The sequence below is a fragment of the Bombus huntii genome, chromosome 9, assembly GCF_024542735.1.
Source record: "Bombus huntii isolate Logan2020A chromosome 9, iyBomHunt1.1, whole genome shotgun sequence".
NCBI classification, from domain to species: domain Eukaryota; kingdom Metazoa; phylum Arthropoda; class Insecta; order Hymenoptera; family Apidae; genus Bombus; species Bombus huntii.
Window position 1 is genome coordinate 16,758,574 of NC_066246.1, and position 65,950 is coordinate 16,824,523.

The 65,950-nt window shown below is 42.4% G+C and overlaps 1 protein-coding gene across 1 annotated transcript; it reads right to left on the reverse strand.

The window, feature by feature from the left end:
* Positions 1 to 9,369: 9,369 nt before the first annotated feature.
* LOC126869711 (retinal homeobox protein Rx1-like) lies at positions 9,370 to 54,420 on the reverse strand. The gene is made up of 5 exons (XM_050626590.1): positions 53,378 to 54,420; positions 34,935 to 35,167; positions 13,295 to 13,392; positions 12,465 to 12,643; positions 9,370 to 12,127 (listed from the first exon to the last, which is right to left on the reverse strand). Exons 1-5 carry the CDS (start codon positions 53,550 to 53,552, stop codon positions 11,964 to 11,966), a joined length of 849 nt encoding a protein of 282 aa, XP_050482547.1. The 5' UTR covers positions 53,553 to 54,420; the 3' UTR covers positions 9,370 to 11,963.
* Positions 54,421 to 65,950: the final 11,530 nt, after the last annotated feature.

The following is a 65,950-nucleotide window of genomic DNA, read 5'->3' on the forward strand; positions in this document are numbered from 1 at the left end:
CCTTAATCCTGTAATTACGTTACGTAATAACGATCTGTACAGAGGTTAAAAACTTCTAGAAGTATTCACGTAAAAATTCTAACTTGATTGTTCGATGCACGTATTAGATTTGAAAAAGATTCCCCATTCGTTGCTAAATAATAACGATAATATACGAAACATAAGGCGATTCGCGAATAAAATACGGTGATTCGGGAAGAACGATGAAACGATTCCTATCTGCGCGCGCGATTCCACGATTTTACCATGCGTCGGGCACCGACGAGACAGCCGAAACAAAAATCGCTCGGCGTTCCCACCTCCATCCATCCCTCGCACCCCCTCAAAAAAAATCAGAGTGCAGAGAATATAGAGAAAAGCACGGAACCGGTCGGAAAAACGTGTTGCGTACAGGTCAGAACCGCCTATGAACGACGACGTCAGCACGTTACTCGCGTTCTCCTTCTTCCCCCAGTACCGGTTCGCGATCCTTTCGTCTCTGTCATCGGGCGGACGCACAGAGAGGACACACAGAGGCGCGCAACACGCGCGCATTTTTTTCTCTAATCTAATCTATCGACAATTTGACGGGCGAAAAACTCGCCGCCATTTTTGCAGCACCCACCGCCTCCCTTCTTCTCCTCTTCTATCACCCATCTACTCTACTACTCGCTCGCGCCCACGAGCCTGCACCCTCCAGCCACCCCCATGGTCTCTCCTACCACCCCCACATGGCGCGGCGTAAAGCTATTAAAATTCATAACCCCGGACATACGCCGAGGGGTTAAAACGCGTAGCGTTCTACGCGAACAGGGGGGGAGGATGAAGGAGGTGGAGGAGTAGATGTAGCAGGAGGTGGTGGTGGCGGCGGCAGCGGTGGAGGAGGCGCTGGTAAAAGGAGGTGGGGTGGCCAGGTGGGAGTTGGGCGGTGGGCCAAAAGGGGTGGCGGTCGGGTGGTCAGGGCTCAAAATGAAGTAACCGAATTTGCGGACTCGTGCTCCATGCCTGTAGCAAAACAAGAGACTCCGTTGCCCTGGCAAGCCGCCCGCGGCTGGATTTTGAATATGCATTGCTTCCCAGTGCAGTGTCGCATCCATATACATGGGAACACGTCTTTGTGCTCGTGTTTTATGGATATGGTGGTGTAGAGCGGAGAACCGAGCGGGATGAGAGCAAGATAGATAGAAAAGGAAGGAGCGGCAAAGAGGGAAGGGGGGAGGGAGGGTTGGTTATGTCCGGAGAACGGGCAGACAATGGGGCCCTATTGGATTATACCGACCTCTTTGGACCGGCCGGGCGGTGCAAATCTCTATTAAAAACTTCGAATTGCAGGCTCTGCTCGCTTCGCGTCTGTGTTACGTGCAGCGGTCCACCCGTGACGAACGTGCCCTTACGTCGATCGTTCGTCGTCCAAAGAGACTTCGTTTGGTCTGCTAAGAGCCAAGGATATCGATGAGCCTGGTCATGGCGTTACGAAATTGCGGTAGCTATTGAACTGATTCATGCTGCTTTCACGCAATCGTAGTTGGTACGAAGGAAGATGAATATGACGAAACATCGAACATACGATCTCTATTCATTTACCATCGCTTTGTTTCCCATCAAAAGCTTTTATTTATGAAAAACATGACTTGCTTTTAATCTTGCTTTTCGATGTAGAAATCGGACAGTCCCTTGGTAGATAAATGATGAATAAACGACGGACGAAAACATGATATCGGAGGAATTTTTTTAAGTAGCACGTAGCACGTACAGCCTGATTCAATTTATTCGAGATAGAAATATCAGCGAATACCTATGCAAGGTATTCGGACTGTTGGAGGTGTCCAATGGAGAGCCATCAAATATTTGCCAAACGGAACGTGGATCGCGCAAAGCCGCTTGTATATACATTTTCTAATAATTGGTACAAATCCGACCACCGGTTACGTTCTACGGTTCGATGAGTGGCTAACCGTTGGCTTAATGAAATTCTATACAAATTCCCGAGCCTCTCTCACGTATACGGGACTGGAAATCATGGCGAATTAATGTTACTAATTGTAAACAGCGCGATTATGGTGGATGTGGAGAGGGAGAATGGGAGGCGTTTCATTAGAACCGTTTTAACGAGTGGGATCGGAACTACCCGCGTGTCAATAGGATTAATTTCTATACGGATAATTTCAAATAATTGGAGGCATGGACGTTTGATGTAATAATGAATATGCGGCAACGCGGAATTTTCGCGACTAATGCGTTTTAATGTCCTTGTAACTCGTTTACGGAGAAGGTTCGTTTATCTTATTCGTAATTTAATCGGTTTATCCATAGTTATTTCCGTTTTACGTTGAAATTATCGCTGAAATTGCGTGACATCAACTAGAATTTGATCAAGATCGAAGAACATTTTGAACGTACTTTATTCGCAAATTCAAAAGTAGGTACATACATAGTTTATTTTTTATCGACGAGTTTTTTATCGATGAAACTTTCACCGACAAACAGCATATTCTGTATTATCCAACGCTAGTACAATGCTACCGACAGCGGTAAAATTTTGCCGACGTTCTATCGATCCTTCGACAAACGAAACAGTTCGTTCGAGTCTCCGCTGCTATGCGTCAGCACCTGGCTCTTGGCCTTTGAAAAAGAAGGGGATGAAGCTCCAGTTATTCCCCCCGATGTCTGTCATTTTTACCTTTTTCCTTCTACGTTTCCCTTTGCACCATATACATCTATATAATCTGAATTAGAAGACAGCACTTCGGTTTGCTTAGAAAGATTTATCTTTAACTTATTTTTTAACCTACTTATCTTTAATTTATTTCCCGCCAAAAAGTCGCATTTTTTATTTCCAGCTTTGACGAAACAGACAGCAGTTGTTTCACAGAAACTGTACACTTTGTACCAATAATCAGTTGCGTTGTACAACAGTTGCAAGCATCCGCTTCTCGATGCTTGGAGGTTTCGATACCGGTGTCTGTCAGTGCACCGTTATAATTACGGAGTAGCAATCAATTAGTACACCAATCATGCGTTGATTAAGGGGTCGATTGGAATGTAATGGGACTGTAGCTGGTCAGTGATAATTAACGTTCGTGGAAACCACCCGACGCGTACTGCGTAAAATCAAATACTGAACGGCCACCCTGCGACGTAGGAAACGAAATATTCGTTCTGCGGGGATTGCCATTTCAAGTCTCATCCTGACCGTCCTTCTCGTCTATCCCTTCGAATCTCCACGTTATAAAATTGATCACTTAACTCGATACGTATTCCTTTTGCCATTTACCATTTAAAAATATATCGATTGAAGAATATTTAAATATACGTTCGTTCTAAATACTTACAACGTTTGTTCGACCATTTGCGACGACTATTTCTGACAACTCGATATATTCGAATTTCGATTAAACTCCGATTTCGCAGAGATTTGTCGAAAAAGGCCGCCCCCCCCCCCCCCTCGAGTCTCTTTCAACGAAGCAACCGATCTCAAGGCGGTCGACCATTTATTATTCCGTTATCCGGAAACGAATCTCGAGCAGAGGATGCGTGGATACTCGAGGAGAAACATTATATTCGCGGATATAATCGTAGGCGGTTCAGCCGAATCGGCGCTAGGCAAGCGGAAAAAGCGCGAATCGACGTTGTTCCATCGACGGCTTTAATCCGGCACGAGTTTTATACAATTTGTCGTTCGCAAGCGGCCTGGGCCGCCGGTGTGCGTGAATATACGTAGAATCGTGGAAGATACACGTATCGGGCACGCACACAACGCCGCTCGCCGCCGCCAGTCAACTTTTAACGGGGCGCATTTTATTTTTATGCCGGACTACCTTTGAAATGCAAATCGATTGTTGGCCGAGCCCCTGCAAAAAACCGAGCAATTAGCGGCAGAAACAATCCTGGCGTATTTGCACGGGTACTCATTTCGGAACTTCTCCACCGACCCCACACCCCACCCACCACCCACCGCACCCACCTCTATCCACCCACTATACCACCACCAATTCCCTTCCTCCCTCCCCCTTTCGTTGGTGCACATTCTCCGTCACCCAACCTCTCCGGTGTGCTCGCGACCAAACCCCTGCCCAATGGCCGTGATCCGTGGCCGGAAGTCGCCCTTCGATACCGATACCCGGTTCCGCGGACTTTTTTCCAATTACCAACGGCCATCCACCTGGCGAAATTGTTTAATTAAAGCGCCGATGCGACGTTGTCTCCGCGGACTTTATTATCCTTTTATTATGCTACGTCGCAATTTATGACGTTCGACGAGCAACGAAATTGAAGAGCCAGCAGCGGTGGTGTCGACTAACAGGCTACGATACCATGTGGACGCGTGTGCGTTATACGATGGTGTGCAGCGGAAAAATTACGTCGACGAGAGCTCGCAGCCGCGCGCAGCGACAACCTTTTAACGGATTATCATTCGGTAGTATTATAATGATAAATTCGCTGGAAATGTAGATTTTGATTGCCGTCGAATGGCGGGCAAGTGGATTACATTTATAATGGCAGCGCGCGAACGAAAAATATATTTTCCGTTCGTTTGGATCCTGTCGATGCAACAACGGCGTATGGAAAAAGCGGCGCGCAAAATTTTTGCTGCAACGAAGCATGAACAAACGGATCCACCGTTTTTATTCCCTCGTCGCGATATACTCAGCGAACGAGCCGCGTTTATCCACGGGATTACATCCGTTCGCGCAAATTAGAACGTTCGCGTCGATATTTATTTATTTTATTACCGCTCGATTCCCGTTTCGTTCATCCGCCAGCGGATGGAAGTTTTCGATTTTGGTAGAAACAAGATATCCTCGTTCTTCAAGCCGTTTCATCCAATCCACTCTGAGATAGTTTTTTTTTTTTTTTTTATTTCGTTCGATTAAATATTGGTTCATCAATTTGACACTACGAGTTAAACTACTCGGGCGGATTTAGTCGTTCGATTTCTAAAAAATATATTTGCAAAATGTATTCTGGTAGTCAGATTAGGATAGCTTCAAAATATCAAATCAATTAATTCGATTACAGAAACTTTGAACATCAATTCCATGGAGTTTAAAGAACAATCTATCCGTAATCATGTATTATTGATATTAAAATCGAGAAGTTTTCAGGAAATGGAGTTGATCAATTTGACTTCTGAATAGGCGAAGTGAGATTCAGAGGAGATTTATCTCTAATCACATACTCATTCCGATACTAAAATGTAGAAATTTTCAGAAAATCAATCCGTTCAATTTAACTTCCGAGTGTCACGATTAATCTACGCTTTCGTTTGTTATTGCTTTGTACTTGTTCGATTTAGCACAGGACTTTCTCGATTCCAAAAGAATAAAACACAATCGACACTAGAGGAAAAGCAAAATAAGAAGGGCGATAGGAAACGGCACGTGTAACGTTCGTAAACGGCGTGGTAGCTGAAAGTCATCCTCGTTTAAATTGAAACCTGATAAAGCTGCCTCTTCTCCGTCGCGCCGTTTGCGAAACTCGTCTGAACTTTCTCGCGCACAGTTCTGCATGGGAAATTTCCGCGAAAACTCAGCCCGCAATACGGTTCCTTCAGACGCAGATTCGCGCGCCACTACCTTTTTAATCCGCCATGCGAGGAAAATTTATTTTCAGTCTCTCGCGACGGAGCGCGAAGAGGAGGCACAACACGGAACGAACGGACGCGACGACGGTGTACACGTCAGGTTGTGTTCAGCCGCAGGTGGTGGTGAAGCTAGAAGCAGCAGGAAAATCAAAGGTGAGCGAGAGAATGACCAATTAGCGTGGCCAGCAGCGGCAGCAACAACGTCGGGTATTACATTAATCAGGGTGAAAAAACGAAATTTTCCCTGAGCGTATTTTCGCGTTAAGGGGGTAACCGCGACTTTCATTTAAGTTACCTAGTGGTAGCCAAACTACCCCGTAACTCATTCTCCCCACTTCAGCCGCTCGTTCACCCCTTTCAACACCTCTGTTCTTTCTCCTTCCTGCGCTGTCTTCGTTTCGCTAAATAACGATGAGAAGGGAAAACGGAGGAAAAGCGGAGACAGAGAGAAAGACAGCGGAGAAACGAGGAAGGGATAGTCGGGTGGCTGGCTCGTTCACTTTGTTCATCCCCTCCTTTTGTCGTTTTATTCTTTCCGCTTCTGTTCTTCTTTTTGTTTCTCTGGCGTCTCTGTCGCTCTCTTTTTGGTCGGTGCCACGAGCGAGGTAAGCTGCCGCCGCGCAGAAGGACGAGCTGGGGAGGGGAGAGCGGCGAAAAGGAAAGGCAAGGTTATTTTAATGAGAATCCAACCCGTTTGCGGCCCCATCTCGTGTCCTCTGCCACGTCTAATGAACGCCCGTGCAAATATTATTTCGGCTTATGTACTTGCCAACTTAGAATGACTTTGGCTCTAATTAATAACGCTAAATGGTCGCGGCCCCGAAACGACGAGCTGAAACCTTCCTTGCCTCTCCACCCGTGTTTCTTAGCTACTGCTCCGCTTCTTTCTTCTTGTCTGCCTGACAAATGCCGCGGGTGGCGGGAGAGGGGAGAGGGAGGATATTTATCGAAGATACCGAAGTTTAGGGTTCGTTTCTCGCGTTTTAGAGATGGAAAATCCGACTCTGCACTTTCCCAAACATTATCTTTATTATCAAACATTAGACATATATGTTAAATCTCACTTGTTCCGCTTCGATCATAATCTCGATAATAATTCTATCTCAATTATAATTTGCTCTAGTCGCTGGCGAAGGATCGTGACAAACGACATTTTAGGAAATCAGATCTGCAAGCTCCGAGCTAAACTCAGGACGATGTGTAATGGTAGCCCAACATTCTCGACGGCTTGGTATCCATTTCCATCGTAGCCACCGAATTGTCTTCGGGACTGTTTGAGCATTCCGCCCCGTTGGTTTGGTGTTTCATTGATCTGCTTGGCCCTAAACTGGTCTTATTCGAGTCCCTTGTCGGTTCTTTACTTTGTCGAGGCAATAAGGTTAGGCAGGCTAGGCATCGAGCAATATTAGACAGACGAGGACGGTTCGCCCAGAATCTAGGTCCTCCTCGCCAGCTCGCTCTTTCAACTGACTCACCTAACCCCTCCAACCCATCCCCTTACCTGTCCCTAAACAAATTTAATAAAGCCACGATTTCCGTGCCAATTTCAGCCCTTAAAAGATTGCCGTAGAGACTGCCGCCTCCAATCTCGACGATGTCTCTTAACACGATATATACGTATTACCGACCGATGACCTCCAAGATAAATCAATTACCACGCAGGTTTCTTGGTTACGATGCAATCAAAAAACAAATAGTTCTTCGTGAACTTCTGGCAAAATTTGTCTTCTAAACGGGACTCTAATTCTAGTGTCATTATTATGAGACGGCAAGTGGCTGACGCGTTTAACTTGTTCTACTTACATAAACAATTATTGATGATTCACGTCGTTAAAACATCTTTGCATAATCGAGGTAATGCTATTAGCGAAATACTCGAGTCACAAGCTATAATTTAAATATCAGTAGTGATCGATCGCACAACAACAACAAGTCGCGTAACAAACGAATCAAATTTTAGAAGTAATTTTATAAATTTTAGAAAATTATTTACAAAATTGTAGAACTCGTATCTTGTCATTAATATTTATATCATTTACATTATTCACTAATATTGTTTAGTCGTAAATAACTGTGCAAGAATTTACGACATTAATTTTAATTCATTTTTTCAAGCTGTTACATTTTCTAAACGAACGCTCAATGTAGTCGAGCAAGTTAAGAAAATAACGTATTGTAATCATAATTGTTATTTGTCTGTCCATTGTCTCAGCCTGAAAAACAGAAGGAACTGAAAATACTATTTTCCCCTATCTTGTCTTTTCGATCTAAAGTCTCTGTTTGCCCTCTGTCTCGATTCATTCCTTAATTTTTCCACCGTGTCACATCCCCTAATTTTTCATCCGCGTGATACACACACACACTTTGAAATTTCCAACGAAAAATCCCGAGATAGAAAAGAGATTCAAGAGCACGCGGACGTACGCGATTTCACGGGGTTTCTTCCGTACAACTATATCACTGTCGGTAGCTCACTTCTCGGCCCCGAGAGTATTATTAGTCTTTGGAGTTAGGGAGTACGCATGGACTCGAATCTCCAGGCTCGCTCGCATGGTTAACTTCTGCAAACAGGAATTACCATTTTATTGGGCGAGTTCTGCCACCCTCTTACCGCCGTCCCCTTCCCAGCCGCCCTCTCTCTTTCACTCTTTCTCTCTCTCTCTCTCTCCCTCTCCTTCTCCCTCTCTTTCTCTCTCTCTCTCTCCCTCTCCCTCTCCCTCTCCCTCTCTTTCTCTCTCTCTCCCTGCTGCCGCACTTCACAGCGACCCCTAACGCGACGATTGGAATACCTAATCGTTCAGGGACCATTCAGCACCATTGTTTCAGCGAGCCGGCGTTGTTGGTGCTGTTAACGTCGAATCCTTTCACGCCCCGTCACCGCGCCCGCCCTCGCTTTTTTCCCCAGTCACCCTCGAAAAAGGTAACCAGCCAGAGCCGCGTCTCACCACCTCGCGCCTCCCGCTGATTTATGCAGTTTTTCAGATTTTCCGCTTTCACTTTTTTGTTTTCTATTATATTTTTCGCTCTTTTTATTTTTGTAGAAGCGGGTTGATCCTTTGTAGCCCCTGTGCACGATAGATGAGTTACGGGGTGGTAGACGCGTTTTTCGATTATGATTCTACCCCGCTGGTGGTTTGAGAATACTGTCGAGATCACGCTTTCGATTTTTAGGTGGCCAGAGTGGACTTGGCTTCGTTAGTTTTTTAATTGGAGACGTCAAATAGCGATTTACCGCTGTTCTCAGAGATTTATGTTGGAATTTTTTTCTTTGTTAAATTTTCGATAATTTGATTTCCTTATAAATTTGCGGTTTCTGTTGGACAGAAAAATATTACTCGATTGATTTCCAAATCCAAAGCGTTTTCATCAGCGAAACGAAATGCTATTTTTCTACATGCATTCAACTGTCAACACCCATTGCTAACTATACTAATCGAAACATTCGTACAGTGATTCTTAATAATTCTCTCGATTAGTTTTTATACTCTTTCACCAAAACGTTTCAGCTGCTAGAATTCACCAGGGCGGTTCTTCGATTTCAATTAAGTCGAAAGTAAGACGAACAATGAGGCGCGCGGCGCCAACTTGTCCCGGCATTCTCCGCGAAATTAATTAAGCCTTAATTGAAATCGTTCTTTGAAATGCTAATTCTTTAACAAATACGCGCGGCCGCGCGCGGAACAATTAAAAATCCGTGGCTCCTCTTTCCTCCCTTTCCCCTCCTCTCTGAAAATCGTCCCGCCTTTTTTCTTTGTGCGTTATTAACGCGTGTCCATCGAACGAAACGATCGATCAGAGGGACGAGTCCCTTAGAGGAGGCGCAGAAAAAGGAGAACGGGACGAAACCGGTCGATCGATGCGCTCGAAAAAAAGGAGCCGTTACAGACAGAAGGGAAAAAGGACATTTCATCAAGGGTTCTCGCAAAAACGTGCAATTTCATCGTGACCCAGGCGAATTTCCTCGATGCTCCGTGGTTTTCCGCTCTCGTAGAGCCAACGGGGAGGAAACGTCTGTTCAAACAAACATGTGGTATGATTAAATATGTACATCAAAGTTTATTTCATCACGAGCAGGTATATATACAAATAGACATTCGGGGGTGGGTAACTGTCTACGTTCTCTCTTCACCCTCTACTTAGTTTTCTCACGCCGCTTCATGGAAGCTGACTGGCAGACGAATCATCGTTACGTGAACACTTCGTATTGGAATCAAGTAGTTTGACGGATAAGACGATATTTATACGTTTCATCGAAATAAAGGAAATAGGGGACGAGTTACAGAAGTTGTAATATTTCAAAGACAACTGTTTCTGTATCTGCACACATTCATTTTCTATATATTAACATAAAATTGGTACTAAAGCCACTTTGACGTTTCTTTCTCCGATCAAGCCCTTTGATTCCACGGTAGATCTAGCCAGTCTCCTTCCAAGATCATCGTATCTGCATACCGTAATCGTTTATTACGTAACTATATGCACAATTCTTCGCCTTAACGTATTAATACTGCAGAATATTGTTTATGTCAAAATGCGTCGCCTCACTTCGGATCTTTTCGAATCTCTATGCTACAAGAAATATTGATCTAGTCTGTGAGGGTTCGCCGCAATAACTCGATCTGTTTCGATCGAGCGACTCGCTAACAAATTTTGGAAGAATCTCGCCTCGTTAAAAACAACACACTCGACGCTTTACGTTCATTCGATAATTAATCGAATGATCGTTCGCGCGAGCTATTTACGTTAGTTATTATTCTTCGCTCAATTTCTCATGGTCTCTCTCATCTACGTTTCGAATGAGTGGCAAGTGTCGTTCGTAAAATAGCAAATATTTTTTAGTCTCGTCAACGCTCGTTTCGCGCTCGTTCTATCCGAGGTACATGATTATCAAACAATTATGCTAATCGCATTTTCGATACAAGACCAGTTTACACCAGAAAACGATCGCTTCGACTGGCACGGGCCACTGACCCTTCGCGATTTGCACCGATTCATTTCGTCGACATAGCCATTTTGCATATTTGAACGCTCACTGAATCGACTCGAGCAACTCCCACTCCACTCACGTGATTCGTCTTGTTCTAATAATATTCCGTAATCCCGGGAAACGTACTTCGAACGCCTGATTCGAAGGAACATTTTCGGTTTTCGTGACACCATGATTAAGATTGAGATGGAAGTTTAAAGGATTTCAAGTACCGGACACTTTTTAAATTAACTGGTTTCCACCGGGTTGATTTTCAACTTTTGATTCATAGCTTTCGATGATCGGTACTTTGAGACTGCGAAGCTGGAAGTTATGCATCGTAGTGGTTTGCAAACCACATATAACCTTCCGACCGAAATTTTTGTTAACCATTAAATTTAGAACACGAGCGTAATAAATGTAAATTTCGAAATCGTGTTCTAAATTTGGCGAGCATTTAATTTCCAGTCGAAAGTACCGTCTACGTTCTTATCGTAACTCGTGACTTCGATGCCGAATCTTTACGTCACGAATCTATACATATTTCTCGTTTGAACGTGCCAGATCGTCAATCGCATCTCAGAACGCGCGCAAAATAAAACTTTTGTCCACACGGTTCGATTCGAACATCGTTTCTCGCGGTCTTTAACCTCGTTTAAAATTATACTTAATATATTACTTACTGAATTCGTATCGTTCAGGAAGTTAAGGGAGGGGATCCTTCGTGGCTCTCGAGCTAACTGAAACGAATCGTCTTTGCATCTTACAGCTATTCTCCATCCGCAACGCACTACGAAAAGTCTCTGAACCTTTTACTTTTCTCGTTTATTGCACTATAATCCTGAACTAGTTCATACACGGTACCAAAAAACCGACCATCCAATGGAACGGGACATTCGAGCTCGATACTTTTCGATAATCAAACATCTCCTCTTGCTGCTTTTTATCTGTCATCGCCGAGGGTACTCGAACGAACGGCTCCATCGTCCCGTATCAAAGAACGATATAACAAATTTGATTTATCAATCAGCTAGGGTAATAACTTGGCCCAACGAGAGAAAGACTAGCCTTCCCCTCCTCTCGTTCTCGATTACCACTGAAAATTAGTACTCGAACGCGTTAATCGTCCCTTTCTCTCGGCGAACGTTATTCGCTCTTGTACTCTTCGGCGTATTCGATAACCGATAAAACGGCTTCAACGTCGGGATAAAAACGACCAGTTCATGAAGTCGTCCACCGACCGTAGAAAGAGGGACGAGAGGAACGTATTTGTCGATCCGTCTGCCTGTTACCGGACAGTTTCTTCGTTCTGGAAGGATCCAGTCGCAGAGAAAGCGGTAGTTTCGCTTCTCGTCACGCCCGCGGTGTTAGAAGCGCGGCCACGGCCAGCCTGTACTTAGATTCATACTGCCTTCCTGGGTCGTACGTTAAACTTCAGACCATTTGCAATCCTTTGGTAATGCTCTCGACGTGCTCCTTAGCTCGCATTCTTAGAGCCTGGATGCTCGTTGTGCGCGGATCGTGTCCTGGAGGACTCGGTGGCGCTGCTGCAACGTGACCTCCGCTTCCTATGCTCGTCATTCCTCCGCTTAGGGTACCTGTCAACCGAGAAAATCATTTTTGTTTCATCTGGCGTTCGATTAATATCGTTATAAATTCTAATAAATACTATGAGTAGCAAAATCGAGTTCACATTTTCGTCTCAAACGAAAGCGGATCGATGCAACTTTATGTAATGATAAGCATAGAATGACGGAAATTTTAGTGTCGAAGTTGAGATCTTGAATCGATTTTTTCAAGTTAGAGAATGTCGTTGCTTAGAATTTAGGACACTAAATCTTGGAATTTCTCAAAAACTGTGCAGCAACGTTCAGTAGGTTCCGAAGTAAGTTTCTATAGCAATTTCAGAAAATATCGTTAGAATAATAATTTTACCTGGGACTGCGCTTCCAACGGCTCCGACGTTTGGTGGTGACGGCAGTCGTCTCGGAGACGTTAGATAACTGGGATATCCTGTGTGAGGTGCAGCCAGAAAGCCAGGAAGAGCGCTTAATAGACCTGGAGGAGTGAGCCAAGGATCTCCCGGTAGACCCAAAGCCGGGCCAGCTACGTTTCTGCAACGAAAACGATATATTTCAATCGATACGTTTATTCGCCAATTTATACATATATACATTAACCCAGATATGCTTGTCATGCTTCCAGAAAGTTAAATACGTACAAAATATATTCCCCGTCTGTTTCATTATTTTTGCAGTATAGTATAAACAACAGCGCTATCGGAATTTAATCGATACATTCGGTTTAAATCTTAAGCAAAGAGAAATATTATTTTGAAAAACTTTGTAAAAAAAAAGAAAGAAAAAGAATTGAAGAATATTTAGATTAATTATTATTTTATATGCAGGGTGATTGGTAAATGGTGGTACAAGCGGAAAGGGGGTGATTCTACGCGAAAAAAGAAGTCGAAAATATAGAATACAAATTTTTCGTTTGAGACTTTGTTTTCGAGAAAATCGACTTTGAATTTTCGCTCGGTACGCATGCACTTTATCACGTTTCGTTATAACGTTGTCTCGATGGAAAAATTTAGAAAAAAAAAAATAAAAAAAAATTTGTATTCTATATTTTCGACTTCTATTTTCGCGTAGAATCACCCCCTTTCCGCTTGTACCACCAGTTACCAACCACCCTGTATACATATATTACTCAGGAATATCTAAATTAATACTATAATAAATCATATACAATCATTGAAACGTTACCTCATATTGGCTGGATGATGGTATTCGCTGAGACCGAGTCTCGCGGCTTCCATCTTCTCCTGTCTACGCCATTTTGCTCGCCTATTCTGAAACCACACCTGAAACATAAAAACACGCAACCATTTATCATACATGCGCTACACGCTAAATGCAGCTTCGCTTTCGTATTTCGCGAGAAGTCGATCGCGAAAACGTTCGGTTTCGTGGCGATATAGCGAAACGAGGTTACATTCGCCATTCGTGTAACTTTCAACGGAAAGTCATGCATTCGAATCGTACGGTTTTGCCGTCGGAAACAGAGAGCGGCTACGTGAAAAGCAGCAAGTTCATCGTGAAGTTAGTAGTTGGAAAAATTCCTCTTACACGAATCGAATGTTGGGAGCTTTACGAAGAGCTTCGAAAGGAGAAGACAAGCCGCGAGCGAGAGTAGCCAGAAAATGGAGTTCCTTTGGCGAGTCACGATACCGTGCAGGCGAGAAAAGTGGCTAGCAAAGCTCTCTTATCCTCTTTCTCCGATTCCCATTCTTACACAACTCTCTTTCTCCCTCTTACCTTCTCACCCTAATCTTCTGTCTTTCTTAGTCTCATTCATCCACCCTATCCGTGGCATTCGTTTCTTCGAGTTGGCTGTCTTGCTCGCTCAGAAATGGAAAAGGAGAGTTGCGGAGAAATGTCTCTGGGCGGGGCGGTCCACCCCTGGAGGCAGCACGGGCCAAGAAAAGGAGGTAAGAAGAGAGCTCGTAGGGTGAGAAGAATCCGCGCGGGGACCACCCTTCTTCGACATCAAGAGAGTAACGAGGGTAACTGTGCGGGGCGAAATCGAAAGTGAGCGACGTGACGGCGCTCTCACCGATCCCAAGGTGGACCGAAAGAAGGGCAGGAGAGAAGAAACGCGGCACTCGTGACACTCGAGGAGGGAACGAAAAGGACGGTCGGCCATGTTGATTTCTTTATTGTAACATGGCTGCTGTTGGCAGCCCGCTAAAGTCTATCGCGATAAGTATCGGCTGCTGGCTTCTCGCCTTATGAATTATTCAGCGCCGCAGAGACACGCCGATACCCCCTATTCCGTTTTGATCCGTGACGAATGTACGGGAGCGAGGGAGAAAGTAAATTTCAAGAGGGAGACCAAGACGTGGAGAGAGGGAAACGTCGATGCGAACGATCGGTATGGACATCCTTTTTTTGGCTCTGCTCTGTGAAATCGCATCGTCACGTTTGCGTACGTTGCCATGCTCGCGCGTTCGTGCTCGTTGTGTACGAACAAATAATTGGCTCGTTAAGCATCGAAATACAAGATTTAAGCACTAAAGCAAAGTGCTGTAACACTCGTAGGTTTTTCGAAATTTAGGCAGAAACGTGGATACATTTGTTTTGGAATTCGAGAGACGCGAGAAACGTCGAGTATCCGAAACCGTGTTCCACTCGAACGACGCTTATCGAGTTTCATTTTCGAGAAATTCCGATCGTTTACACGACCGTCGGCTTCCATCGGCGCGTTTGGATACAACGAATAAACCAATCGGATTGGCGCGGGAATCTGCAGATCCTGAAATCGGATTTCCCAGCAAGACTTCCGTCGCAACGAATATCCTGCTCGTCTCCGGTGGGCCACGAGGAAACGCGCGTGCGTCTCCACACAAACTATATCCTATCTCGTCGTCGCCGTCCCACGTCGACCTAGACGATATCGTAGCATTTCTCTCTATCTCGTTTTATTGTGTAATCCACTTCATAATTTCCCGCTTAACTCCCTGAATTCTCTCGTCATCTCCCTACTATCTTTTCTCTCTCCTTCTCAATCTACTTCACTCCTTCCACATACCGTTTCGTTGCAACGAGGAGAAGTGTCGCGTTCGAATAATAAATAACGAATAAATTGAATGTCCCGTCGTCATCATCGTCGTCGTCGTCGTCGTCGTCGTCGTAGCAGACGATCGTGACGAAAGAGAAACGGCTAAAAATACGGAAGGAACGAGAGCATCCGTGTTAACGGGATAACTCTGGTAAAACAGCAATGTTAAAGGGGCGGAGGGGAACGGATATCGAGGCATTCCCGGGCTCATCAGGGCGATATTCCACTCTCGAGGACGAGAAGCAATTTTCTTTCCTGGCTCCGTAGATGAGGAAACGCCATGGACAAGATGCCACGTCGAAATGATGGGAAAATAAGCGAATTTCCCTTCGTATCTCTTATATATCCACTTCTTCCCGTCTTTCATCCTTCCACCGTCTTGTTTTCTCTCTTTGTTTCGCTATATATCCATCTTTCTCTCGGTCTCCACCCCCTCGAACAACGACGCCCGTCGTGTATATAAGAATCGTACCCTCCTTCTCTCTTCCCTTCTCTGCAGAAGGAAGGTGAGTTGCTCGTTGGTGGCCGGAATGCTTCGTCTATCCTTTCTTACTGTGTTTCTCTATCGCTCTCGTTCCTCTCTCGCGGAAATATAAAGAACAGGGCTAACGCGGCTTAACCATTTTAGGTCGTAAATTTATTAGAGTAGGTACTTCCATCTTCTCCATCTCCGACCCATCATTCTCCGCCCACCTTCTACGTTTCGCTCCTCATCCTTCGGCTTTCTTCTTTCTCGGCCAGTCAGCCGAGCCATCCGTCCGTCCATCCATCCATCCATCCATCCATCCACCCACCCACCACCTTCTCGATGCAGCGCGACGCTCCTCGGCAATGATATTGCCAAGGTAAACTCGCTTAGACGATTTAAATGCAAGAAAATTGGAATAAAATGGAAGTAATTTCGAGATTAAAATTGCACGTTGCGTTTGCCTGCGTGAACGCGGTCTGCCCGCGGGGTGCTCTTCCCAGAGCATCCACGACAACGGATTCTGCACGGAGAAAGCTGCTTTTTTCGGATTTGGTAGCTGTCGATAATTTAAAATTTCTTCGATCACTTGTTACATGCGTAGCATCTAGAACTTTAAACGCTTTATCGACAACGAACTTTTACTCCGAACAGCGACCTATTTTTGGGAACATTTTTAGAAGATGGAAAAGAACATCGATCGCTTCTATTTTAATTACTTTAAAAAACACAGTACGATTACCTTCCATAAATAGATCGCGACTTTCCATACACTCGTGCGAAATTCGAAGGAGCAAAGATACATGAAACATCCATGGTAGCATTCGCGTTGTAATATTTAGTGGGCGAAACAAATCTGTTTCGGAGCAAGACGTAATAAAGTTTTTTTGTTGGTAAAGACATCAACTGAGATATTAATCGAAACATTAAATAAAAAAGAATATATACATAGCTTTTAACTACAAAAGAACTACAATATTCTTCGCTATCAAGAACCGAGCGTCGTAACGATAAAAAGGAAATGATGGAACAACACGCACACATAGCTGAGATGTAATACACTACGATGGCTGCAGAGAGGTAACGGTTGCACGATTTTCGTTAACGATTTTCCCTTCCATTTCGCGCGCTGGTTACGCTCGAAACGCGGCCGAAATCACGTTCACGCCAAGCCCCGTTACTTTCGACAGAAAACCACTTTGCTAGGTTGGCGCGCTTTGCAGTTGGACCCGGAAAATCTCGGTCCCCGGTTTCGGGGAGAAAAGAAGCTAACAGAGTGGTCGTTTACAGGGAAATATCGACGTTAACGTCATTCAGGCGGCCGCGTAACAGCTTTCGTCGATCACTATCGCTATACGGTGACGAGACAAGCTCGTCGAGACCCGCGTATCGCGGCAAAAATCACTTTTCCATCCGGTTGTTGCCATTTCTTTCATCCCCCCTTCCTTATCCCAGCTATTCCCAATCATCCCGCCAAGTTCGAGAGCGCATCGTTCCGGGACGATGATCGCTTTATCCTTGCCGACGACCCACGAATTCGGATTAGCGCCGGTAAAAAGGTATTCGAGAGCCGCTCACGCCACGTCGAACTCATTGTCGTTCGTGCTGGTATTAACAGATTTCACCTATTGTTCGACTACTATGGTGGCCTTAAGTTTGCCGAAGGAGTTGCGAACTCGAAGAGGTGTCAGCGTGTGTTTCACGCGTCTGCGGTCTCGCGTTTGCTCTTTAGGTTGCAACTTTATACTATTTTCTGTCGCACCTTCTAGATAGTTCTCTGCAGGAAGCTCGCGAAACTTCAATTAATCGATGCCGCTTTTTGCAAATTTGTCAACTTTAACTCATATTTGGATCTAGGATTCAACGTTCGTTTGTTCAATTTTTTGTGCACGAATGACTTACACAGCTTTACTCGTAATGTCATCACTTTTCGCCACTTTTCAAGTTAGGATACTAGTCAGACTCGCGTCTCCTTCTATGCTCAATATGTATATTTCACGTCACGACAGTTTCATGCGAGTCGTAAGCTCGATACGCGGTTATCTTCGCTATATTCGTCCAATAAACTGTCTCGCACAATGGTGAGAAAATTATTATTACAAAGAAGATCAGTCTTTAGCAATCTACACATATACGATATATTTAATAACGAAAATAGTCATTGATTTTTTAAACTTTCTAAAGTGTCGTGAACCATACGGTTAAATAATAATCTAGATCTTGTACGTGAATATGTAATTATATATCCTAAACAAAAATTATAACTAAAGACAAAGCTCTATTTTGCAATAGAATTATACCTCAGCAAGCGCATAGAGATTGAGGGAAGATTCACACAAACAATGCATTCTCCCTACCACAGGTACTGTAAAACGGACCGGTGTTTCCAAATGCAAAAAAGGTACGTTGGATATCATTTATTTCTCCTTCGAGTATATTACAAGTTTATCAAAGCTCTATCGTGGACGTAGCGCGACACAGGAAAGGGATAGACGGGAGGCGGACACGTTTCGAATATAAGGCTAGATTCCGGTCCAAGGCACTGTGACCGTGGTATGCATAGAGAAGGGAGATGTTTGGAGAGGGTTGGAGTCTATTATTCAGCGTGCTTTTTATACCCCCCTCCCAGAAAACCACTCTCCTTCTCTACCCTCTAGTCCTATACTATTTCCCCCTTCTCCTTCGAGGCCCTGTCAAACTGTCGTGCAAATTCAATTCTATACAGTCGTTCTCATTTCGATTCGAGTCGAAGGCCGTGGCAGAAGCGTGCCGAGCAGAAAGGGCCAGCGCACAGCCTGGTCGTCTATGCACCCGCACTGCGGATACGTTCGAGGATAATTGACGATGCGGCGTGACTCGTGCAGCGTGCGAGTTAAATCAATTCCACCGGGTGGAGGGTGGTCAGTTTCTAGTTAAACGGAACGAGCTGGTTCGCTGATCGGTCCGACTTTCCTAAACGTTTTGATTTTCCACGTGATTTTCCGCCTATTCCCACGGCCATCCCGATCATCGCCTATATTTCTTTCTCGTTATCCAACGCGAATACTTTTTGCCTCCGATCGATTTCTAATTCGTGGATTTTGTGTTTTAAGCTGAGTATATAGGTTTTACACACGAGTTGTTCAGGAGCCAAATTTTGCAGTCAACTCCGGAAATTGAAAGATATAAACTCCATTTTCTCGAATTTATCTTGAAATTTATCTATTCTAAATTTGATATCGTATTCGTTCGTTCCTCGAGAATTGAATGTTAATCGCGCACTTGTGTCACGAAACTAAGTAATTGATAAAAAGTGGAGTTATTCAATTTGATCCCTGAAAGACCAGAATTTATTTAGATGTAAATAGGACAGAGATTTTTGTTTAAGTAGAGAATTTGTTTAAGTAGAGAGGGTTTGGAATTTGAAGGTAAACGTGTTAGTATAAAGGATGAGCGTCACTGGGAAACTCCTCCAATAAAGCCACCCCTGTCGTTGCGTGTAATCACCCTTAAACACTCCAACGCCCCGGTCTAACCCCAGCGTACTGCGATACAATACTAATGTGCTACAAATAACATCCCAAACACGAGGCGATTTCACTTCTACAATGAGGCTAAACGGTTCCATGTACGACAACGACGGATACGAAGGCATCGGATCGTTCGCTCGTTGTCGAGAGGATCCTTGTACACACCCGTTGCCGAACAATGAGCCTTGTTGTGCGTTTCTTTTCAAGGCAGATCATCGAGGATCGTTTTTGTCAGGAAGTCAATCGATGATGAAACTGTAGAAATTATGTGCATATATTTCCTGATTTCGTGGTAAGAAATACAATTGAGAATTCGATGTTTAACCCACACGTAGGCGATCAAAATGCTGCAGCTATCCAACAAATGCATAAAAAAGTTTGAAATTTTTGCATAAGTCGACGTAAAAATATATACAAAAAAATAGAAATTTAGCACGTGATATTATAAAAATATAGAGAAAAACATAGGAATATTCGATTTTAGAGATTTCTTGGAATTTCCTATATCTCGTCCATCTCAAATTTTTCAACAGTATTTGAATCAAGAGGATATAACCTATGGATTTTAAACTACAATTGCTAATCTATCGTATTTTTATTTATAACTCTTACAAATAGATGCAACAAACTTTTTGTATCTGTATATCCACGCTAAAGTTGACGAAAACATAGTATCTGATCGAAAGATAGACAATAGCAAAAAGTTTCACGATAAATTTATTAGATACTTAAAATTTTTAACGATGCCGGAGAGCCGTGTTTGCTTACGCTGTTCGCTGGTATTTATCGAGATCAAAAATAAACAAACGAATATTATGGTTATTTGATTAACTGTAAAGACGGAGAAAGAGAGAGAGAGAGAGAGAAAAGGGGAGACACGATTATGTAAAGTACCAAAACGATATTAATCGCGGTTAAACAGTCGCTTAATCGATGCGCTTAAAATTGTCCTACTTTGCTTTCCTGTTCTATTTGCGACCCGTTCCGCGCCATTTGTACAGTTGGTTCTTCTATCTTTTTAATGGCGAGTCAAGTACCGAGAATAAATGTTATTAATACGCCCCGAGAGGACGCGGTCTTTTCAGATAACAAAGGATTATTAGATTGCAGTTAATCTAAATATAGAAGGACGGAAAGTGAAGGCAAATGCTGGTATAATTCTAAAGGAAGAGGAAACCGTGCGAGCCAATGAGAATAATATACTGGCAATTACGTGCAAGGGGCTTGCTCAACGTTTCCTTTTCCTTTCTTTCCTTCGTATGCATTCCTCTCCTTCATTTTTTCGTTCAAGGATTATGAACGATCGACTTTCTCAATGATCGGAGAAACACGGAAGTGTCAAGAACACGAATCATGCCCTGAAATTCGATCCTTCTTATTAAGACCCTGTCGACGTCGAAAGAAAGAGGGGTTTAAATCGAACGCAGAATACAGGGGCTGGCCGTTACCGAGGCAAAAATAGTTCAAAGAACCTGTGAAAATTCTGCAGCTTTTCTGCTTAAGAAAATACCAATCGATTCTGGCATGTGTTAAGCATCTGTATACACGTTATTTCGATCAACACAGGTAACCTTTTAATCGTTACATTTACATACTACAAAATAGAATTACGCTTTAGTAATTACACTATATGTTCTACATTAGTAGACACATAATAATATTCTCGTTAGTATTATTCGTTTTGTTAAGATGTTCGTAAATATTAAAACTGGTTTCATACGAATAAGAGAATATTCATTGATCAGGATTTTGTACTTGTTCCAAAAGATTTAATACATTTACCAAAAGTAAAGTTTGTTGGAACTATTTACAAAAGTTGTAATAGAAACACAATAGATTAATAAGTATGTATTGAATTTCATAAATTGATTTAAATCCTATTAAAAAATTGGGTAAGGATTAAATGGATTCCAGGAGATTTCTGCAAGATCTGGATCTGAATTGTAAAATTCGAATCGTACATTTTGCAATACTTGCTATCTAAATATCACCGCTTGTATTAAGTTCTTTCTCTCTAATCAAATCTCCACAATTTAATCGTCCCCACACGAATGTAATTCTTACATTCACAATCGACACTTCTTTCGTTCGAGTTTACAAAAACCACCGAACATCCGGCACGAGCACAGCTATCAACGTTCTCGTTAATTAACCATCCTCCAAGTTATCCGGGCCGTTTGAACCGCAGTCGAATCGCGGCGAAATCAAAGCCAAGGATCCTTTATCCGACGGCAGAGCTCCGGCTGTCATCAGCCTCGTGGTCTCGTTTTAAAAAGTCGGTCACAATGCGAGGTGGCCGAGACAACGGGCCGCGCCAGACTCCGACCTAATCACGAGGGTGTATCGCGTGAATGAGCCCCGCAGAAATTCGGCAAATTAGCCTTATGGCCCTCGTATTTTGACACCGCGCGTTCATTGTCCCGCCGTGGACTCCCTTTCTCGCTTGCCAGCCGCGGAATCGGATTCAACTGAATGCACCCTTTGTCCGCGAACCTATTTACCAAGCAATATGCTCGTAACCCCGACACGAGACCGACTTCTCCCTTTTTTACTGGATACACCCAAAGACTTGGAATTTTCTCGATGGCTGCACGCGCACGTTGGACCGTTTCGCCGCCATTACGGAGAACCGACGATCACAATGTCGATCGACTTTCGCGGTTGTCTACCATTCTTATTCTTTATTTTTTTTTTCACCCTTATTTTTGAATGGAAAATTGCACAAAGAAAGGAATACGATTGTTCGTATACGGCACAAATGAGTAACAGGATGCCGCATCGTTGTAATGTTGTAACATTTGTGTACAAAATATGCGAAACGTAGTGTAGAAAATATCAATTTTCCAGGTTAACGGCGGACAAGTTTTCAAAAATCGCACCTACCATTCATTGACGCAGGAGTTTACGAAAAATATCGCTGTCAACGCGACTACAAAGGAAATTAACGGCTACCAACCGGTGAACCACCCCCGATTACGATAATTGGAAGCGGAGAACGGAGCAAAAAAGTGGAAAAACCGCGAGAACGGGCTGAATAAAGGAACTCTTGCGCAGCCGGGTGCAGCGTGGCTGCACGTGAAAATCCGTCGCCGATGTAATAACTCTAATAACTCGTAATAAAGCCCGGCTGGAGTCATATTAGCGTCAGGAGCACGCGTGGGCGCACAAAGGGCGGCCGCCCTCGACAAACACTGTGACTTTTGATGATTATTAACTTCACGGGCCAGCCACGTCGACCAGGAGATGAGTAACGGAGGGAAAAGGTGAAAGGGGAGAGGATCCGTAGGCCCTACACAGTAATCTGTTGCCCCGTAGGCTTTTCTAGTCCTGCTTTCTACCCTTCTCTTCTCCTTCCTCGTTTCACAGAGATCCCTATCTCACTCGCTCCCCCTTCGTCTCTCTGTTTCACCCTTGAAGAGCCAGTCAGCCCTCCTACTACCGCCTGGGAACCAAATTAATAGTTAGTTCTACTGGATATATCTCGAATTCGGTGTATTCCCCGGCGAGTGACCCACCAGCTTCCCTTTCCTTCCTCCTTGTCTCTGGCTGCGTTTGACATCGGTTACTCGTTAAAGGGCCGCGCGATATCTCGATCAAACGAACCTCTTGCGGCCCTCGAATGGGGTTAATTGAACGGGATCGCAGAATTGATAATTTACGGTGCCCTTTGCACTGACCAACAGTTCTTACTCGACTGTTTTCGGTAAACGAGTATGTATACACATATGTATAACATATGTATACACTCCCGGGAATTTAAATCGGACTATGGTCATATCCTAGTTTTTATGCAAAATTTAGTTCTCCTTAAGTTATTAGTGTATATATACATATGTATGTATAATATGTAAATAAGATCGTGGGCCATCTATTTAGAAAAATATGAGTGAAATAACATTTGAGAAGGCACAGAGATAAGACGAATATTCCCTTATTATCATACAATGCTATACGATTCTACTTATAGATACGAAATTATTTTATCATTTTCGTAATTGTAATGAATCTACGAGATGTAGCTAATCAGATCTAACTTCTTTCCGACAGCCTTTTCTTATAGCGATATTTATCAGCACTCATTACGATATTTGAAGAGGAGAATTAGCTCGCTAACTAGGTTCCATTCTTTCAATCATGCCCGTGTAAATACGAATGTCTATAAAAATCTATAGTGCAAGTAACATTCGAGAGAGATTACTTTTTGCCCGAAAGCATTGTTCTAAATTCCCTTCGTTGTGCAAACGCCGCTCTGTTATCTCTCTTCGGAGAACAAAGTTTTCTTCGTTTAAGAAAACGAAGGCTACTCAGATCGTTTATCTCTAGCCGATCGTTCAAACGATTCAAGGAAATCGACGGATACGAGGCGGATCACGGGACAGTTTAGTGTTACTAATCCCTCAGGGGCGCGAATTCCAGGTTGCGCATTCATCGTTCTGCTCGAGTCTCGGTTGCCTACCTGGCGATCCACGTTGGGACGTTCACGGCCAGAAATCTCGAACTCTTGAAACGGATATATTTTCACGAAGTGACATTCATCCCCGTCGGAGAGAGTGGCTCGGTTCTGCCTTTGTAAGGGATCCCCTCACGGTTGCATTTTGCATCTATGCGCCGGTGTCCCGGAGATCCGTGGAGAGCCGCGCATGCAGCGGCAAGAAATTCGATCTTAAACCACTCCGGAAAAAAAGGAGACGAGCCAATGAAGGCGAGGAAAGGAGGGGGATAGAGAAAGAGGAGGAGATGGAGGGAGAAGGGGGTAGAGAGGGGGAGGGGCAGCAGCAACCAGTGGAATTGAATACGTTTGTACCTGAGCCCGACAATGGGCTTCGTAATTCGATTACAAGGACCGCCAGCTAATTGTTAATTGCTGGCCTCAGGACCATATGCCGACAAAGGTTTCATAACATTATATGGAATATTAAAACGAGCAGGCACATGCGTGGATTTTCTATGCGTGTGCCCTACATGAAGGCCCTTTGCTGGCCTCGTAACGCGGTTAGGCAAAACCACCGCCACTGGTTCCAGGATCCAATTCCTTCGTGGGAAAAGCCTTCTTTCCTTTCTTTCTTCTTTCGCTCGTTAATGTGTACAAACTTCGGCTTCTTTCCGTCCATCTTTCCTATTGATAATCCTGATTTTAGAAAATTTATTACGTGTTAATAATTAATTCCTCTAGATGTACAACTTTTAGAGAACTGTTGCTTCTCTTATATCATGTCTCCTACTACTGATTTTAATCTTACAAAATGTCTTCCAAACACAGACTTTTCGAGGACCACGTAGTAACAGGTTAGAAACGAAGACTTTCTGTAATCTATCGACGATATTATGTCGGTAGAGAGGGGCGGGATAAGGGCGCGATAGTCTTTGGGGAAACAAAAGAACGCAGTGATACGATAACTTTCTTCTTGTCCGCAATTAGCAAGATTTAATCATGCTCGCGTGTCATGCGGCATATCGTTAGAAGTCTCAACTTATATGCATGCAACGTCGCTCTTATCGTCTTCTTTCCATCGAACTCCAAACGCGTAGTCCTCTTTTCTGAACTCGTTAACCAACTCTCAAGGACCGACTCCGCCGCAATTAATTATCCTCGTAATTACATCTGTAATTTGCGTCGAACGACGCTTGCTGACGAGTGCAGCCTTTTTCCAGCCAACTCTGTCTCTTTCTCTCTCTCTCTCTCTCACACATATTCGCTCTCCTCGAGGTTCATCCCGCTTAAACCCGCTCGCGCATTTCGTACCCTTGGTGTTTAACGGCTAATCTGCCAAATGAAGTGTTTTTGTGTTTGAGCACAACACTTCGTCTCAATAGAGGAGCAAAACCGCCCTCGGGAAAAGGGTTGCTCTGACATGATTGATGCTCGAGGGGGCAGAGCAAGGGTCCGCCAACCCTTTTTAGTCAAGCGCTAAACGGAGTGCTTAATTGAGCCACAGACCTCAGAACCTCGGACAGCTAATCTTCCGAACGTATTTACAGAAAACGATGGACCTTTCCTCTTTCTTGTTGCTCGCATGCCACGTTTCTTTCGTCTTTCGACCGTAACTCAGTTTTTTTTGTCCTTACTGTTGGCTATAGCATTTTAGAGCAATATTTTTATTTCTAAATCACGAGAGTTATGTTTTTAACGGCGCCATTAACTGTTATCGGTTTATCGAATAGTAATAACGGTAAGTCGTGACAAGTACAGAAAGAAATAAGCAATTGTAATTCTGCGAAGATGTAGCTTGATTATTGAAAGGTAGTAAAGAAATTTCAACCTTCACCTGGTATCGTTGACTCGTAATTTTAAAGACGATAAAGATGATATTAAGACTTTGATCTATTTCAGAAAAAATAATTATCATAAGGTGTCCTACTAACGATATCTATACTTAGATAAATTTTCTATTAAAGAAGTTGGCAACAGCCATAATTCAAAATTCGATAGAATCTCGCCCATAATTCTTTCAGATAATAAAAGGTTTGGATTAAATTCCTTAGTGTTAAAATATTTTATTCCAATTCGCATTTTACATTTGTTGGATACAAAAATATGAATTAAAATTATCCTAAAATTAAACTAATCTAACTCAAATCTATTTCAAATTCGCAGGTCATCCGTAGCTCGATAATACCAATTGAGGATTAAAGATACATATATATATATATATTTTTAGTTTCACAAAACCATAAAGTTTCTTTATATTTCACTCGGATTGATAGCGTCCTAAGGGTCGACGAGGAAACGATGAATGCTGGCGCGCATCCCCGTCTGAACGCGCGCGCGCACGAACGAAAGGACGAACACTGGCCCGTAATGGAGTTTCCAAATATTCGGGGAGCCCTCGCTCAATTTCGAACAATTTGCATTTAGGGTGAAGTGCAATTAATAGGAGCGGGGTGTTGTCCCGTGCCATTCCACGCCTATTAACACTATATTCCGCGGGAGTTTAGCATATCGAGGGGGCAATATTGAGTTACGCGACAGTAATTATAATACTCGTTAGACGGCGCTGCAAGAGTTTACCCACTTCGCATGCTCTCGCGAGCCGCAGGATCGAAGGATGTGTTTCTGCGCCGACTTAAGGGTCTTGACAGTCTGTTACCGTGAAAACGAACCACGTTCTCAGATCAATTCTCCCTTAAAACATTTAAATTAGAGATGGAAAAAAATACCTCGTCGATTAATTCGAAAGCGTTAATCACTTAAAGGGTTAAACCTATGTTGCATTCCTCGGGAATTGTTTTCTTAGGAATAAAACACGACAACCTTTATCTGCAATTGTTTCACGAGTTTAAAACGGGAAGTTTATTATCCTTCTGATGGAAGGTTGCTTAATGAAACAGCGGTAACCCGCGAGTTTCGTGTAACTTCGATTAAAAAAGGGGGTTGATCTTTCCGAGAAATCTACGAAGGGCTCGTTCACGCAACTGACGACGGACTTCTACTTATTTTTAAACGAAGAACTTGCGGAAGGGGCGAATCCAAGGAAATTATATCGGGCTAAGTACCGGGAGGTGTTACGAAAAACATAACAAAATGCGATAAGAAAGTTGAATGTTTCTTGCAAACAGATTAGTAGATTGTCGATGTAAAAAGATGAACGTGCAAGTCGAAGTGCTTGATTACTGAATATTTTTTCGTAATACTTTTGCGCGTAGTACTATGTAAAAAAAGGTTCTCGAAATTTCTAGTGGATGAGAAATGATGAATCTTAGTCTTACGTGGTATATTTTCCCAGTTATCGGAGGTACATTTTCCGAAACATCTTGAAAATATCTAACCGATAATTTTAACCATTAACGTTAGCCATTAGAGAGAATCCATTATGCATACAATATCCATATACTTTTACAAACGACTCAAACATATTTTCTACCTATCAAAAAACTTTCCATTCTTAGAAAAATTCTTCGAATTTCCCAATTACACGTTTCATGCTCGAACTCCGAGTTGAGCGAATTCGTCTGACTTATTACGTCCGTTACCACTTGACACTCGATCGAGCTGGCGCAAGTGGACAGACAGTAGTGCTGGACGTTTTTCTGCTTTTCGCTTCCTCGGTGGACCAGGGGGCCAGAAGAGTCTCTCCGACGCGTTCCGTCGCATTATATTCTTTTTCGTTCCTTCGTGACGGCCTCCGTCGCACAGCAGGTGTCCCGCTCTCACGATCTTCGCTATTTCCCGCCACCCCATTTTCTCTCTTCTCCGGACGCCGGGACTGCTCTCGCGCCTAGCACGAGGCCATTATCTTATTTTCCGCCTGGAAACATCGCACCCACAAGAAAAACGATCTGATAGGGGGAAGAAGGCCGACAGAGAAAGCCCATTGGCTGTTCACGCGGAAGATCAGAGGTGCTTGCGTGTAATAACATTTGTATCTGCGAGCGTCTTTCTTTCCTCCCGACGATATCAAGCGCAGTTCGAGATATTCGAGGCCATCAGCCTACCATGATTGGATGGATAGTTCGAATCGTTATTAACGTTGTTGAGTGATGATTTTAAGCTGCTTGCTAATGGTAAAACGAAAAGAAAGACATGAACGACGTGAAAGATGGAAAGAGGTATTTTTCAAGATCAAAGGAGCTAAAATCATGTTCGAACTCAGGATTATTTAAAAACTATGACGAATCATCCGAGTCGTTTTACTGACAATCGAGAAAATTTGAGAGTCATGGAGGATCATCGAGGTTATACTAGTAGCAATCAAGATCGATGAAAGGGTCGTAAAAGTATCACGTTTAAATCATGTCATTGTCACTCAGTCTTATTTTAAGGCCATTAAAAGTCATCGAAGTCGTCCCATTGGATTTCAAAGTCACTTATTTCCATTTACAAAAGTGTACAATGATGCTCATTTAAAGAATATAATTATTACCTAATAGTCTTGTTCCTCTCGAGTGAACGGTTTGAATCTATTGAAACGGCCCTTATTATGGGACAAATCTACCTAAGTAGATTAAGATATCAATATCCTCCTTCCTGGTTATTATCGTAGTTACGGTAGGAAAGAATTACGGTTGCACAATCATATGTCTTTCTTCTCACGGGATATACCGTATATTATGATACGTTATAAAAGGCGTACAAATAGTAATAGTAAAAGTAGAGGAAGTAAGACACCACTTCATCAAGACATTATTTTGATTTATGTATGTTCGCAATCGAGCAACCTATACGAATATCTTTATCCCGGCGCAACCTGGTGCAAGAATTCTCACTGCCCTCTGCTAAACAGCTTTACGGTACCACGCATGGGTATTAATATCACGACGCGAAGCTTATGGTTCTCGGTCTACTGACCACGAGGGGTACGAGCAAGTCGGTTGCAACCAAGGGAACAACTATATCCGTTCTACGCTGCCAAACTACGGTACACAATACGGTACATAATTAAATCCATAAAACAACGGTAACTACAAAAAAAAAAGAAGCCATAAAATTCATTTTAATTCAACATCGTCGATCAAACTCCTTTTCAAAGAAAAGGGAACGCAATTATCGTGACATTCGCTAATTAAACAAATAGAGATCATTGAACGCGCATAATAATTGAAGAGCTGAAATGTTAAAAGATCTAAATGCAACACAGACAATGATTGTCAATAAATATACTTTTCAATAAAAAAAAAAGCAGGCCGCCGGCGCATGAGCCACGGCTAACGCGTTCGTTAATTTTCTCTACGCTTTTTCCGCATTGCGTGCGCAATTGCGTCGGGAAGCGGCGCGGAGCCGTCGTGCAGAGATATTCGCGGCAGTAGCCATGGTTACGGGCGTTGATCGCCAGCCCGCTAGGCGGAGGCGGCGTGCGTGACTAATTTGACACCCCGTAGATATAGGTGCGCCTAACCCAGACAGTCACCTGCGATTCGTGCCGGCCTCGTGTCGGTGCTAACGATCACGATTTGGCCCCTTAATAAAACCGAATTAAACGGGCCGACAAGCGCCGCCACCGACTCGCTTCGATTCAAGTTATTCAGTCTAAATAATTGTAAATATAACCCTTTTTAATAAACTGTTACACGCATATTTTCTGATGAATCATTTCCTACACACATATATGTATGTATTCGTGTAAACGGAAAATGCACGACTACCTGAAGCTGTAGGGATAAGCGTGATTGATCGTGTTTTGAAAATATTTATGTAATTTGTCCAAAAGTGAATGAGAGAAATTATGAAATAGAAGAATCGCATGTAAGATGCCTGAATTAATTCTGAAGTGTTATTCGTTGAGCCTCCTTCCATTATTATCCGACTATGTAATTTTATTTCGTTATCGATGCTATTCCAAACTAAACTTCTATTTTTCTATTCCTCCAAAGATAACGTAATAAACATTCTTACTTTAGGCGTTAAAGCAATTGTACTTTTATCCCATAAACGAACGGTGTGTAGTACGTTAAAGATCAAACGATGTGTTTCCCGAGTAAAATAGACGTGGAATTATTGTTTGGAACGAGGGTTAATTGTTTAGGGAGTAGTAGAGGTAGAATATTATTAATGCAGTTCGTATGCAAGAAAATAGTTGTAGAACGACGCGTGTCTCTTGCCTTTGAACGGGGTTTCCATGCCGACGTGACGGTAAATAACGTCAAGCACCGTAGAAGCCCCTTTTATTTCGTACATACGTTCTTGCTTCCTGGTAAAGATGATTTTCTTCCTAGAAACTAACCCGTTTTCACCCTTCCTGTTCTTCTTGTTGAGTCAAGCAGCTCGTACAGGGGTCGCACATACACAGGTATTTCGAGGTTTTCCTCGTACATACGCATGCAAATTACTTTCGCATGATCGTCGAAAACATTTTTCAACGGCGTAAACGCGTACGGCGGTTCCGATTTTCTTTGTAAATGGAACGAAAACAAGGAAGATCGCTTTTAAATTGCGCTCTCAAAAGCTTTCAGAAACGATTGCAGCTTCGATATTAGTTTCACGTCCCACCCCCGTGGTGCCTCCATCCCCTTGCTACCCACGCCCATCTATCACGCTCGACGAATGTATTTCTCGTCGTAGGCGAGAGCGGTTTGAAATTCTTCCGCGACTCGGTGTGCGAGCGGACGAAAAAAATTGTAATCGAATTGGAGTATTTTTCCAATTGGCTATCGTCGAGCGGTCGAGCGCGTCGAACGATCGACCATCCGGCCACGGTGGATTCTTTCTCTCTTTCCCTTTCTCTCTCTTTCTCTCTTCAAATTAGTTGGCCTACCGCGAAAAATCAATCTGCCCGCTTTTTTCCGCCCGTCTCTCCGTGCCTTTTCCACGACGATTGTCGATTCCATTTTCTCTTTTTCGTTCGCTTCGGGAAAATACGCCGGCCATCGATTCGAATTCCCCATGGCGAAATGTCATAGACTCGTCGCGATTTCCGTGCGACGCGTTTTCTTAGGTAATGAATTTCAGCATATAGATCCGGGAATTTGCTCTCGTTCTTTATTTGCCAATTACATTTAGGAATAATTCTCCTAGTAACTTGCATCGAATCGAGAGAATTGCATACATTTAATTTACTATTTCAGATCAATTCGGCCTTAGAATTTACTTTCTTTGTGCTATCTTTTTCAATTAATATACCAATGAACGATCAAACGAAGTTGATGAGTCTGACTTTTGAGAAGCTCAGTTAACTTAATATTAAATATAATGTCTATATATTTGGCACGATTTTCGTTTTGCATTTTATACCTTATTATTATTGAACGACAATCACCCTAATCAGCAGGTGTTTCATGATAGAGCCAATTTCGATGAGTGTTTCCAGCGAAGTTCGCCCCTATATCGATTCCAATTCTACCAAATCGCTGGCCTAAGGCATGTTTTTTAACAACCGAACTCGCGATCGCGTGACGGCAAAGCGAAACGCGCGTCGACGATGCGCCTAATCGTATAATACGCAGCAGTAAAATTTTGTTATTCTCTGATTAAGTACGTTGGCGAAGAACGAAAGGTGATTAATTATCTCGTAGTGAAAATTAAATATCTTTCAGCCATAGAAAGTTCTAATGTTAAGCTCATTGATCCTGTTACCGTAAGACAGTAATGAACGGAAACTGCTAAATACAGAATTGAACTTGTGGAATAATCATGGAAGACACTTGTACTACCAATTATCTTTATCATCTCAAAAACCTCGTACCTTTTCTTTTCCATTCTTCCCTAGCTTCATCCGCCATTAGTTCGCCCACCTTGTTCACGAGTAGTTCAATTTCCAAACGTCGTCGCGTCGCTCATGAAAATTAATGAAATATCAAGAACAAGAAAATGTAATGGGTTAACCAGAACCGTAAATTCGAAGAATATTGGCAATTACAAGCCATGTAACCTTCTGTAACGAGTATTTATTCAAGAAACCATTTTAACTGCGAGGTTGTCAACGAATCTTTTCCTTTCACGAACCGATTACGAACGTCGCATTGAAAACGATGCGTAAACCTGAATTACAATAACAAGCTTAACAAGCAATTCGACGTTTCGATATCGGCCGAGGCGGAGCGTAGCTGTGTATCCAATAAAATCTCCGCACTCCGTGAACGATAATTATCGCGGGAAAACATTGTTAATCCCCGCAATCAATCTGCCAGTACGTATATACGCACGCACATATCCATATATTATATATACATATATACACACATACAATGTGTATATATGTACATACAAAAATATATATATATATACACATACAAATATACGTATCTTTGCGTGTATAGTATATATACTCAAGAGGCAGAGAGGATGCATGGAAAATCTGGAAAACGCGTTTTCCCGGGTCACACAATCGAGGCTATGGTGACCACCGACCGGGCCCCCTACCACCGAAACAACCCGGTTTGTCCAATAAAAGCTCCGTTTCCCTTCGCTATCACCCCCTTCCAGCCCTCCGCAAAACCATCTCGTCGAGCGGCCTAATAAATCCGACAGATAGGATTGGCGTGCGCTATCAATTAAAAATGATGAAACCGAACGTGCGTCCGCCTCTTCGTTGCGCCTATCATCGTTCTCTTTTCCTCTTTCACCCTCCTTTCTCCATCCTTTCTCCCACTCTCCTTACTCGTAGCTTCGCGGCTGATTCCTTCGCCTTGTCTGTTCGCGTAATAAGCTTAAGCGATTAGGTGTACCTTAGGGGCGCGCTGGCGTTCCCCTCTTCGATGTTCCAGCTCCTCGCTTTCCAATTTCTCTCTCTTCAAGTTGAGAGAAGTAGCGAAAGGGGCAGCATTGTAAGCGACAGAGAGAAAGGAAGGATGGAGAAAGGTCGGCAAACTCTTCTACAAAAAATTGAAAAAAGTAAAACGACGACGGCGGTGGTGTGCACGGCGACAGCACCGGCAGGTTTTAAATGCAATTTAAATTTTTAATTGCAACTCTCTTCTAGAGACAGTGGCGCCGTGGCGTTATCTATCATCCTTCTGCCACGGTTCCTCTATGGCGTACTCCCTCTTTTCTTTCGGTGGTTGTTATTAATTGCTTTGCCTCCTGATGACTAGGGTTGTTTGGCTGCTGGTGATTGAAATGGAGATCTTACTTTTCCTTTTAAAGCTATGAAGCTCTATGAAAAATTTTGCATCTTCTTCGTTTATATATTCGTTTTTCGGCTAGCCAGGTTATAAGAATCGTCGACAATCTTGTAATCATCGTTCGTTGGACATAGTAAAATCGCTCTCGGTAAAAATCGGATAAAGAATAAATTCATCGTGGGATCTTGTGTTTTTATCGCTTAAAATAATTAAATTAAATCCGTAAAATTACACGATTTATTCTTGAACGATCTGATGGAAATACTAAAATCGTCTTAGGCGAATAGTCCGACAAAAGGAAAGGTAGACTTTCTACTTTCTCCGTTTTAATTCCTTTTAAAATGACTTTAATCCCAAGGATCGTTGATAAAATCGCGATGATTGTTATCATACCAGGCATAATGAAATTCTAAAGTTATTAAACGATTTAAAAAAAAAATAGGATGAAAAATCAATTTAGCCGTTTCGATTTGTAAAAAAACGCAGGTGCACCTGAAAAGCTGGCGTACTGCCTGGTTCTTATCTGGCAAACTACGTCGCTCGTATATACTTTTGTTATGTGGCACGGTCGGAAAGCGTGCCCCCGGGAGCCTAATCGATGCGTCGTCGCATGCGACTGCGTGCTTTTATCGCTGTCACGCACATAATTAATTTAATTTAGTTTAATACGTCGGGGCCAGCGTCAGCCGGCGATTGCTGTTCCGATTGTTTGCACGGAAACGCTGCCATTAAACTCGGCCCGCTTGCTGGTCGCGCGCACGGCACTCGTGTCCGCTTGATTTCAATGGAACAGAGAAAGACCAAGATTGACGAAGGAAAATATTAAATCGCTTGATTCGTGCTCGAGTCTTAGTGTCTATGAATCTAACGCATCACCTTTCAGACGAGAAAATGGTAGTTTTAGGTTCTTTCGCATTATCGAAGTTATATTATTAATGAAATTGCACGAATCACAAGTTACAAGTTGCCAATAAAAACATTGGGTGATAATCTGAACGAAATTTTACAGGTCTGTAAGTTATAAAGCCTCTAATTGTTGTATTTGATATAAGATTGTGAAGGAGAAAATTGCAAGTCGATTGCAAATATTTATGCAAAGTTTCATCAACACGACTAAAAGAATAAAACTTAAGAAGAGATTATTTCACTTACTAAATAGATATTAACCTATAATTTGTCAACTCTGTGGCATTATTAATTAATAAATTATCGTGTAAAACAGTTCGGATCGAACGAATTGGAAAATTGTTTGTTATGTTTTCGTACAATAATCCCTGTTGAAGAGAAGTTCTTTTTGTCTCGTTTTCTTTTTCGAGTGACGTTTTTTTCCAGGCTGTAAAGGTAAAGAAAAACATTGGATCAGAGATCGTTGTTTTTTTCATTTTGTTTTTTTTTTTTTTTTTGCTTTGGTTTTCGATAAAAGAGCGAGGTAACAGAGACGGTGGTTGTTTAATAAACATCGTTGGAAGTTATGGCAGCACAGTACGATGCCTTTCTGACCGTTCGTTTATTCCCTCCCTTCTTTTTTCGTGAAATCGTTAAGGTAACAGGATCGCGCGCCGGTGTCGTGAGGGTTAACGAGTTAATACCTCGTTAGTCGCGTGACTCCGCGGTCGGGTGATTATTTAAAAATGTATGAATATTCGTTTTACCCGCGAGAAAACGATCTCTCGCTGTATGCCGATTAACAACGCGATTTCAGACAATTATTCTTCCTAATCGCTGATCCACCGACAGGATCTCCGATTCCAAGCGAACCCGCCTTCGCATTTGCGCAGTTAATTCTCGAAACTTCGTGAAGTTATGTCTATGCACACTATTTAATGACAGGATTACTTTTTATAAGATGAAAGAGCAATTAAAATTGTTCAAAACAGATTCCAAATTATAGGATAAATTTTAGATCTGCGATCACAGACGGTAAAAACTTCCTACGTCCTATCGTTCCATCCAAAATCTCAATATGCACATTCCACTGTCTAAATTTCTAACTTTCTAAGCGACTTTCCAAGTTTCTAATGTTTCTAAGCTTCTAAGTTCAAAACGACCAATTGATCATCGAAATTAGCAAATCATAATGTTTCTTCAAAAATTGTTATACATGCAACGATACATTTGCATGGATTTGTCCGATTTTAAGCAGAGTATTTGTATTAACGAAGGCTTGATTTTTTCTTGCCACTATACACACTATACATACGTTCTCTCGTTCGGATTTCTTTGGTGTACATTTTATACTCTAATGTATAATCGGTAGTTCTGGAGATAAGTACTAGGTATCCTCGTGCACACGAATTAACTCGCGTTTTAACTCACCTGGACGCGCACTTCCGGAAGATTGACTTTCATAGCGAGCTCCTCCCTGGAGTACACGTCCGGATAATGAGACTTCTCGAAGGCTCTCTCGAGCTCGTGCAGCTGGTAAGTGGTGAAGGTCGTCCTGTTTCGACGATGCTTCTTCTTGCCACCGTTCCCGTTCAAATCGTCCCCGCAGCCTGCTCCGAGTTCCTCGTCGCTGCCACCGCCGGTGGAATTGCAGCTGTTCTCACCTGGAACCCACGGGAGTGGTCAGGTCTCCTCGGAAACGGTCGTTACGGTTAATAGGTACGGTAATGGTGATCGATTTATCCCAGTCTCGGCTATTACCTCTATTATGCGCGTATAATGCTAGCTATTACAAGTGTTGTAACGCTCATCACTCGGAGTTGGATCGTGCTCGATTTTTCGCGTTCGCGTGCACCTTTCGACTTTGAGATTTCCGTAGGAATTTCTCGCATTTCAAACTCTTGATAGGCTAGACAAGAGTTGCAAATAATAATTGTTTATATCTACAGTAAGATTAAACATCTATTTGATATTATCGCAAATATAACAATTTAGATTTGTGATAAACGGTATCAAATTAATCAGCTTAAATCCTCGGTTCGTTAGAACACAGTTTAAGTGATTTTTAGTTTCAAAAAATCTAAATATCTGTTCAACTAAATTACAAATACACGAAAGAAAAATAAACCTTTTCGTTCAAAAATTGCGAGACTTTTGGGTCATTGAATATTTTTTATTATTGATATTACTTTGATATTAATTCGTTTTCTTGATTTTAAATTTGAATTATTGATTATTTTATGATAATAAGTCATAACTGCGAATGTCTACATTCTTATCATTACCGTGGAACCGTATGTAATCTCTTGAAACATTTGATAGTTTTATTCATTAAATTACTTCTAGCATATCTATTCGAATATTCATCTTCTATCGCTTTCTATTCCTGTCTGTTTTGCAAATATTAAGAAGCGATAAAGAAAATGAACTTTGAAACGATCCAGTTTGTTTGGATTTTGAAGATGGTTCATTGCCATTTAATTTCATCAAGGAGGTAAGTAGGCCGCAGACCTTGACTTTAATCATCTACGATTTCTTGCAACGGAGGTCATTCGTAGAAATCGTATCGACTTAATGATGTCACGTTTTTACATTAACATAGACAAAAGTCGTGTAAGACAAATCATTTGAAAGGGCTTGGCAATTCCACTTTTGCTGTGGAATTATTTCATTTTACTAACGTTTTCGATTGCCTGATTATCGACGCTTATTGATTTACACGAATTCGTAATTATTACAATATCTCTAATGGATTGAACGCGAACGTGCGACAAATTGCAACTGTATTTCCCTGAATCTTACGCGAACAATTAATTATCCGTTTCAATATTTACGAGATCGTAATGAGTTTACTAAACGAGCAATTTCGAATCTGTCCGAAATCAAAAGTTCCGCTAATCGAACGTTAATGGATTGTATCAAAATGACGTTATAATAAGTCGCTCTCGCGTGTCCTTGTTCTTTTTATAGAAGCAGCATTCGAAAGTTCAGTGGACGAGACAAGATTTCCGCGAGAATCACACCGTTCATAAAAGCTTGTCGCTTTGGCAAATGTTGTACGCCAACGTGGATCGACGCGCGCGTTTATATACCGGGTGGCAGGCTAAAGATCGCAAGCCAGATTGCATTTGCAGGCTGCTGTATTAAATGAAACGTAGCTTATCTGTCGTTTCACCATGCGAGTACAGTTACTTTACGACAAGCTTAGTATATTCCGCTGTAACGCGCTATCGTGAAAGGAGCAACTGGAGAAAGGGAAATTTATGAGTTACGATATCGTACTTATCGCGACAATTTTATTTGTCACGGACAATATCTTTAAGAGATAGGAATTTAAAAAAAGAAAAATACCAGCCTTATCCCAGATTGGAGTATTTAGGGAAACCGATAAGTTTTACGCGGGAATATAATTAATTGACGATAATAGGGCTCGTTATCGGGACATATTGGGCAATCGAAAGCGGCGTTCGACATCGAGACACGAGGATACACGTGTCGGTAAATTCCGTGACGTACAATACGGCAATTTATCCGTAGAAATCAACGCTTCGACGCAATTTGCTCGGCGCGATGTTCAACGCAGTGCAACGGAAATTAAGAGGTCACCTGCAAAAAGGGAAAACCAGGATTTTCGTTGTTTTGCGCAGCGCGTCGGTTCTTTGACGGTTGTCCAACGTGCTCCGATTAAGGAGAAAGAAAGAAAGAAACAATAACCAATTAACGCGTCTTTTCCAAGAGGTTAATTTTCAGCAAAGTTTTATGTCAATCTTTTTCAATTTGATAACCCATAAAATCTCTACCGTTACTCGAGTAGCTCGCGTCTCGCTCGACGACATTTCGTCGTCGCTAAACAAGTTATAACACGTAACCGCGTAACCTGCACTTCCGACAAACTATTACATGCTCCTTTTCGCTGCAAATTACCGCCATCTCCCGCATTATCCGTCCTTATTATAGTATCCAGGAACACGAGCGCCGTTATCGAGGAAGAAATTGATTGCGCGGAAGCACACGCCTCGTTCGAACGAGTGTACTCGCGGCCACTGGTGGCGAATAGACATTTTCGTCAACCAAACTCTACACTCTATACCCACCGTTCTACGTTGCTACCACTGCACCGAAATTCACTCGAGGGCCGAGTCAGCCCCGGTCTCGTCGTTTCATATGCATATTTATACCTATCGCTTTTGTACGCAAACATAAAACGCGAACGCGGGTTCCATATCAATTTCGAGGCAATCAAAAAGCACCGAGTTTTCGCCGACTGTGCCAGGCGTTTAAACACCGACCTCGAACGTTGTAACGCGATTAATTTAAAACGGGAAGGGAATGGAGCACCGTTTTCCGGCGTTCTTCGACCATAACCAAATTCAACAATCGAGCTGGAACGGGATCCAAATGATCCTCTTTTCGCCGGGACCATCCCGACACCCCGTAGGGTATATATATTCAGCCTCTCATTAACTGCATAATTAACCTTCTCTCGCATCGCAGCGTAGCGCATTAGATCGAATTGTGGGGGGTAATCGGGTGGCTCAATGGCGGCGCGCACACAGACGCATACACGTAACGTAGCCACGCACAAACACACGGCATCCTGCATACGCCTACACACAGAGGAACGGACACCTGTGCACGTCGTGTACAACGTATCCTGTGCGTGACGGCGTGTGTGCATTCGTGTGTGTACGTGTGCCATCGGGCCGGTGCTAACCAACAGCCTAATAACCTCGCCTTGCCTCGTGATTGACGCGCCTGTACCGGCTAATTATCAACAACAATCAATAATGGCCCCCGAGAGTGCCAACACCATCGTTCTCCTTCGCCCCGGGCCCACCTTCGCCCACCACCCTTTTCCTCCGTCCATGCTACCAGACAGAACTGCGCACCCTTCTTCCTCCAGGCTCTCTACTCCTGAACTGTCTAAGCTACGGCGAGCAACTTCTGTTTTAGGATGCGACCTGCTCCACCGCCGCACACAGCAGAGCGATGAAAGGGAACTGAGAATGCTGCGGATAGAGGTTAAACGATGACGTCGTGCTATGGAAGAGGTGAAAGCTTCCGAAGGTTGAATTCACAGGCTGCCTGGGTAATCACGAAGTTTAAGTGCACAGGTTTCGCTTGAACTTTGCATTTTTATCTCGAATGGAATCAATGGAATAGAAGCTTTCTTCGTTTTCGTAATTAATAAGAGGTCAAATCTTTGTATTCTATGGAGGATAAATAGCGTTTTGTATTTACACGACGTACAAATATAAATTGCGTTTACCGATCGTCCTTACTACGATACTTCTGGTAATTTGAGTGGGAAAAGTGATTTTTGGGGGAACCGCTTTAAAATATGAAGTTTACAATAGAAAATTGGTAGTCAAGCCACTTAACAAGGAAAGGATTGTTTTCTTTTATGATTCAATCTTCGGAGTTCTTTTTATTAAAATATAGGTACAGTTTATAAACCTAACCCCTTCTTTTTGTTAAACAATATAATTTTGTTAAGTCTAATGACACTTTTATTTCAGAAAATATATCACGCTTGAATGTAATTTTTCCAGCTATCTTAAAATTGATAATTTTTTAAATTTTTTCCCCGAAACGATACGAAGTATTTTCTGGTCTCGACAATGGATGCGGAAAAACAAAGTTTCATATAATAAAATACCGTATGCTGTAGCTCTGCGATAATACACTCCCGGAAAATTTTGTGTTTAAAATTATTTACAATTTCCATTTTCATCATTCAGTGAAAATCACAAAGTTTCTAAACGTTGAACGAATTAGTAGTGATGTCTGCCAGTAATAGAGTAACATAGCCGGTGGTCGGACATTTTGGTGGGCGACAAACACGGAATCGCATGCGTTCAGAGGGAAATTAATGCGGTACATTATATCCATTCGGGGATACGGAGATTTATATAGGTGCGTAGAGAATGTCCGCATCACAGGCAGTGTAAGCGCGTGTGTGAGTACGTCTGCGCAATAATTGGTTTCGGTCGGACAGAGTAACCATCGTGATTAAATTCTGCGAGGTGCAGGTGCAGAGCGTCGCCGCGCCGTCGCTGTTACCGCGTGTTACGCCGTTATATCGAGAGCACCCGGTATATATTCCACCAAGTGGCTCGAATTTTCCTCGATTAAAGGCGACACCGTGTCGCGAACCGGAAGTTTTCCCTGTCTAATTTTAGGTTCATAATTGATACCGTTATTTCGAGCAAATTTCACTCTTAATCATTGATTTCCTACCTACTTTGGAATCGATATCGCTTATCTTTGATTTTTATATTTTTCCCGAATATTTAAACTAATCGAAATTGATTTCTACAGAGGAGTCCTCGGAAATTCATTCGATTCACTCGTTTCTGGTTTAGTTCTGACTGTGGATCGCTCATTTACTCTTTGTCTTCTTTATCTTCGAACCAATAACATTATTTGTACATAACGTTATTTTTTTAACCGCTATTTTAATATTAGCCGATAACGATAACGCAAATTGCTTCACGTGACGCACACAGCACGTTATCGGTCAGATTGGGTAGACACTGCATGACGTATGTATACGATCTTAAATGGGTTAAAAAACGATATTTACGAAGAATATGTTTATGTCAGCGTTCGTATAGATATAACAATGTGGACGAATATATTCACGTGATTTTATTATCCCGCTTAATCGACTCTATAGGTGCAGGTCCCGGCAGAAGAATCGAATGGTGGCCCGTGGCGTTTTGAAATTTATCAACGATCAGTGTTGGCCCATTAGAGCCGGTGCTCGATTCAGGAGGAGGCTACAATTCCTCGACCACTTCGTCCATTATACTATCTTCTCGTGTCAATCTCTTAAGTAGCTGGAATGGACTAGAACCGCTTTACACTGACATGATACAATCTTGTTTCTCCCTCGAATTTGGAATACCAACGCGAATACCTTCGTTATTTCCTTTCTTCTTTTTATCCCCAGATCGTTTGCAATCGTTTAGATCAAACGATTGATCGCGAGAAGCAAGACTTTATTTGGTTTCCAGGTTAAAAATTTCAAAGTGGCGAAATAATCTCAGTTACGATTGCGAGAGTAAACCGACTATTTCGATAAATATTAAGCCATCAGTCTTTATTTGTGGCGCGAAAGTTTGGATTTCATCAAGCGCATTAATAATCGTTATCTCGTATAGCTTTTCAACCCACGAAACGAATTTCATTCCCTTGAAATCGTGGTCGCGTTTGATAAACGATTGACAGCGGATTAATGAATCCGTCGTGACAGTTTGACAGTTTGAGAAGAGATTTCGGTTCGCGCAAGAACTGGGACGAGACAGCTCTCTCGTTCCGCGAAATTCAAATATCCAGCTAGACATTCTCTCTCTCTCTCTCTTTCTGTGTATCATTTCAACTCGTGTACCTCTTGTCGGCTAATTAAATATCACTTAACGCTGTTTACCCGACTGCTAATTTTCCAACCAACCAAATGAAGTAAAATCGAGCAACGATCGGTATGGTCATCGATCTTACTACTATAGGACAACGATTCTTATTTCGAGCAAAAAGTCGATATCTTTCTGCCTCGGTTTGTCTGCTGTGAATTCCTGTTTCCTCCTCGTTCGGCGATGTCTCCTCGTCGTTTATACTTAAGCACGGCTGTCGATTCGAAATCTAATTTCCTTGATCGGCGTGGGAGGACAGGGGTAAGACAAGGAAAAGCAAAACGAGACGAGGAAATAAGAGAAAGAAGATGGTATGCCGTCACACAGAGGGCTTAGCTCGCCGACCAAAGAGGATTACAGAATTTGTCTTCTCGTGGACCGTCACTGGTCCCCTGCTCTCCTCTCTTTCTCACTCTCTTCCTATCTCTCTCTCTCTCTCACTTTCTCATATACTTTCTCTCGTTCTCTTTCGCTCATCTTCTCTGATCTTTATTTTCTCCTGTCTCCGTGGGTTTCTTCTGTTCGCTCCTGCCGGGCTCCACGCCACGGTTTTTATCTCCGGAACGAAACGCAATGGCCACTTTACGCGGCACAAAGTTTCAACGGAAATTTCTTTGTAAAAGCCACTGTCAACTGTCGCGTACCTTAATCTGACGCACGTATCGGCCCACGAAAATCACCCGTTCTATAAAGTTATCCTGTTTTTCCACGCGACGCGCGAGTATTTTTGGCACGTCAGCAATCAAATAATCGTAATTCATCGGAACGAATGGCATATCAAAGTAAAACTTCTAAATCGACATTCTGTACGATCAAAGCAGCGATTGTTACAGTTAATAAACAGATTAGATACACTCCTCGAACGAGAAGTATGTAGTTGCATTTTCCAATGACTGAACCTCAGACGCGGCTACCGTCGAACCAGAATCGTTAATTTACGCAGCGCTTTGCAGAACCTGGTTCCAGGCCGAGAGCCGTTACTCGAGTAAAAGTCAGCCTGATCGGATAATCATTTTTCTGTGGACTTGGTTGACGGTTTTAGCAGTCGTGCGGGATGAATTTTATCGCGCGTAAGGGACGAAGAAAGCGTCGCAGATGTCGAGAGAGAGAGAGAGAGAAAAAGAGAGCAGAAACATGGAGAACATGATCTCTCGATCCTCTCGATTGGCGAGAGAAGAGTATCAGGTTCGTCGATTATTCGCGTACCGGTATCGAATTATTAAATTGTCAAAGCGGCAACGAGAACGCGAACGACGAGAAAGAGAAGGAGGGGAGGAGAGGAGAGCGAGAACGCAAAGAGAGAGAGAGAGAGAACGTGCACGAAGCGTGTCTTAAGAACGCCCGGCGAAAGGCTCTTAAGCTGTCATCAAGTTCTTGCAATGGGGATAAAATTTCCATCTAAACGGGTCAACGAACTGGTAATCATCTCGAAGTGCGTTAATTGAAACGATACCGGAGTTAGAAATTGTTTAATTGACTGGGGGTCTCGTGTGAGCCTAATTGAACGCCATCATGCCGCGAAATCTCGTTGAAATCTCGCAACCGGAAATGGAAACTGGTCTTAATTTACTTGGTTTTTTCAGATATCTACAGCAGTGAATTATATATTTAACGAATGTATTTAAACGTCTACCATAGAAACTGTCTATATATATTTCCTGATTTGTTTCAAACTTTACCAATATAAACGCGAGATACACACAGTGCTAACGAAACAGAGTGTCGTAATAGCTGTTTACAAATGTTTAAATTTGTTCATAAGTCACTATACTTTTTAGTACTTTTACTAAGTAAAATCGTGAGAAAGTTTTCGATTATATAGCTTTCTTCGCAATACATTGACGAATTTCCTGCGTCTACATAAATGAATTTATTTGCGACGAGTAATCGACGATCGTTCGATAATGAAACATGGTAATATAGCAAGTTTGGCTATATAAATCACTGATAACGTTTCTTGTATAAAAAGAAATGTTTTCCTAGTAGTATTTCAAAGGCAACATCAGTGTCGATGCACAAAAAAGGAATTAACATTACAAGACTGCCCACGTTCCGTGTTCTCGTTACCATAACTCGTTTCTACATCTAAGATTTTGTAAATGCAGTGCAAGAAACGCGACGAGATCAAGTAGCAGGATATTTGCTTGCCTTCTCCTGCGAAAGTACTGCGATTCGTTGTGCCTTTATTACAATAGTATTCAACGCGGCCCTCGTTATCGTTACTACTTAATAATTTAATTGTTCGCTGGCGTGCAGCTATTATTGGGATATCTCTGGCTGCATCGTATGACGCTCGATCATCGTTGTGTGCGTTCGTTCGTGCATTTTAGTCTTGTATTTTACGAACACGATCTCAAAGAAACCGCAAAGATGTTGCAATTAAACCAAGAAAATAAACGTGGAATATTAAGCTTTCCCTTGCTCTTTGTTCCGAACATTATCTTATTTCATAAATTGAAGGGGCCGTTGCAATAAAGACACACCTTCATTTTCCAGCAACTTGAGCAAACCAGCAAAAACTAGCACGAAATCGGTCAAAACCAAATCACTTTTTCAAACGTGCTATAAATTTATAGGGAACTAATAATAAGCTTCGTAATAATAAGCTCCTGTATCATTAGATACAAAAATCATATTCTTTCTTTCCAAGTAAATACAATTTAAATATTAAAGTTGCCTGTCAACCTCTTCAATTGGTAATCGTACCTTTTGCAATTTGAAAATTGAAAGCCTCGAATGTAAATTTTCTATCTGACTGAAAATGTGGGGAAACGATTGAATGAACGGACGGAACCAGAATGCGTCATGCAATAAAACACCCCGCCGTGCACAATGTACCTACTAATAATTTAATTGTTCTCCAGCATGCGAGCCTTATTACAATCTCTCCATCGACGTCGAGCAGGCACGAATACGAATTCTCACATACATATACGAGCTTCTAAACGAATCGACCTGGCCAGGACGGTTTGCGTTGCTTTACGGTAGCGGAGTAGTACGTTAAGAAAGAGATATCCTCGTTGATTGGAAAGCTTGAACATTTGACACGTCCAAAACGGTCGATGCGCACATCTTCGGAATTTCAATATTCTCCGTGTTTCTTGTCTGTTAATTAGGAAATTTGAAAGTCTAGAATAACTTAATTTGAAACGTACGACAGTTCAAAGCATTTAGCACGAAGTAAGATTCATCTAAATCTTTAAATTGAGATACAAGAGACATGCGGGGAATCCATAGCAGTGCACTGATAAACCCTATTTCCTAAGAAACTATTTCACAAAATTAGCGTATTATAAATTTTAACTATGGGTCTAGTGGGTAATTCTGACATAAATTACTCGAATCATCTTACGAAGATCTTCATACTCTAGTCAAGCACCACTATCTCCATTATAATCGCGATTTTCAATTATAATCGCGATTAAATCTCAACAACGTCACCCCAATCCTTTCTCACCCTACACACGAACGTTCGAGATTAATCGCTTCTAATCGCTAATCAGCGCGCAAATCACAGGTATATCCTGCGTCGAGCGTCTCCGCTTCCTTTGTTTCCGCCAGGCTGTCGGTTCGCCCCCTCTATCAGCTCGTTCTGTGTCTCTGTATCGTCGCTCGATGATGTGTCTCATTGGATTCGTCTAGGCACCGCGTCTGTTCGTCCTATCGATCACGAAACGTTTCGGTATCCGAGCGAAATAGCTTCCCCGACGGTCGGTGTACGATTGATCGACGACACCTGTGCACCAATTACCAGTCGCAAGCTTTGATCCAACGGTAATTCGGTTAAATCGGCGCCTCTCTCGCTCACACGTTCCCGCGAGATCACCTCGTTCCTGTCTTCGATCGGCTTGAACGAGATCGACGAACGCCCGGAAAAAGAAGACAATTTCACGAAAATTTCACGAAAGAGACGCGACTCTGTGACTTTCTATGGCGATGCTAGAGGAATCGATGAAATCATAAAATCGAAAGGGGGTGTTGTTTAAGAGCAAGAGCAAGTTCACCGTACGACTCTGCGAGAAGCTTTCAGGTAAAATCGATTAGCGAGATTGTCTTTTGTTAGAGTCTTTTAGGGGTTAGAAGTGTAGATTTTCGAGGGATGAATATAGGTTACAGTTTATAAGTACTTATTTGGATACTTTTGTGTTATTGGAAATATACAGTGGATATTGGTGGAAATAATAGTTGATATTTATTGGAATAAATAAAATAATGATAACTGGAGACGAATGAAAATTAAATATGTGAATATTTAGAGGTAAGCGACAAATATTACGAAGAATCAGCCATTCATTGCAAGTATATTCCATATTTCGGAACAGTATCTGGTTTCGGTTATGCTGAGAAACAAGGAATCAACGGTAAAGAGAAATTCGTTTACCGTAACTTTGAAAATATAACAAAGGTACGAACCATTCGATAAAATTGTATCAGATGCTGCAATAATGCTGTTACTTCGTAAAAATTGAAACTGAGAGCTCGGAATTTTACTTGAGGAAAGAATTAGTAGGGAAGTTTGAGGCCATGAAACAAATTACACTTAACGGTAAATGGTACCTTCAAAGTTTTCAGGTCCTCCCCGATCTCTATCGCGTTAAAAATCAATATTACCGAGATCATTAGTCACTGGAACTTGGCGCTATTTTGTTCTGCGCTATTTAACGAGCGGGTTAATATCACGAACACGCGACACCGTTTTATTCGACAAGGTAAAATCGATTAATCTGACGTAGCCAGCTCGTTTCGAGTTCTCTCCGCGCGCCGATCCGAGCCGATCGCCGCTGGTGAGACTCGAGAAACAGTCGAAAAACGAGCTCTCCCGGCAATAAATGGGTATGAAATTACACGTAATTGCCCGTGCCTCCTTCCACCAGCTCTATATTGCCGTTGTCACGCGATCGAAATTACTCCCCCTAACAAAGCACTTTTACCTGCGGCGTTCCAGAACGCCGCGACGCTGTTACCTCTATCTGGAGACCGCTTTAATTCCGCCGTTCCTTTCAATGCGAACATTTTCTCCCTATTAATAGTTCGTCCTCCACTTGTTATTTACATTTCCTTCTCGATTACGTACGCACATTCTATTATCTCGTAGCGCCAGTCAAAAAAGACATATTCTTACTCTTCTGAATAGTATATGTACTATGATTAACGTCATACGAGTGTTATTTACTATGTTAGTGGATAATACACATATATTTATGTATCGATTTATATGCATTACTTTTCTAGATTGTGGGTGTTTATGTACTTATGAGCAATTCAGTGGCACAAGGATGCACATAATACGCAAAAATATCCACAGTACGATACTCGTTATGACATTTAAGAGACCAAGCAAATCTCTACGAAAATTTCATATTTGCAGCTTTGCTAATAAAAATTTGTGAAAACACTCGCTGTTTACTTATTCATTGCTTCTACCCTTTTTACTTTCCAAATATTCCAAGTTATTAAATCCTTCTTCAAATACAATCTGGGTCGTATTTTATTAATTTTTCACGTGAAATTCCGTTCGAAACTAGACATTCGTCCGTAACGTATTTTTAATCAACAGAAACATCTTTTACCATTGCGTTCGATAATTTTCAAGGATTCTTGATTCCCTCTTTCGTGACGAGAAGAATCAAATACAATATTTGGCAGGAACGGTTTTCTTTTCCTTTTTTTTTTTTTTTTTTTTTTTTGTCAATTATTCGATTTTACTTTGCTGCTACTCGATCATACGTTTTGTTTCCATTTTTATAATTTCTCTTAAAAAAGAAATGTTAATGACCTATACCAAACAGAATCTCGATAGTCTTCTTCAGAATCGTCGAGTGCCCCTTTCTACCAGCTTCAATGGTGTTGTACCAATTTGAGGTACCGATGCTTCGGATTGAGTTCGTGCAGCTGCTTATCAAAAGATCTCCTCGCAGTGAAAGTCCAGAGTTCACCTTCGATTTTGCTGTGCCTTTGAAGAACGCCGACTGTCACTGCAGGGATAAATGCAATCTTCGAGTAAGCAAAACACGATGATTGGTTCTTAATTGATCGCGCGTTACAGGCGTGTAATTCGAATTGAAGTATCCTGTACTCGACGAATAATCTTTTAGACGTGTTTAAGTCACAACTATCCATTGATCGTGAGTCGAAAATTGGCCAACGTGGGAATACGGAGAAGCGTACTCTATTGCTTCTATGATCTGCAAATTTAGATGGTAGAAGGGTCAAATGTGATCAAATCTCCTTCTAAAGTAATGAGACTGTATTTATAGGAACTTTTCTAGATCACATTTTTAAGAATCAAAGCGTTTGCCTCCAAAGCAGACCTCTTGGGAGGTGACAGAAATCATTGTCAATAATTATATATTGTTCTTATTTACTTTTTTCTTATCAAAGTTACCGTTTTAATTTCTACAGCAAACAATCCATTCGTTACAATTCTCCATTACTTCTGGAATAAATGACATGCATGTGCATGCATATTTTTAAGATTATATCACGAAACGTGATCTTCTTATCGTATCAATTAATAAAATCTATATTCCTTTTTCTAGTCAATCGTTCACTCGCGAAATCTACTTTTCCCACATATCCCATTACATTTGATAATGACCTCGAAGTCAACAAGTTATGCATTAAGTTCAACATTGCAAGAAAATTACCAAAGGTATCTCGAAGATCAATCTCGAAGCAAGTAACAGAGTCGAGGCTACAGTCGATCGTTTTGGGTCGTGTCTCGCACGCCGGGATCTCCCACAAAGACATCCGATTAATTGTCCTGATTCGTAGCAACGACATACTTTAATTACGCGGAGAGATTCGTGGAGGCCGCGCGTGATTAATTGGAAGCGTGCTCTCGAGCAGTTAGCTCGGTGCTGGCCGGAAAATCAGAAAGGATAATTGTGCGAATTACCAACGAATTGATGCAATTACAGTGCGGAGGTTCTCGGCGGCATTATCGTGGCGTTAAGGAAAGTTATTCGTTCGCCCCGCGGCTCATTATGCAGCGAAGAATTAATGAAATTTGAAAGTGCATTAATCTTCTGCCGCGCGTACAAGGTAAGATTGATTGCGGCACACTTAACGCTTCTCCCGCGTCCGTTTTCTTTTTTTTTTTTTTCTCCCCCTTGTCCATTTTTATTCCTTCTCTTACCCTTCTTCTCTCCCCTACGCTTTAATTCACCTATCAAACCGCTTTATCTCGACAACGTGTCACTTCGAATTATATCCTTACGAGAAAAACTTATCGAACAAGCCTAACTAGACTGTAATTTTGTATATTAACGGAACAGTGTGTTCTCGAATTCATTAACACCGCCAGAGCAAAAGTGTATATTCGATGATCTCGATGAAAAAGAGAAGGTAGGAACGAAAGCGACACGGAATGATTAATCTCTGGTCTCTAACTGAAAATATTAACGATCGTTTCGTATGCGTCCGGAGGATTGATCTCGCTCGTCGCACCAGAGATTCGTTTCATTAAACGCACGACCGGGAGGAAATTAAAACGGGCGACAGGCGACGCAAAATGTCGCGTTATATGAAAATGCGAGCAAAAACGAAGCTCGCTTAATGTCCTTCCGCTGTGCTTTTTTTGTCGCGAATGATTGTATCATACAGCACGTTTGTGCAAAAGATAATCGCGATACTCGCTGAGGAAAAAGATGGACAAATTATAACATGTATTCTCAGCATCGTGAAAGAATACAATTTGAAATTAAGGTAAATATTACTAAAATACGTTTGATAGTGGCACTCCATTTATCCATTTATTAGAACGAGATTTTAGGCAGCGTCTGATTAAATGAACTTCTGCCGACTGAATTTACGTATGTAAACTAGCAAACATGGATTATTATTTTAACGAGGAATTAAGTAAGTACTAGAACGGACAATTAGCAAACTCCTTTTACATCGCCGGTTGATTAGATAAATGACACAACTAAAAAGAGTAAATTTTTCGGAAAATAGAAAAATAAGTTTAAAATGGAAAATTAGAAGTAGAAAATTATTTCTACACGACCGAACTATATTTAACGACGAACAAGTTTCCATTCCAAACTCAAGCAATAATTTTTAATTTTTAAAAATCTGCAATATTTCTTACTCTATGAATTGTTTACCCCTAATGAATCGAAGTAAATTATTAAGTTCTACTAGTATATCATTTACTAGTGAAACATATCTTGATAAATCACAGATTTCTTATCAAAATGTCTACTAAAATTAGAACGTGTCGCATGAAAACGGAGCATTTTCCATTTTCAAGAACATTCCGAATCCGCTGAATGACTGTACGCGCGTAGAAACCCTCTCGTCGAGGATATAACAGATCTGTTTTAAAGCTGTGAAAGTAGCCGCGCCGGTAATAGTGGCGGTACACGAAGAAGAGGAAGAAGAAAACGAAGTCGACGAAGAAAGAGAAGAAGAAGAAGAAGAAGAAGCAGATGAGGTAGAAGGAAGAAGAATGACGAAAAAGAGGCTGAAGAAGAAAGTAGATGGGGCAGGCGCGATCCATTAGTAGACACGTCAATTCAGCTCTTAAGAAGCGACTGACTTAAAGCCGCTTCCATCTATCTCTTTTTTTCGGTCATTCTCTATCCTCGTTCAGCTTCCATCCCTCTGTCGTACTTATTAGCAGAGGCTGATCTTGTCTTTTACCTCTTTTTTTCTTTCTCGCATACAGTATCATAATTAATGATAATTCGATTAGCGGAACAAGACTCTGGCTAAGCAGCCTCCGTTCTTTCTACCCGTTTGTCTTCTTTTTCCTTCTTTTGTTTTTAATTCTTCCTATCGTCCTCCCACGCCTTCCTCGTATTACTTCTCCTTTCGATCTTCTCGTCATGAGAATCGTCTTCCCGAATCGTTTAGCAGCGTGAAACCGAAAATGACTCGATTATTATTAACTTTTATGGAAGAAATTACCTACAGTTGTACACATTCTTTTGCAACTCTTATCGTTTACATTAGGAATTCTTCGCGGTATTTCACACATATTCACATGGTGACTAAATTTTCACCAAAATGGGATAACGTTACGTAAAAATAAAGTTCCATTCTTATTTATTAGACTTTCTCCACGTTTCTTTCATACTGTCATTAATACATACATCCACCATTCGAACGTTCAATCGATTATCCTCCATAAAGATGTCTTGTAATCTCGAATTCGATACTCTTCGATTCAGCTTCAATTTCGAATTCGACGACGTTCCATCCTTTGCCAGTCTCTCCTCGCGCCGATCGAACTTAACATACGATCAAATAAAGATAAATCGAGTGCTACTTAGTTGCTACCAAACGCCAGCGACTGACGGACAACTCGAAGCGATCTCGCTATCGGGGCGCATTAATCGGTGCAAAAAGGGACTACGGGCAGGGGGCCAAAAACGCGAGCCAAATAAATCAGAGAGTCATTCCACGATGACTTTCTTTCTTCCCGCGGTCCTTCGAGGATCGATCTGTCCGATCACCTACAGGGAGAGCCTGTTACAACGAACCGATCTACGCTGCGTCGGTGACAAACGACAAGTACATTATGTAAAAGCGTTTCGGTTATCGATTACGGTAATCCATTCGCGACCAATGAGATTACACAAAGCTCAGCGATGCAACAAACTGAATATCGAATCGCAAACCGGAAGTCGAATAAAACCATGCTCAAGCCTGCCATTGCGTTCTATCGATTGTTACTGTGTTTTACTAATTGTATGTTTCTAACGTTAAAAGATATCTCAAGTCAAGTTAAACATTGTTATTAGTATGCATGTAATTTCTTGTTGCAATTTTATATTAAAGTATCAAAAATATTCTTCGTTCTCTAAAATGAAACCAAAATTAAAATGTAAATATTCGAGGATCGCAGGTTTAATTCCCCTGGATTTTCGTGCCGTACCGTGTATCATCGATTGATACTCTTTCTCTCTCTTGCTCTTTGAGCCGGTAATTTTTTCGTTAACGGTGGCTTTCGATGACGCAGTGGGGGTAAAAAAGGAACACACCAGTGCCTGTACGAAATTGTTTTGTCGATTTTGACCCTTCCAGGCGAGAGTGTTGCGTCGATAGCTTTCGAACCGCGTGCAGCCGATACAGAGTGACATTATAAAGGACAGTCGGTGGCTAGAGCGTTTTCGCGACGACAATCGACGACGATCAAGAAGGACGACCGTTCGTTCTCGAAATTGGAATTATCGGATATACGTTCCGACTGGCCGATACAGCCGACCCGGACGTAATTAGCCGCGTGCACCAGTAGCATACCGCTACCACCAGCAACCAGATCCTAGCGATACTAACGATTTTTCAATTATAAGCTAACGTTGCCCGTTCCATCCACCGCGAACCTCGTTCACTTCCGAATTCGCGAAAGAATCGAGAGGGGTGATCCGTACGATGCTAATTTCAAAGGTTATTGTGCATCAGTGGTCGAATACAGTAGAATCGTAACTGTGAAAGGGAACGAAGCTAATAAAATTCGACAAACTAGAGTATGTAATTATATCGGTGCGTTATAAAAGAATAAAAAGTACAATTATGATAATAATATTTTTATCAAATATTAATTTATTAAAAGACATAAAATGACAATTATATTTTTTACGTGTTTAGAAGTGTTTATTCGTTTAGGTTAATGGAACAAAAATTACATTTTTTGCTATTTTCGAAGACACTGTAATTTTTCGAGATAGGCCTATTGCATTGTGCCTTGATGCTTTTGTCATCGTCAATTATTTTAATATTTTTCTATCATCCTCGTAGAATTCTTCTTTCAAAAATATAAAATAATGCAAAAGGAATTGAGTTCATACGTGATGTTGATAATAATTGACACTCCTAGTTTTCTATAACTTCTGTAATGCGTTAAATAAAATCTACAGGATACGTTTCGATCAGTGAATAATTGTACCATAGCTGGTGAGATTAATACTTGTATTTTAGAAAGCAACAAAATATTTATGTAACCGATTAATCTCTTCTTACTTTTACGTAAAAGCATTAAGAATTCCGAACAAGATTAACGTGATAGGATTTGTATCAAATGGTGAATCAAATTTGTTGAATATATTTTGACTGAAGCTGACGCAGTGCGTTAGAGTAGGTATTCTGTTTGAGAAGTTCTCAATAATATTATCGGATTCAGATGTAAAATCGCGCAGACGTTAAATGATCGAACGATCTCGTAATTGCAAAGAAATCTTTTTCGAAAATGTAATTATATAGGTCGATTGGACGTAACAAGATGTAAGAGGCAATTAGATGTAATAAACAATCTCGATCTAAAACAATTATATTTCCCGTTTCCTAACCTCAATGAAACTAGTTGATCCCATTAACGCATTACGATCATTAATGTTACGAGGAACGTAATGCGCATTAAGGTTTTTCAAGAGAAAATTATAGCGAACGTCGTGGCAATTTGCCTAACTAAGCAGTATCATTAACTAGGCTGATCGGAAGAATATTGTCACGCACGCGGAACGGCAATTTATTTGTTACGCTAATCATGACAGGCGTATCGAAGCAACTAGTGTATCGTACCTTAATTGCACTAAATACATTTCTGCCAAAGAAATTAAAAAGATGATAATAATATATAGTAAAATAACATTTAGTACCCTCAATTTCCATTTAATAGTTTCCCAACCATCTTCGTATTATTTGATCAATTCATTTCGAAATCCTATACCGGCAGAAAATATCACGAGATGTTGCTAAAAACGAAGATACTTCGCTAGATGCTTGCTCGTTGACGTACGATTAAATCAAATTCTCGAATCGAGTGCAGGCTAACCGTGAAACCAGTAATTGGATGAAATGATTGATCGAAGCTGCTTTATTAGTAAGTCTCCAAGGGTAACTTGAGCCGTTTTGGGATTTGGGATCCAGCGTACTAGATCCGAGATATTCAGGCAACGAGAGAAACGCTCGAGACCCGGTGGTTCGTGAGTATACCAATCCGACGGGTGGAACGTGCCACGTTTGTATTAATTATATCTCGTCGAGCAGTTAACTTATAGTAATTTTAATACGCGATATGTTAACGATGTATCCGATGTATCGAAAGTTTTGGTACGCATATATTTCGGTGTTCGTTTGAAGAGGTTATTTTGTTAGTTAGAGGTAAATTGACAATGGATCTTTCCTTATAACGTACAGTACAGTTTTAATTAAGGTAGTTTTAAAACTTGGATTATAGTTTTAAGAACGATACCAAAAATTTCGAAATTTAAATTTAAATCGCATTCGAGTCTAAAATTAAAAATTCAAAGTCACTCTAATTAAATGCAGGCCGATTACATCCCTTGATTAAATTCTCCAATTTCTGTTTCGTGAGATTTTCCAAAATTCATTGCAAAATATTCCGAGAAAAGCGCATCAAAGTGTAACCAAACGACAGGTGTTAATTTCATCGTTTTTTCTCTTAACTGAAATAAATTAGGCATCAAGACGAAACGTAACAACGAACGTTACCTGTGTTTTCTTGTGCGTCGCGAGCGTTATCCTCCATTTCCTGATGAGTCCTTTTGTTGTTCGCCAGTCCAAGGATCGCATCGATGCTGTGCCTAGGTGTACTGCTTGCTGGTTTCGGTAGGACGATGTCCTGGCTGTTCTGAGATGCGGTATCGACGAGCTGCTGCGAGTCCATCGTGGAAAATCCAAAGTACGATCCTGGATCAGACTAGCGTTCGATTTGCTCGTCGTTTCGGAGGAAAGAATCTCGATGGTGAACCTTTGTAAACACACTACTGCTTGATCGAGACACGAAATGATTCTCCAGAACACGTGAATTCAATTTCAAAATACATCTTGTGAAAGGTTACTCCATCGCGCGATTGTCTTATTTCTTCTTATTGCAAGATGTCCTTGGATACACTTGGATTCCTAACTTGCTATTGGAACATCACCTTAACTATTCTCATGCACAAAGCTCGACGAATAAAGTTTGTCTACTTATTCAGTGGATTATAATATCTACACGGAGATACACATGATTCTGACAACAGTACCATTGATCGGGGACACATCTCATGATTGATTCTTGTCGCACCACAACACTAACTTAAGTTTCATATGATATCTACTTCCCAGTTTCTTTGTCACTCTACGATGAGCAATATTTCTCTTCTTACTCTATCGGACGATCGAGTCCAACTATGTCAGTAATAGAATTCCCATGAACGTTATTTAAGCAAGGTACCTCTAACGATACTTGTGACATCGATAGATTCTTTCTGTCTCCTGTATATCTTCGACAACCTCGGTCCAATAAAATCCAATCTAACCGCTCCAAATTCTTCCCATTCTATCAACTTTCCGGATCATCGAGTAAAATTCGAAGCTGGCCAAACGAGAGATTCCAGCAACGTCCATGCAGCGTGTTGGATGACTCGTGGAGGCAGCGGCGGCGGGCTAAAGGTGAAATAAAATTGTCGCCCCGGCTAAAGTCGAAGTTGTTGAGCGTGCGTCGTGCCAACGAGGACTAGTCGGTTGGTCGAACAGCGGGGTGGCCTTTGTTGTAGCTGCACACAACTGCTCGCACCAAGACGCTCGCTGGAAAGAGGTGGTCCAGGAGTTGGCGTTCGAGGCGTGGCTTGGCTCGGCGAATCCGCTTCTCTGTTCGTGGGATTTCGAGCCAATCGGGCCTTGGATCCGAGAACATGGCGAGACAGTGGTGCTCAAACGCCACTGCAAACCGCTTCACCCTCTCCCTTACGGTGTCTAGGTGGGGATAATTCGCAGGGGTAGAAGAGGTGGACTCGAATCGGGCTTCTGTGACACCGTACATCCACCGATTCAATCGTCTTGTACGTGTACACGGCTCGTTCGAGTGTGTGCCGACTCGAGGGATGGATACACGGAGCGGTTGAGCGTGCACACGCGCGATACAGTGGGGTGGCTCGCGTAAACGGACGCAACGCGCACACCTTCACGTGCACACGTACATGTGCACACGCGAAACCGGTGTGGCTTGATTCTTGCGGCGGATTCTGGCATCCCCTGTAATTGCCAGAAATGAGGTAAAGCTTACCGCTTACGCCAAACCTCCTACGCTTCTGGATGATTGAAGCGTTCGGGCCGACTTGGCGCGCGCGCTACCTGACCGTGTTACGCGTGCATTACGCGTGCACCAGACGCCACGATTTTTGCCAAGACGCCCAGTTAAGCCGTTTAACTCTTCTCTGCCTCACCGACCGAAGGACCGCGACCAGTTGAGGGACGATAACGCTTGGACGCAGTAATTACTTCGTTTCGATCCTATTCTGCCTCCGTTCTTGGATAATATCGTTGTTCCTTCGCCATAGAGTTAGACAGCTTTTTCATTAACAGACAATGCTTCTCGAGCAAAAATTGATTCTCAACGATTCTCTCATTCCTTGTCTCTTAGTTACAGCCAGTACGATAAACAGGGATTAAAGACTTCTCGAGTAACATTTCATGCACCGCCTTTCGCAAAGATTGATAAATTTGGCACACGCAAGTTTTATGCCATTTCTATTTCACGGTTGCTGCAAGGCTGAACAATAATTGTACGGCCAGTGTAAATATTGCACATATGAGAACGTTTATGTATGTCAGTCTTTCTCGATCCTTAAAAACGTAAAATAAGTTAGACTTTATTGGTTTCTGTACGAAACAAGGGAAAATTTAAAAGAAAAAGAGGAGATTTCCTTAGAAGAGAAGATTTCTTTTCACCGAATTTTCGGAATTAGCTTCGTGACAAAGGGACAAGGTTTCGTGGACGATTATTTTCGGTCGTTTAGGACAACGCGTAGATTGTTTCTCTTTTTCATCGTTCGCGCACCGAAAACCGGCGCGCACAAAACAAATCCCCGTTTCCCATTCCGCATTCGATTCCGCGTATCGTCGTTACCATTTGGCGTTTTAGCCCAGGGGGAAGTGTACGCCCACAAAACCGCGGCACAAAAGATATCCGCCTGTAGCGAAACAGTAGCTGCTCAAAATCGATCCGTCGAAAATCGAGGCAAATTATACGTTTCACGTCGATTCACGGCCCTTCCGTTATAGAAAATCCCGCCCCTCCAACCCTCTGGTCCACGCGTCCCGATTATAATTGTCCTGCGAAATAATGCGTCAACGTTTCACATCATGGACATCTAAACGTTCTATGTTACAAATAATTGGACTTCGAAATGAATCGATACGCGGCCAGTATCGTTTACGACTCTAATTTTGGGGTGAAACGTGAAATTTACGTGCGGTTTCTATGATTTCTGATGAAAGATACGTACATGCGGATGGTTAATGATACGTGCGTTCGAAATTCATAGTTGGGTTCACACATGATACAAATTTGATACCAATTTATGGACAAAATGAAATTCATAAAACAAGAAGTTATTAAATTGATTTCCTTTTTCGTTCGCTACTGCTGCGCATTGTGAGGTTCAATCGCGCGAGAGAATAGGAAGAGATATGATTTATGAAAACGTAATTAGAAAAATAATAATAGATCGATTTTTAATGTTCCACAAAAATTAATCTATTAACAAGGAAAAACCTATTTATTGGATATAATAGCTTCTTTATCGATCTCTTGTTCTTCCGTTGCTCTTTCATTTACGACAGAATAAGATGATATTTACATGCATAAAGATTAAAATTAATCTAACTGAAATTAATTTTCCTTTATTGATTTCCAATTACGTTATTACAGAACTCTGTAGTCAAGAGATGATCCGATTAACAGCTTAATATAAAGATATATATATATATATATATATATATATATATATATATAGATATCAATACATACAATAATATATAGATACAATATAACAACAATCAAATAACACAATTATAAAATAGAATTCTACAGACCATTCAAATCATTTCAAAATTTCGTTCAACCCCATTCATCGCTCTTTTGTATAAAAACATCGTGACATTGTGAAACAGATATTTAATAACGTACACGAATAATCGACATATGCAATGGATACATACGTAAATCTATATCGATCCTCTCGAGATCTTTTGTACGTGGTTCCCACGTGCCCGTGTGTTGTCGTGTATGGCGTTTACGCGCATTAACAAGCGAAGCCGTTTTCCACGCCGGCAATCTCGGTCACGAATCTAGCTAAACCCGGCACGAGGAAGAGGAAAGTGCTTTTAGGTTCTGTAGAAATCAGATCACAAGTTGCATTTAACCGGATCCCACTTACCGCGATAAATATCTGCCCGAGGGAGCCGGGCTACGTTACGAGATCGACGCGCTTATTTCGTGGCTGGCCCGGTTCGAGCTGCAGCACTTAGCTCCAGTTTTAGCTAATTTCCTGAACGTTGATCCTCGAGCAGAACGCTCAAGGGATCCCAAACGCCGTTCCTCCAAAAGATTACTCTCGCTGTTCGGAAAAACTCAGGTAGCCTCCCTGATGGTTAAACGTTTTAACCTGTTTGACGTATTGGCAGCAGCTGATACCGATCCCAACTTTGGCAGATAAGCGAGAACCCTCTCTAATTCGGCTAATTTTCAGGCATTTTACCAAGGAAGAAAAAATACGAGCCTGCTTTTGTGGAAACTTTTTTTTTCAATTGTTTTAGCAAATGGTAATTTCGATTCTTCGTATACGATAAGATTAATGTAAAGATGAAAATGATTTTCTTCCAAAATGTGTGAACAAACAGTTCGTATATTTGAAGATCATATAACCGGAATTTATCTTACTTGTAACTTCTAGTTACTGCTAATCCGAATAATCCATTTACTTCAAAGGAATGGTATAAACAATAGCAGATTTTAAGAAACATTAAAAAAAAAAAAACTCCTGTAACATCATTGTTTTTCAGTTTTGGAATTGGATGAATATGGCGCCTAAGTGATTGGTCAAGCTCTAACCAAAATTTGTTTTAGTAAAATTGTCACAGCAGAAATTTTGAAGCTACAAGTTGCTCGCTTGAAAATCACAAGTAAAAACACCACGAATAATTCACCACATTACTCAAGCTCTCGATTGCAATCTCCCACAATGTCTTACTATTTTCACTCTTCTTTCAAGTAAAAGAATTTCGTACACTATCCAAAACGCTGTACAAAGTGTCCCATTGAGTCTCCAATAAAGGGAACAAAATCGAATCTCCACGAAATTGGCTAGAAATCCCGTGCATGAAAAACCTTCCTGAATGAAACTCTTCATTGTAGAACATCTTAAAGATCGTCGATCAGGATCGATCGGCGGTTGACAATGGCGCGTGACCACCGTCGCCGAAAAGAGCAACCGTGTATTCGATAGACCAAGGAGGACTGTTTGCAAATCGGGACGCGAGCCTTCGGAACGCAAGTATAATAAAGAAAAACTAAGCCGGTCTATTCACGGGCATGTGAATCCTATAGCCAAGCAGCTGCGTGGTGGTCCTCGATGACCGAGATAAGTCTAATTTCGTTGTGCCGGCCATTGAGACCGTTTGCACGACGCTGGGATCCGCTCCAATTTTCCACGGGCGGATTTTCTAGGGCTTCAGTAACTCGCTTGTTGCAACGACGATCATGAGGTGCGAAATAGAGAAGCAAAGAGGCGAGATGAAAGGAATCCAAAAGCGATCGTAGGCTGGTTGCAGAGACATGTTTTCCGTGCTTGAATCGGCCAAAGAATAGCTTGTTTGGTTTACAGTAGCCACGGGTGGCGACGCTCGAGAGGTTTTGTGAATGTTAGCCGGATTTTGCGACAGGTTTGGGGAAAACTCTCAGCGGGTAGTCGAAGCAACGAAAGAAAGATCTTTGGGTTTCGGATGCTTAATCCGTCGTGCGCCACTGTGAGTTTTGGAGTAATCTGGAAAATTCGGCGGCGCAAAGGAAAAGAGTGTCGAATGTGGAAGTGTAACGAGGAGTTCTAATAATTTGTTCCATCGTAATCATTTATTTTGATAATTTAGGAGAGATTGATGACGGTGCGAAACATATGATGATCTATTTTTTTCTTTTTTTTCATGGAAGATAGAGTTTGCTAGGTAAAAACTCGATGGACACTGTTCGGTTATTTTCCAGATTGATCGTCGAGGCAAGGAAAATCGTCGCGTTGCGGCGAACGCCACGAATTTAGGTTTCATTTTTGACTTTTTCGGCGGTTTCAATTCGCTCGTTCGACCAGCTCCCAGTGGCGTAGTCCGCGACTAACGCGAACTGCGCGAGATTAAAAGAGCGACATTTTTTAGGGATGGCGAGTGGCGGAGGTCGGAGAATTTGGATAGAAATCGAGTTAGAAAAGATTACGGGCATGTACGTGCTATGTGCGCACCGCATATACCACAATGCGCATTTTGAACAATGCCGAAAAGTGTTGGTACATTGGTTTTTAATTCGCGTTCCGCGCCGATAGCCGGCGGTCCGTCGTCTGCAAGAATTCCACCGTGGTAGAAAACGCAATTTCATTCGCAATTTCTTTCGACAATGCGCGACAATCGCGCAATAATCGCTGCTGTGGGAAAAAAACGCCATCGATGTTTTACCAGTCACGTTCCGGCCGGTGGAAAAAGCCATCGTCGGTCGAAACAGTCCCGTTTATTTACGCTCGTAATATCGGCTAGTAAAGACCAAACTACCTCAGGGACGTGTAGCATCGCGGTGAAAAGCTGGTCGATCGGCAAAGAGTGTCTCCAGCCCATGGAATTCTCCTTGCAGTTGGGGCAAACGAAATTTCGAAATCACCAAGTGAGAAACGATCGACGAGGCGCGGCCTGGAGTCTCGCGTGAATTCACCGTACGGTTTGAGAACCACTGAGACTGCATATCCAGAGAGCAAATTACCTTTGCAGCCCACAGGACAAAATCGTTCGTCACTGTCTCGCTCACATTAGCGGGAGTACGTTCGCCCCATTTCACCTCGTTCAGTCATTCTTCCTCTTTCTCCATTTCCCTGCTCGCTCTCTCTCTCTCTCTCTCTCTCCCTCTCTCTCTCTCTCTCTCTTGCTTCACCGACACACCTCTCCGTCTGCCGTTCCAGCGATCTCTCCCTCTCCCGCCTCTCCGCACCCGCGCTCCACCGTCCTCCGTGGTACTCCGGCTTAATTAACTGTGTATACACTGCAGTCAACTCCTACCGTTGTCTTGCTCCCGCCAATTGGAGCTCGAGCCGAGTTCTCCTGCTCCACACGCCGGCGACGACGACGACACACGCCACGGGTATCCCCCGGTTTAATTCTCGCGGCATGATTTCATCAAGTCAACCATCTCCGAGCTGCGTCCCGTTCTCGCCGGCCGCTGTTTTCCTTTCGCTTGCTCGTTCGTTCTCGATTTAGCTAGCGGCTCGTCGTACCCGCGACTCTACTCGTCGATTTAGCGTCCTCGACGTCCACGCGTTCTCGTCGAGACGTCGCGAATTAATTAACCACCTGGTCGGCGACGATACCGTTGCGTTTCACGGCGACAATTTCGCAGACTCTTCTTTTCGGTTCTCAGATCAGGTCTCAGGCGAGTCGCAGTTTTAGCGAACATTCGAGTCGATTTGATCTTTCGTTGAACCTTCGTTAATGATGTGACAGAATTAATACTCCAATATTCAGTATTCATTTCGTAATATCTATTCTCCGATACATATATATGTATGTACTACGGGCGGTTTGTAAAGATGACTAGCAAAGTGGCACAAACGAAACAGATATACCGCTTGTTCGTCCGCTGATCTGTAGATGTAGATGGTCAGTTCATAAACACGACAATTTTGGAAAATAATAAAAACAAAACTGTAATTCGACACTTTCAAATTTCTAGCGGCCAAAATTATACACGTATACGCAGTCATTGCATAATTTAGAACATAATTTTTAATTGCAAAGTGTTGTTTTAATACATGCCACGAAATCGCAAGCACGTCGCATCGCTGTCCGACCTCGTGTGTACTTGCTTCTAGATCTACATATACGTATATCGCGTCGCGGAGGGAATTATCATTTTAAGAAACGTTCATGCACCGAAAAATCATTCCTTTACCAATGTGATACTCACGGTCGATCTCTCTCTCTCTCTCTCTCTCTCTCTCTCTCTCTCTCTCTCTCGAAAAAAAAAGGTATCGCGAAAAGCGAGTAAATTCGCGACGAAATCTTCGACGCCTGCGTTATCGCACCCGTTTCATCACGATGAAGGCGAAATACGTGTAGAGAGAGAGAGAGAGAGAGAGAGAGAGCGCGAGACAGGGCGATAGTAAGCGCGCACGAAAGGGAAGCGGAGGCAGGGAGAGAAGTGGGAGAGACAACGATTTGGCGTGTACAAAAAGCACAAAATTAAATTTCGGTCCCCTCGCGCACGCAATATACGAACCTTGGTATATTCTGGCTGGGAAGGGACGCGAGGTCCTCTCCAATGGCGTTTAGCGGTACGTTAACTATCATTCGGTCTCGCCCTGGGGCCAATTCGCTAACCCGTGTTTACCGATGCCCAGGGCGCTGTTAAATAAACTACAGGGACGAGAACCGGGGTCAGACAGTTGTACGCGCGATTAAAAGCATAACCGTGACCGGGGACCACTTGGAGGAACGCTTCATGCATCGCTTAGATGTTTCTCGTGTCAAACTGGCAACTAATGGCAAATCGACGATAGTGTGCGTGATATTTGCAACTGATATTTGAAACACTTGGAATCCAACTAGATCTTTCGGTCTGATCTAAGTTAATAACTCGAGAGATTTCTAATATAGATCCTTCGTATGGATTAGTATCAAATTTGGTTAACAGCTAATACTATCGTCGATTTTGGCTTGGAATAGAACTCTTATTTCAGTCGAATATAAAACGATGCAGAGAGAAGAAAGTGGAGTATTTGGGATCGTTAGAAGTTTATTGATCTAATCTAATTTTAGATTCCTGGTAGAATTATATTTCCCATAGGTTTACGTTACATTTCAATCGAAAGTATAAGTAAGGTCTTGTAAATTATGAATTTGATACTTAGAAGAGAAACTTTATCGAAGTTGAAAGTGAAAGATCGGTTATTCGTAGGTGAGTTTGAGAATGAGAAAATAGACTGACGAGTTACATTGTAATCGACAATGCTTTTATCTTTGTCTATTTTGCATATGTAACATAAACTGTACATAATGTGGAGAATGTTTGATAAAAAAAAATACAGAATATTACTGATTATTTTAAAGATACAAATCCATAAAATCTATTACAAACTGGACAAATCACTCACCCGTTTTATCTGCAAAATTACATCGTTATGCGTTACTATTACTTTTCGATTTCTTCGAGCTCGAACGATGCAGGCAGCGCCACGAGGGTAATCATTTTATCAAGAACGGACGAATCGAGGAGGAACGATAAACCGTACGAGATAAGGGGTACCGGCGTTCTCACATATACTCGTAGGATGTTTTAGGCGTTATCAAATTTGAAATCGATTACACGGGCTTTGTCGCAAAATCGGATCGCTGCAGATGGACCGAGCGTGCTTCCTGCTGCGTGCATATGTGCCAAGATACACGGCAGAAACGCGCGAGGCGTACGATGCAAGTTGCGACGTATTTATCTCTGTTGGATACTTTTGTCGCTTGTACAAGAGTACCCTTTCGGGCCATGTGTTCCGTTTACTAAGTCTCTCTTCGCTATCCCGCTTTCTCTTACTCTCCGTCGCTCATTTCGATCGCTAGCCTCCTTCCCGTGACCATTATTATTACTCGTTACCAACCCGTGATCCCATGCTTGCAATAATTGCAACGGGATTTTTGTCAACGAGTATCGTTACTGGATCGTCGAACAGGATAACTATGCCTCGTATCTCGTATGCTTCGGCAGAATTTAACCTTCTATCTGCAGGGCACAAGTGTATTCGTCATTGACGGAGCGACAAGATACTTGATGCGTAGATCGTATTTATAGGAAATTTAAAGTTACAAAAATGCATAGAATTTTTGTTTGTACTTGTTGCGTTTCTCCTTTGCAATATATAATAACATAATAAAACATATATTTACTCCCTGAACCGGATAAAAGGACGCGTTAGGAATATGAAATTGTCCGACGACGTATCGAACTTTGGAATTGCTCTCTAGGAAAGACAGAAGATTTATCATTTTTACGTGGAAAATTTCAAGATGCAAAGAATGTATTTGATGTAAACAAACGAAATAAATTTGTACAAACTAGTCGTGTTTAAAAATATAAATCTACGTAAGAATGGATCTACTATTTTTTAAGCATCTCGACGATTCTTCGAAGGACGAATATCAAGAGCAAGTAATATTTTCGGCGAGCAGAAAATCCATTAGACGTAACAATCTTCGTATCAATGAAGCGAAGTTGGCCCAGAATTAGCCAGGAGGAATACGTAAAATTACGTTACGGTAATCGAGCGTCGGATAGAAGATTCTGGCGAACGAAACCGGAAGTGAAGCGACAGCCAGAATTCGCGAAAGTCGAACGAAGACCGAGTAACGAGATCACGCTAACGGAGTTCATCCGGCTCGTTTATCAGGCACACCAGCTTCCAGCTTGCTTTTGCCGGGATCAAGATCCACGGATGCGTATGACGCTGGGTACTAGACAATTTTCCTCGCTTTCCTCCTTTCTCCTCGCTTCGTCGTCGTTTTCGTCCTCATCCTCGTCTTTGTCGTCGCTCTCGTCGTCTTCTTCGCAAAGCTGTGATGTGTGTGCTCGCCGCTGGTGGGCTCGATCGTTTATGCGAACAGAATTTACGCGTCTGCGGCACATGGTGCACGGCTGACTCGGCTTTATAAATCCGATGTTCGTTGGCGTTGTGTGTCGGGATTCGGCGGTGGCGAGGCGAGGCAAGACGAGGCGAGACGAGCGCCCTCCGCCAGCCATGTTTGCGGGTTTATAAATTGGGTTCGGCGCTGGGGATTTTTCTATTAGGACAAAATTGGTTCTTTCAACCGCCACCAGGGCGGTCGGTTCTTCCCTCTCCCTCCCTCGGGCTTCGCCGTTTCAGAACCGACGGCGTTCCACGCTTACCCGAACTCGTCGATCCTCTCTCTGTGTGTACGTCCCTCCTCGTCCTCTCTCCTCTTCGCCGTTTCCACTCTTCTCGCTTTATCTTTCCGTCCCTCTCCTTTTTCATCCTAAAGCTTCTCTCCTTTCAATTCTCCTCGTGCTTCTCGCTCTTTCCATTCCTGCCTATCTATTCCTCTTTCTCCCTACCGTAGCTTCTCATCCGGCTGTCCTCGTCACGAGCCAGAGAACGAGAGGAACGCTCTGTGATGGGGTGATTCGCCAGGGGCTGATGTGCCTCCCCGGTAAGGGGAGGGGATGCTCGTGGCAGCTCTCAAAAGTCGATATTTCCGTCACCGGTGTTATCGGTGTTTCCTACATTCTGTGTCCAGCGTCACCATAAACGAGGTTACCGATCAAAGTGCCGCCGTCGTCGACGTCGTCGTTGCCACGACGCTCTCTCGACTTTCCGCGGCAGAATCCGCAGCAGCGGATCTACCGATTCGCCACCGATCGTTTTCCATCTTTACGTTTGCTTTCTCAACATCATGGAGGACGCTCGGGAAATATCGCTAGGTCGTTCCCTAGCGGGAACGTTGCTCTGTCTCGAGGAAAATGGTTTATCCGCAAGATAACAATAACGAATTCCATAATTTTGTACAAACCAAAGATGCTGTTACAGAGAAACTCGTGCAACACCGCGAATTTCGCTGTTCCCTAACTTGTTGCTCAGATCGCGGTCAATTGCTAGCGAAAATTTCCAAGGCTCTCGTGTAGACCTATTTACGCGACATTTTCGCGAATTTTTCAAGCTTTAGACAGATAGTCGAAGATATTCAACCGAATGGAAACGCGCTCTACACGCGTTGTATCGTTCGACGGAGTTAATTAGGCGACTTTCAGCGAAACCCGCGGCAGGAACAGCGAGATTGCCATGCGAAATAACGTAACTCGGTTAAACGCGCCACTTCAGGCGGCTTTCGAACTGTACTGATCAAACTATCCTCGAACATGACTTGCGAAACACTTTGGAATCGGTTCTTATTAGTTTCTCTATTCCACGAGTTTGCTTCGGCCTCGATACTTACCGGCAGAATCTAATTAGTCGACGCGCGTTCGACACCGCCGGAATTAATTTCATTCGTGCCGCGCGATTAAGAAGACGATTGTTCGCGATACTGGATTTTAAATGGCGCTATTCCTTTCATTACCCTTCTTCTTCCACGCGTCCTTTAGTTTTCCCCCTTTTTCTCTTTTTTATGCTCTTTTTGCGTTTTTTGTCGGTTTTCGCTTCTTCGTCGGCGGTGTTCCAACGCGCGGCTAATTAGCCGCCGCCATTTTTCCATGGGGCAACCTATTATCGGCCATTGAGGCAAGAACCGGCTAGCCGGAATAGAAATTTAATGAGGTTTACCGCGGCGAACCGGGCGATTTCGCGAATACCCTCGTTTACGAGGCTGCACGTCGATTTAAAATGTTAAAATTGATACTAGTTTGATCTTTTCCCAGGAGAAAATTTTTCTTTTCTATATGACATTTTTCTTCTTTTTTATCTTTTTGCCTGAATTTCTTTTCAAATAATCGAGACGATTAAAACGATGATAATGAAAGTAATATTATATATTCTTTTTAATGTTAACGGTTAATAATCACAGAGTGCTGTTTAAAGCTGCACTTCGTCGCACTTCTAACGACATTGTCATAACAGAGAGAGCATTCCTGCGACGAGAAAACGTTTCTGCGCGTACGCGCAAGGGTGGTGGACTAGTCGCTGCAAATATAATAAAGCAAGATAATGGAACCGGCTTCCGTAACGAGCAACAATCAAATCGTGCTGTCTCTCGATTTCTTCGCTCGACAACGTTTCCCTTTCTTTCTCTCCCTTTCTCTTACATCATTCTGCTGCCCTCTTTGTCACGACGAAACGAACAATAATACAAGTTATACACGACAGGCAGACCGACTAAACGGGAACTCGTCGTCCCGTTCCCGGGGACAAAATTATTCGATTTGCCCGCCGTGAAACTCGAAAGTTATCGAAAGTCCCGTGAGGGGTGACGAAGGGCCGGCCGTGTAAGAGGGCGAGCCCCGGTCATTTGGCTTGACTTCATAAGTCATTAGAATCAGCCTTGAATCGAGTCGTT

Coding starts and splice junctions, on each gene's coding strand:
- LOC126869711 (XM_050626590.1), bottom strand. CDS start 53,552: ATGGACTCGCAGCAGCTCGTCGATACCGCATCTCAGAACAGCCAGGAC. Junction 13,393..34,934: donor TTCCGGAAGTGCGCGTCCAG/GTGAGTTAAAAC, acceptor TTTATGTTTCAG/GTGTGGTTTCAGAATAGGCG. Junction 12,644..13,294: donor CATCATCCAGCCAATATGAG/GTAACGTTTCAA, acceptor TTTTCGTTGCAG/AAACGTAGCTGGCCCGGCTT.